General features: G+C 42.4%; 2 long non-coding RNA genes across 3 annotated transcripts; one reads left to right on the top strand and one right to left on the bottom strand.

Annotated features, from left to right (window-relative positions):
• Window positions 1-1,473: 1,473 nt before the first annotated feature.
• On the bottom strand, window positions 1,474-4,090 carry LOC138770659 (uncharacterized). The gene is made up of 3 exons (XR_011359481.1): window positions 3,574-4,090; window positions 3,434-3,492; window positions 1,474-3,222 (listed from the first exon to the last, which is right to left on the bottom strand). It is a non-coding gene; the product is annotated as an uncharacterized lncRNA (long non-coding RNA).
• An 11,628-nt stretch (window positions 4,091-15,718) lies between these two features.
• LOC138771199 (uncharacterized) lies at window positions 15,719-56,801 on the top strand. Of its 2 annotated transcripts, none has more exons than XR_011359563.1 (5): window positions 15,719-15,769; window positions 17,703-17,752; window positions 53,243-53,500; window positions 56,529-56,595; window positions 56,704-56,801. It is a non-coding gene; the product is annotated as an uncharacterized lncRNA (long non-coding RNA). The 2 variants fall into 2 exon arrangements; XR_011359562.1 differs by having other exon boundaries at window positions 15,726-15,790.
• The last annotated feature ends 15,288 nt before the right edge of the window (window positions 56,802-72,089 follow it).

Genomic DNA, 72,089 nt, shown 5'->3' with positions numbered 1-72,089 from the left:
TTGGAGGTGGTTCCGAGCATCTACTAATCTTTTAGTAAAGTAATATTTTCTCATATTGCTTCTGATCTTTACCAAACTAACCTCAGATCGTGCCCCGTTGTTTTTGCGGTCAGTTTATTATTAAGGACCAGAGTCTCAGGAACGCCACAGGAGCTTCCAGGAGTGGTATGTGCCCTCCGAAGTGCAGTTTCACTCTTCAGCTCACCATGAAAGAGAAACATCAAAAGATAGCTAGATCTTTCAATAGCAAACACTACAAATGTCACACAGCCACATCTACACTACCACATGTACTGCCTTATATATGACATCATCTCTTACATTACTCCAATAGAACAGCCCACATATGTACAAGGCAGGCATAGGTAAGAAAGGGTAAGTATGATAACAGCCTTTACCGGTAGCTGAGATTTTCCCTATAGAGGACACTCACTTTCCCCAGATGTTGTGTATTAACACATTTTAATTCCTTCAATTCATTATTTGAAAAAAAAAAAAAGAATACCACAGCTACCCCTAGAATATGATCACACGCATCAGCCCCACAATGGCTGATGGCAACAGTCTTCATCTTAAGCTTGCTTCTTGTACTCATCTAACCCAAGTCTTCTTTGTTCCTGAATTTTCTTTCCGGCTTCTGCATTTTCTTGCGGAATGGAATCCACAGCTACTTCTAGCACATGATCACAGACATAACCCCAACTATCATACGGCATAAATTATTCTCATGCGCAATATTTGGAAGATAGCCTGTGGTGACAAATGAAGAATATGACAACAGTCCTCATCTTTCGCTGGCTTCTTGCTCAAAGAGTGTAGTCATCTGTCCTAAGTCTTCTTCGTTCTTCAGTTTTGTTTCCGGCTTCTGCATCTTCTGGCAAAAAGGAATCCACAGCTACTTCTAGCACATGACATAACCATCACAGACATAACCCCAACTATCATACAGCATACATCATTCACATGTGCAATATTTGGAAGATAGCCTGTTGGGAGAAATAATGGATATGACAAGAGTCTTCATCGTTTGCTGGTTTCTTGCTCAAGGAGGGTAGTCATCTGTCCCAAGTCTTCTTTCCTCTTCAATTTTCTTTCCGGCTTCTTCATCTTCTTGCAGAAAGGAATCCACAGCTACTTCTAGCACATGATCACACACGTAAACACAACTATCATACAGCATACATCATTCTCGTGCAATTTTTGGAAAATAGCCTGTAGGGAGAAATGACTTCTTGTCCAGGGAGAGTAGTCATCTGTCCCAGGTCTTCTTTGTTCCTGAATTTTCTTTCCGGCTTCTGCATTTTCTTGTGGAACCAAATCCACAGCTACTTCTAGCACATGATTACAGCCATAACCACAACTATCATACAGCATAAATCATTCACATGCGCAATATTTGGAAGATAGCCTGTGGTGACAAATGATGTATATGACAATAGTCTTCATTTTTCACTGGATTCTTGCTCAAAGAGGGTAGTCACCTGTCCTAAGTCTTCTATGTTCTTCAGTTTTCTTTTTGGCTTCTGCATCTTCTGGCAGAATGGAATCCACAGCTACTTCTAGCACATGATCACAGACATAACCACAACTATCATACAGCATACAGCATTAACATGTGCAATATTTGGAAGATAGCCTGTAGGAAGAAATGATGGATATGACGAAAGTCTTCATCTTTCGTTGACTTCTTGTCCAAGAGGATAGTTCTATGTTCTTAAATTTTCTTTTAGGCTTCTGCATCTTCTTGCAGAACGGAATCCTCAGCTACTTCTAGCACATGATCACAGACATAACCACAACTATCATACAGCATACACCATTCACATGCGCAATATTTGGAAGATAGCCTGTTGGGAGAAATGATATATATGACAATAGTCTTCATCTTTCGCTGACTTCTTGCTCCAAGAGGGTAACCTAAGTCTTCTTTGATCTTCAATTTTCTTTATGGCTTCTATGTCTTCTTGCCGAACTGAATTCACAGCTACTTCTAGCACATGATCACAGACATAAGCCACAACTATCATGCAGCATACACCATTCACATGCGCAATATTTTGAGGATAGCCTGTGGGGAGAAATGATAGATAGTACCAGGGTCTTCATCTTTCGCTGGCTTCCTGCTTAAGGAGGGTTGTCATCTGTCCCAGTTTTTCTTTGTTCATCAGTTTTCTTTTCAGCTTCTGCATCTTCTGGCAGAAAGGAATCCACAGCTACTTCTAGCACATGATCATAGCCATAACCACAACTATCATACAGCATACACCATTCACATGCGCAATATTTGGAAGATAGCCTGTGGTGACAAATGATAGATATGAGAACAGTCTTCATCTTTCTCTGGCTTCTTGCTCAAAAAGGGTAACCTATGTCTTCTATGTTCTTCAGTTTTCTTTTTGGCTTCTGCATCTTCTGGCAGAACGGAATCCACAGTTACTTCTAGCACATGATCACAGACATAAGCCACAACTATCATTCAGCATGCATCATTCTAATGTGCAATATTTTGAAGATAGCCTGTGGGGAGAAATGATAGATATTACCAGGGTCTCGTCCAATGAGGGTAGTCATCTGTCCCAGTTCTTCTTCAGTTTTCTTTCCGGCTTCTGCATCTTCTGTCAGAAAGGAATCCACAGCTACTTCTAGCACATGATCACAGCCATAACCACAAGTATCATACAGCATACATTATTCACATGCGCAATATTTGGAAGATAGCCTGTGGTGAGCAGTGATGGATATTATGAAAGTCTTCATCTTTCGCTGGCTTCTTGTCCAAGGAGTGTACTTAATTTTCCCAGATCCTCTTTTGCAATAATAAGTACTATAATAGTGTTTATCTCCAGCTCACATATTACTCTTAGAGAATAATAACTTCACTTTTATTAGATTTTTTTTCCTGCCAATATAGGTTGTTTTTTTTTTACAAATGGTAACCATAGATTGTTTTTCAGGTTTAGCTGTGATATTTTTTTTTTTTTTTCCAAATAATCAGGAATTTTATTTCGCCCAACAATTTTTGCAAGCATAATACTATACACAAGACCGCAGCACATAATCACAGATAATGTATCATCTATCCTCCCATATGTAACATTGATAAATACATAAAGCAACCAGTGTTCAGAGCAGAATTGACCCACCCCCAGTAATGTGTGTATATACAGTGGACGTCACCTGTAGTCTTTGCTCCAGGATCATTCTCTTTCCAGTGTTTGGCATCTTAAAAAAAAATAAAATAAAATTGGGGATTGGATCAACAGAGCGCAATTGTTGTTCCCATAGCAACCAATAAGAGCCCGGCTTTCGTCTTATAACATTGTTAATTCTAGCAAATATTATCATTGAACGTCTGGTTTATGTCAGTGACTAATGTGTATGTGTAACATGGGTATAACAATTAATGTTATAATGGATGTGTCTATAACCATACCTGGTATAATCCCAGTACAGCCATATCAAGTAACTGTGCAGAGCCATAGCCTTTGATTCCTGTAAAAGAAAACAACATTATAGGTTGTCATAATAGACATACCCCTTCCCATTATACACGGCCTGCCTAGATAGACCCACCTGTATTGAAGTTCAGTGGTCTTCATCCTGTGGCACTCCAGCATATTCATATAGCAGGTCCCGGGTGGAGTTGTCTTTGTAGCAGGGAATGGAGGACGCTCCTGTGATGAATATCTTGGAGTGTCGTTTCTCTGGTGGCAGCAAGCTGTGTATATCTGTATATCTGATCTGAGATGTTGTCATGTCAACCAGAGGCATGGTGACATCACTTTGTATATCCTTCTAAAGTGGCAGCCAATCAGATTACTGTTTATAGGTTTTATAATTGAAGCAGTGATCTGATTGGTTGCTATGGTCAGTTGGGACAGCCAATCAGATTAGTGCTTATAGGTTTGCTATTGGAGCAATGATCTGATTGGTTGCTATGGTCAGTTGTGACAGCCAATCAGATTAGTGCTTATAGGTTTGCTATTGGAGCAATGATCTGATTGGTTGCTATGGCACCTATTACAAGAGTTGTCATCACATGATGCCCTATGGGGGGAAGGGGTCACTGTAAAAATAAAAAAATGATGAAGTAATGGTATATTAGTGACAGTGTTTCTTGCTGTGTACATTGTGGCTACTAACAAGGAAGACATCTCACTGCTGGGGAGACCATTGATAACTGTCTACTAATAAATCTGTGTTTTATTCCAATAGCAACCAACTAGAGCTGAGTTTTCATCATAACCAGCGATGATTAACAAACATGGGTAACAAACACACATGTACTACTAGATAGATGATGCTCATAGCTGCCGATCTGTTTACATGTCTGTCACCTGTTATAACCGCATTGCAATAACCACAATGCACAGTGCCTGCAATTCAAGGTGAGGCCATGTTCACACATGGCAAAACAGCAGCTGTTGTGTGACACGGCTACAGCTGTGGTTCCATGGGCTGTAATGTAATTGCCTGCTGTCATTAAACAATGGCCGTTGTTTAATGATAACATAACATTGTGTGAACGTGGTCTAAAAGCGCATAAGCCCTAGGAGCCTCCTTGACAGGGGTCTTTTATCATTACATGGCAGCAATAATGTGGAAGGGTGATGGTTTCTGGCCGCATGGTTTCTGGTCATGCCACAATTTTAACCCCTTGCTGCAAAATGATGTTCCCGGAACGTCATGTAAAGCAGGTAGTTCCTGCAACATGACGTTCCAGTAACTTCAAGCTTTCCCTGCCACCCCTCGCTGTCCCTAACAGTGATTGGGTATCAGGAGGAGGCTGTGTCACACAGTCTCCTCCTGCTGCCCCTGCCCAGAGGGGAGCCGCGCTCCCCTTCGGGCAGTTAACTCCATACGCGCCGCGGTCCGTGGGACCGCAGCGTCTATGGGGGATCTGGAGGCAGATCTGCTATGTGTATACACTCCAGCCGGGATTCCCTCAGCCCTCAGCACAACGTAAGTTTCGTAGTAATCACGGCCGTTGTTGCAACAGCAGTGATTAGTATGGTACTTACATTGTGTGAACATAACCTAATACTGCAATACCACAGCCACCACAAAAAAATTGAAAAGGCTAGGGCTACATAGCAATTCAGATAGATGTGGTGCCTAATGTAAGTAAATAGGTCCTGGGTCATGGCACAACCCCAGCAGTTACAAGACAATCCACCCAGTTTGTTAACAATAATACCATTAACCTCATGGTTCCAAAATATCTCATTATATAGAAAGTCTTCATCAGGGAACACTATATTAGTGGCCTCATCCGTCTCATGTCATCAGTCTCATACTATCAGGGCAGTCACAGTAGAAAAGTATATTGGGATTAATAGGGTAGTTTAGCAAAAAAAAAAAAAGTAAAAAAATTCTTTTGAATCAACTGGTGCCAGAGATTTGTAATTTACTTCTATTAAAAAATCTCAAGTTTTCCAGTACTTATCAGCTGCTATACTGTATGTCCTGTAGGAAGGGGTGTATTCTTTCTGTCTGGAGAGCAGGAGAGGTTTTCTATGGGGATTTGTTACTGTTCTTCACAGTTCCTTGCATGGACAGAGGTGGCAGCAGAGAGCACTGTGTCAGAATAGAGAGAATACACCACTTCCTGCAGGACATATAGCAGCTAATAAGTACTGGAAGGACACAGCCAATGGGTGTTGGAGCATCCTGCTAGATCAGTACAGTACATGATAGACCTAGATATTATCATCTTTGAGTCACCTTGCTCCTGTAAAGAGAATAATGGTAAAATCTTTTTACGTCCACTGGTGTCCTCCATAAACTATGACTTCCTTCTGGATACAAATATTTTTTCCAGATATCTTCCAATATAGAATAGGGATGACAAATTCTAGACTATCCTCTGCAATGAGTGTGATAGCATTGCCTGTAAAAACAGAGTGACAGGGAAATCCGATCCCAGCCACTTAGGGCCTGTTTACACTACAGAATCTATGTCAAAATTCAGTGCGGAACCCCCGCCCACGGATTTGGCGCTGTATCCTGCCTGCTATGTGTTTCAATGGGAGTCCTTGTAGGTGTGTAAGCCAATGGAAGGCCTTGTAGGTGTGTAAGCCAATGGGAGGCCTTGTAGATGTGTAAGCCAATCGGAGGCCATGTAGGTGTGTAAGCCAATGGGGTAAATGAACCCACATGGCACATGCATGCTGCATTTTGAAGGGAAAAAAAAGCATTAAAGGGGTTTTCCAGGCAAAAAAAGACAGATTAGCTAACTACAGGGTTACTATGAGCCAATTTGTTAACTCTCTCCCTAATCTTTAATTTGTAACATAAAAGACCTAACTTATGGGCCTTTTACATGGAGCGATATTTCGCCCAATCGATCAATGTTTAGAAAGATAAATTGTTTGAAAAAATTGTTATTGCGATCGTTTTAAGATTGCTTAAGCTCATCTAACGCATAGGGTGAATCTTTGAAAGACTGTTTAAACGAAGCGATCTGTGAATTTTCAGCGAACGACCAACGATGGTTTGAGAACATGTTGAAAGATCACGATGAACGATTTTTCGCTCTGCGCTTGATCGTTCGCTGTGTTTACACGAGACGATTATCGATCAAATGCAATCGGTATCGCGAATCGTTCACCAATAATTGCTTCCTCTAAATGCACCATTAGGGTGGGTTCATACTGAGGAATTCTCGCAGAATTCCGCAGTATGTCCGCGCGCACGGCCACGCACCTTTCCACCGGCTCCATAGACACCATTCTATGGGCCGGCGTATTCTGTTATCTGCCGAAAGAAGTGACATGTCAGTTCTTTCGGCGGATAGCAGAATACGCCGGCCCATAGAATGGTGTCTATGGAGACGGCAAAAAGGCGTGCGGCCGTGCGCCCGGACAGCCAACAGAATTCCGCTGAGTTTATCAGCGAGAATTCCTCAGTATGAACCCACCCTTAGGTTGCAGGCAAAACCCATATACACCTAGAAAATAACCAAAGCGTAATCGCTAGCTAACTATATTCAGACTATTGAAATGAATGGGGCCCATGACAGTTTTCATATTCTGTCAAAGTATCCATGCCTTGGAGGCCAAAAACATGGTGTGATTGTTTATGTTGTGCAGAATTACTTTCACTAGGGAAGTTTTTGCTTATAGAGTTCTGGTCCTGGTCCTGGTCCTGGTCTCTGGTCTTTCTCTCTCTCTCTCTTAACTTAAATTTACTTATTGTATTTTTTTTTTTTTTTTTAATAAGAGGATTTCACCACTAGATGGCAATATTGTAACTATGTAAAGAGTGCTATGTTACTAAGGCAAGGTTTATGCCACGTTTTTGCTATACATCATGTTTTTGTTACTCCTAAGGTTATGTTCACACAAAACATCCCCCGCCAAGTGTGCGTTTAAGAAGCATGCTCTGTAGTTCAATTTCCCATATAAAACAAGAAGATTCTGATGCATAGGACCTATCCATTCTTTAAATAAATAAATAAAAAATCTTCAGCATACACGTTTCTCTTGTCATGTAAAATGTCCCTAGAAGCTACACTGTGTAGTATCATCTATGGTAGTGGTTCTCAAACAGGGTGCCATAACATTCCGGTGGGGATGTTCACTTAGCACCCCTAGAGGCTGCGGCCGCGCTCACTATAATGTCAGCCCACTGTGCGGGCTGACATTATAGTGCACAAAATGGAGTATCAGGAGCTGTCAGCATTCCAATGCTCCATTCATTCTCATTAGCTTTGGGCACTTCATGCCTGCAGCCAATGAGCAGCCGGGATGTGGTCTCTCCAGCAGGAGCAATGATATGACATCATTGCGCCTGCTGAAGGATCCATCCCTACTGCTGACAATCTGGAGTCAGAAGAGAGGAAGACCTGCTCCCTGGCCGGATTAGGTGAGTATGATGTTTTTTTTCTTTTTTGTGTTAGGGTAATGCAGGGGGCCATTATTACTATGGAGGCACAGCAGGGCAAGGGGCATTATCACTATGGGGGCACAGCAGGGCAAGGGGCATTATCACTATGGGAGCAGGGCAGGGGGCATTATTATGGGAGAAAAGCAGAGTAGGGGACATTACTACTATATTGGGGAGCACAGAAGAAGTCATTATTAATATTTGGGGGGCACAGCAGGGGGCATCTTACTATAAGGGTGGCACAGCAGAGGGCATTATTACAAAAATTGGCAGAAACTTACCTCATTGTTTCCCATAGAGAACACAGCAACATTCAACCAGACAATGTTAATGCCTACAGGATCGGCAGCAGATTTGATGGTGTGTTCAGTTATTTAGTTACATTGATATATGCGCCATTAAATCTGCTGCGGATCCTGTATGTGTGAATTCCATAATCTGAAAAGCGTGGTACACATCCAAGAGGGATTTTCAGAGTAGTAGCAAATACCTGTCAGGAACCGGACAGCAAGACAACACAACACAGTGAGCCCTAAGCTCAGCCCCGCCCACTGTCCTCTACCTATTTGCCACAATCCGCCCTAAGATGGCGGCGAGCAACTGGGCGTCAGTCCCTGCACTGGCTAGGTGGGACACAAAGACAAGACAGACAGACAAAACACAATAAAGAATGGTCGACAGTCCGGGTCACAACAATCGGGCAGCAAAAGTACAAAATCACAATCCAAAGGCGAGGTCAATAAACAGGCAATATGGTCAGGGGCAGGCAGCAAGCAGGAATGGTCAGAAATACAAAGCAGAGTCAGAATCAACAGAGCAAGAATAGCAAATACAGAACCAGGCAGAGACAAGCTCAATATCCGGCAGTGAGAGGCAGGCTGGCAGACACTATATAGGAGACCAGAGGTCCAGTGCAGGAGCTGATTGGACCAGACCCCTAATCTCCTCAGAACACCTGGGGCAAGAGCAACCTGACTGGCAGGGAGAACAGTCTATCAGACTAGCTAACCAGCATCATAGTTAACTCCGGAGTGGCCAGGAGTATCTCAGGCAAAGCGGGTGTGGCTGAACACACAGAAGGAAATAGAGCAGTGTTCAGACAAGGTTCAGGTTACTGCTCAAGACATACAAAACACTGAATATCAGCGCCATCTCAGCCGCGCAGCATGAGCTGAGGGGCGCACGGAGTTCATCCCAGGCACATTCATGACAATACCCATAGAAAACCTGCATTGCTCTGGGAAGTTCCCGACACAAACAGAGGTGGCAGTAGGGAGCAGTGTGTCTGCACAGCAGAATTTTCTGCAGGGTATAAAGCAGCTAATAGGGCTAGAGCAAGATTAGCATGACAGCTCCTAGACGTTCAGTAAAGGCCGACAGCTGCAGTAGACCTAACGCTCAGAGCAGGCCCCCAGCAATTACATTTAGTGTCCATGATTTCTGCTGTTACACCTATCACTCCCATCTGTGTTAATAAAAAAAACACTGCTGGGAAAAGGCCTGTGCAGAACAGGAAATTTCAGCGTAGCTTTAAGGTCGAACAATCCTGTGTTCTCTATGTGGAGGCAAGGGTTAAAGTGTATTCAAAAGAAACCAGTGATCCAGCACATTTGCGAGGAAGATTGCCTTTATTTTCAAGTTGCAGTTCATAGCAGGTGAAACACCATAGTGCAGGGACCCCACAGATCAGACGCGTTTCGAGCGCATGCGCACTCTTGTTCACTGATGACCCCACCCCTCATCTTCCACCATTATATACCAATCCACAGGTGAAACATACAGGTGAAACAAACATACACATCAGAATTTTGTGTATGAATTGATCAAGCCATACTGCCCCATGTACCATCGTGCAGGTATCTGATACACATGGGTCCCACCGTGCCAGTCAGTGGCCACCAACCCCGCAGGCGCGCACAGTCAGGGAACGGGGGCCATGGGACGGCCCTGCGACCCCCATGCCACAGGACCAGACCCAAAAACACCACACCAGAACCCGGCCAGCACTGCCGGCGGAGAAGGTCGCCTCCAAACAGCACAAGTCTGGATGAGGTATTGCGCTCACCATAGCTGCTGCAGACAGAATGAGAAAAGACAAGAGGGATTAAAACCATGTGCACTCAGGTGTCTCCTGCTAATTGCAGTCATGTGGGTTGCCAGGAGGAGTGCAAAACATGGAGAAAAGAGAGAAACAAAATGCGGTTCAGGGAAGAAAAAGAGTGCTGCACCTCACACCTATGGCTGATACTAGTGCCCCTAGGCTAAATAAAAAACACATCAGAATTTTGTGTATGAATTGATCAAGCCATACGGCCCCATGTACCATCGTGCAGGTATCTGATACACATGGGTCCCTACACTAAGTCCACATCGTGCCAGTCAGTGGCCACCACCCCTTCAAAGTAAAATATATTTTATGATTCATGTGTAACTTTTTTGTTACTAGGCATTAGATGTTATATATGAGAAGAAAAACATATAATGTGTTATGCTATGAGAGATATATGACGTGATTCTTAATTATATTCACAATTGGAAAACCGCATCCAATGTGTATGTGAATGGAAGCCAATAGATATATTGCATACTAAGACTTTTTAGTCCACATTAGTAATAAAATAACAATTCCCTACGTACATTCATGCCCCTAGGGGCACATGTCCCTAAGGTGTACTGCCAAAAGGCTTCACGATCTCTCAAGCGTTTTTGTATGTCCCCACCTTTCGGCTGTGAAATGACCCTTTCAATGCCATATATTCAAAAATTCTTACTACTCTTTTGGTGTTCTTGAATAAAGTGCAAAGAAGCTCCAGATTTGTTCCTGAGTGGACTGCTTGTGATGTCATTGAGATGCTCCAGTGCACGGGTTTTCAATTTTCTCCCCGTGCAACCAACATATTTCACCCTGCACTCAGTGCACTCTATGACATACACTACGTTTACAGAATTACAATCTATATGTTGTTTAATATTAAATTGATGTGTATGATCATTATTATGAAATGTGTTACAAATTTTGACATAATTACAGGTCTGGCACGGATGGCTGCCGCACCTAAAAAAGCCATGACGCTGTAACCATGTGGGTGATCTTTTTTCTGACAAGACCAAGCTGGGAGATAGCATGTCCCCAAGGGTTTTAGCCATTTTGGGGACAATTGGACATCCCTGAGCCAAAATCTCAGCCAGTTTGTCATCCTATTCCTATATCCCCTCTCCCTCAATCTGGCCTCCAAAGCTAGGGCTTCCTGACTGTATGTATTTGCATTAGTACAGTCTCTTTTAATGTGAGTCAGTTCCCCAACGGGAATAGCCCGTATGGTATGAGTGGGATGGTTACTGTCCGCCCTCAATAGTGTGTTCTCAGAAATGGATTTGCGAAAGGTGGAAAATTCTATTTTCTTATTGGGTATACCCTGTAATGACAAATCCAAAAACTCAATTTGATGTTTTTGTAAATTATGTGTAAACCTCAGATTGTATTCATTAGAATTCAAATAATCGAGAAACAATGGTACGGAAGATTCATCTGTGTTCCAAATGATAATGACATCATCAATGAATCTCCTGTACCATTGCAACTGGGAAGAAAAAGGATTAGAAACAGAAAAAATATACTGTTCCTCCCAAAAAGACATGGTTAGATTTGCTAGCGAGGGGAAGTATCTGGCCCCCATTGAAACACCACTTCGCTGAAGAAAGAATTTCCGATCAAACATAAAGGGTTAAAGTGTACCTGTCATAACTTTTAAAATCTAAATTAACAGTAGATGTGATATAAAGCGAGCTTGCAATATACAAGTCAGAAAAGTCAGAAAACAGGAAGTGCTGTGTTCTCCATGATAACAAAAAAAAAATAATGAATGTAAATTGCAAACTTGCTTTATATCACATCTACTTTTGGTTGAAAGTCATAATGACAGGTACACTTTAAGCCATCCGATCACTATCTCCACCTACATCTTCTGTCAGTGGTTGGTCGTCAGAAACCCATACGCCTTATACTGGCCGCAGGTACCACTGACTGAAGTATAGGGTGCATTGGGACCTTTAAACCAAGTGAACAAAAGTGAAGATCTCAGGATCATTTTATAACATAAGAGCTCTCAGGTCAGATTCAATAAAATATAAGACAAAAATGAGGTAATTAATATTTTTAATCTACAATAATCCGACATCATTCTTGATGGTAGGATTGCAGTTTGGCATCTTCTTCCATCCCACTTAGCCGAAGGATCACTTCTAACTGGACAGTGATAGCTGCGTGGTAATCCAGGCTCCAGATACTGTTCGACCATCCTCCGATGGAAGTTTACTGTAAGAAATATAAAAGATTGTAAGCAAAAAACACACCTAGTCCATCTGATCCACCCTTCTATTATTTCCTTCCTTATTATCCTAGGATGTGTATCCCAAGCGGGTTAATATTCAGTTACAGTACATTTACTAACCACATCTGCTTGGAGGTTGTTCCGAGCATCTACTAATCTTTTAGTAAAGTAATATTTTCTCATATTGCTTCTGATCTTTACCAAACTAACCTCAGATCGTGCCCCGTTGTTCTTGCGGTCAGTTTATTATTAAGGACCAGAGTCTCAGGAACGCCACAGGAGCTTCCAGGAGTGGTATGTGCCCTCCGAAGTGCAGTTTCACTCTTCAGCTCACCATGAAAGAGAAACATCAAAAGATAGCTAGATCTTTCAATAGCAAACACTACAAATGTCACACAGCCACATCTACACTACCACATTTACTGAGATTTTCCCTATAGAGGACATTCACTTTCCCCAGATGTTGTGTATTAACACATTTTAATTCCTTCAATTCATTATTTGAAAAAAAAAAAAAAAAAAATCAGAGCTACCCCTGGAATATGATCACACTGTGTGGCTGATGGCAACATTCTTCATCTTAAGCTTGCTTCTTGTACTCATCTAACCCAAGTCTTCTTTGTTCCTGAATTTTCTTTTCGGCTTCTGCATTTTCTTGCGGAATTGAATCCACAGCTACTTCTAGCACATGATCACAGACATAACTACAACTATCATACAGCATACATCATTAACATGCGCAATATTTGGAAGATAGCCTGTGGGGAGAAATAATGGCTATGACAAGAGTCTTCATCTTTCGCTGGTTTCTTGCTCAAGGAGGGTAGTCATCTGTCCCAAGTCTTCCTTCCTCTTCAGTTTTCTTTTTGGCTTCTGCATCTTCTGGCAGAACGGAATCCACAGCTACTTCTAGCACATGATCACAGACATAACCACAACTATCATACAGCATACATCATTCTCATGTGCAATATTTGGAAGATAGCCTGTGGGGAGAAATGATAGATAGTACCAGGGTCTTCATCTTTCGCTGGCTTTTTGCTTAAGGAGGGTAGTCATCTGTCCCAGTTTTACTTTGCACATCAGTTTTCTTTCCGGCTTCTGCATCTTTTGGCAGAATGGAATCCACAGCTACTTCTAGCACATGATCACAGACATAACCAGAACTATCATACAGCATACACCATTCACATGCGCAATATTTGGAAGATAGACTGTGGTGAGAGATGATGGATAGGATGAAAATCTTCATCTTTTGCTGGCTTCTTCTCCAAGGAGGGTAGTCATCTGTCCCGGTCTTCTTTGTTCTTCGGTTTTCTTTCCGGCTTTTGCATCTTATGGCAGAAAGGAATCCACAGCTACTTCTAGCACATGATCACAGACATAACCACAACTATCATACAGCATACACCATTCACATGTGCAATATTTGGAAGATAGCCTGTGGTGAGAGATGATGAATCTGACGAAAGTCTTCATCTTTTGCTGACTTCTTGTCCAAGGAGGGTAGTCATCTGTCCCAGGTCCTCTTTGTTTGTTTTTTTCCAGCTTTTGCATCTTCTTGCAGAACGGAATCCACAGCTACTTCTAGCACATGATCACAGACATAACTACAACTATCATACAGCATACAGCATTCACATGCGCAATATTTTGAAGATAGCCTGTGGGGAGAAATAATCAATATGACAAGAGTCTTCATCTTTCGCTGGTTTCTTGCTCAAGGAGGGTAGTCATCTGTCCCAAGTCTTCTTTCCTCTTCAATTTTCTTTCCGGCTTCTTCATCTTCTTGCAGAAAGAATCCACAGTTACTTCTAGCACATGATCACACACGTAAACACAACTATCATACAGCAAACACCATTCACATGTGCAATATTTTGAAGATCGACTGTGGTGAGAGATGATGGATAGGATGAAAATCTTCATCTTTTGCTGGCTTCTTCTCCAAGGAGGGTAGTCATCTGTCCCGGTCTTTTTTGTTCTTCGGTTTTCTTTCCGGTTTTTGCATCTTCTGGCAGAACAGAATCCACAGCTACTTCTAGCACATGATCACAGACATAACCACAACTATCATACAGCATACACCATTCACATGCGCAATATTTGGAAGATAGCCTGTGGTGAGCAGTGATGGATATGATGAAAGTCTTCATCTTTCGCTGGCTTCTTGTCCAAGGAGTGTACTCAATTTTCCCAGGTCCTCTTTCGCAATAATGAGTACTATAATAGTGTTTATCTCTAACTCACATATTACTCTTAGAGAATAATAACTTCACTTTTATTAGATTTTTTTCCTGCGAATATAGGTTGTTGTTTTTGTTTTTGTTTTTTTTTACAAATGGTAACCATAGATTGTTTTCCAGGTTTAGCTGTGATATATATATTTTTTTCCAAATTATCAGGAATTTTATTTTGCCCAACAATTTTTGCAAGCATAATACTATACATAAGACCGCAGCACATAATCACAGATAATGTATCATCTATCCTCCCATACGTAACATTGATAAATACATAAGGCAACCAGTGTTCAGAGCAGAATTGACCCACCCCAGTAATGTGTGTGTATATACAGTAGACGTCACCTGTAGTCTTTGCTCCAGGATCATTCTCTTTCCAGTGTTTGGCATCTTAAATAAAATAAAATAAAATTGGGAATTGGATCAACAGAGCACAATTGTTGTTCCCATAGCAACCAATAAGAGCCCGGCTTTCATTTTATAGTATTGTTATTTCTAGCAAATATTATCATTGAACGTCTGGTTTATGTCAGTGACTAATGCGTGTGTGTGTGTGTAACATGGGTATAACAATTAATGTTATAATGGATGTATCCATAACCATACCTGGTATAATGCCAGTACAGCCATATCAAGTAACTGTGCAGAGCCATAGCCTTTGATTCCTGTAAACGAAAACAACATTATAGGTTTTCATAATAGACATACCCCTCCCCACTATACACGGCCTGCCTAGATAGACCCACCTGTATTGAAGTTCAGTGGTCTTCATCCTGTGGCACTCCAGCATATTCATATAGCAGGTCCCGGGTGGAGTTGTCTTTGTAGCAGGGGATGGAGGACGCTCCTGTGATGAATATCTTGGAGTGTCGTTTCTCTGGTGGCAGCAAGCTGTGTATATCTGTATATCTGATCTGAGATGTTGTCATGTCAACCAGAGGCATGGTGACATCACTTTGTATATCCTTCTATAGTGGCAGCCAATCAGATTACTGTTTATAGGTTTTACAATTGAAGCAGTGTTCTAATTGGTTGCTATGGTCAGTTGGGACAGCCAATCAGATTAGTGCTTATAGGTTTGCTATTGGAGCAATGATCTGATTGGTTGCTATGGTCAGTTGTGACAGCCAATCAGATTAGTGCTTATAGGTTTGCTATTGGAGCAATGATCTGATTGGTTGCTATGGTCAGTTGTGACAGCCAATCAGATTAGTGCTTATAGGTTTGCTATTGGAGCAATGATCTGATTGGTTGCTATGGCACCTATTACAAGAGTTGTCATCACATGTTGGGAGAGGAGGGGTCAATGTAAATCTAAACAATAATGAAGTAATGCTATATAAGTGACAGTGTTTCTTGCTGTATACATTGTGGCTACTGACAGGGGAGACATCTCTCACTGCTGGGGAGACCATTGATAACTGTCTACTAGTATATCTGTGTTTTATCCCCATAGCAACCAACTAGGGCCGAGCTTTCATCATAACCAGCTCTGATTGGTTGCTATGGGTAACAAACACACATGTACTACTAGATAGATGATGCTCATAGCTGCCGATCTGTTTACATGTCTGTCACTTGTTATAACTGCATTGCAATAACCACAATGCACAGTGCCTGCAATTCAAGGTGAGGCCATGTTCACACATGGCAAACAGCAGCTGTTGTGTGACACGGTCGGGAGTATACACTACGGCCGTGGTTCCATAGGCTGTAATGTAATCGGCAGCTGTCATGTTTATTGATAACATCCGTTTTGTGAATGTGGCCTGAAAGTGCCACATATGCCTTATAAGCTTCCTTGACAGCAGACAGGGGTCTTTTATCATTACACGGCAGCAATAATGTGGAGGGGCGATAAACGGGGAGCAACAGTAAAAAGCACTGAGCCATGCCCACTTATAGTGGCCACATGGTTTCTGGTCATGCCACAATTTTAATAGTGAAGTGTATAAGGAACACAACTGGGCAGGAAGAGGAAGTGGTGAGGGCAGCATAAGGTGTCTGTGAGAAGCGGGAGATAGAGAATAATTTAGGGGACTATAAGGGGGAAGCCATGAGTGGCAGTAAATATCTGAGAGAGGGCCATAAGCATCAGCCAGTGTGAGAGGAAACAGTCAGAGCAGTGTATGAAGAGTGGTCGGTTTTTATTACTGTGAGGAAACAGTAGTGTAAAAATCAAAGCCATAATAGGTTGCAACGTTTAGATGTAGTCAGGGCTGAACACTGTTTCATTTATTTTAACACCATATGTAAAATGAGCGAGTGGACTTGCTTACACAGCACTGTAGAGTATTACAGTATACATTTAGGGTAGCTTCATACGTACCGACTTGCAGCGTTAATAACGCTGCAAGTCGGCTAGATCCTGGCAGATCACTTTCACTACATACACACAGCGGTCTGAACGACCGCTGCGTGTATGTAATTCTGCTGGTCACTTAACCCCTTCAGCTGCCGCCCGGCTCCCGCTCTGTATACATTACCTGTCCTCGCTGCACGGGGTCCCGGGACCCCGTGCAGCGAGGACAGGTAATCTATACAGAACAGGAGCAGAACGTGAGCCGGGCGGCAACAGAAGGGGTTAAGCGGCCGGCAGAATTACATACACGCAGCGGTCGTTCAGACCGCTGTGTGTATGTAGTGAAAGTGATCTGCCAGGACCTAGCCGACTCGCAGCGTTATTAGCGCTGCGAGTCGGTACGTGTGAAGCTACCCTTAAACGTGTTCATTGTGCGTTTTATTACAGCTAAACTCCCTTAAAGTGTACCTGTCTTCATAAAAAACTTTTGACATGCCATAGAGACATGTCAAAAGTTGTGATCGGTATGAGTGCTCAGACCTGTATCGGGAGATAAAGCAAGGAGAAGATGCTCTGCAGCGCGTCCACTCTCTGCTCCGACTTTAAAAAAACAAAAAACCTAGAGCTGGGAGAGGACAAGCTGCAGCTGCATTTCTCTCCCCTCTCTATCTCCCATTGGTACGGGTGTAAACACTCAGACCCGGACCGATCAAAACTTTTGACATGTCTCTATGACATGTCAAAAGTTTTTTTTTTTATAACGACAGGTGCACTTTAATTTAAATAGAGCTGGAAGTAAGTACAGGACCCATGGCTAGGTGTGGAGCTGCTTTTAAAAGAAAGCTGCCATGTTTTCCTAATCATGGAAACCCTTTTTAAGTAGAGAGAAGAGAGAAACACAGTAATATTTTAATCAAATACATGTTTTGTTTTTTTTAGGGTTTTCCCCCCCAAAGACATGGGACTTGCAGTAGTACTATAACTTCTGTGTGAGTACACATGTAGAATGACATACAGAGTGATATGCAGCTCGAATGGGTATGCTGGAAGGGTGTTTTATTGTACTAAAAGATGGAACTCATGGTCCTGCAAATCATCACTTCTGCCACTGGATGGCAGTAGACTACAAAAAATCCTTCTTCCTTTTTATCTTTGGAAATTGTTTAGAACCTGATTTTGTTAGAGTCTGGACATTTTTGGAGTGAATAATTGAATTAATTTTACACCCTTTATAGTATAGGAAGTATAGTTCAGCCAGCAGCTATTGTAAAGGATGTAAGGCTTTTGTTAACCGCTCTGCCTCTCCCTACTGTAGGCCGGATTATACACACTGCCTACATGAATGTTGCTGCATAGGAAACTCTGTAGCCTCCCCTGTGCTCTATTCTGTGTCTTAAAGGGGTGGATGGATTATTATTATTATTATTATTTTTTTTTTTTTAATAATAATAATTAACCTTTTAGTATCCACAATAAATTAGACACAATTTTGGGGGAGTAAGTAAATTGTGAATTTGATGTGAACTGCAAGTAGTGATTTATTATTATTATTATTATTATTATTATTATTATTATTATTAATAATAATAATAATAATAATAATAATGAATATTGGATAACCCCTTTAAAACATATAAAAAGGCAAGGGGGGGGCTATAGACTGCGTATATGCAGCGGCATTCATGTAACAGGCAGTGTGAATATTGCAGGAAGAGACCTTACATTATATACAGCAAGCAGTCTGTATGGGATTCTGTGAGTACACAGGGCACATTTTGTCTCTGCATTTTTAACACATAGTGACATCAGATCTCATGAGTACAGGTGAGACCGATACAGATACTAATGCTGCACCTGAGTTCCCCTTTAAGAGTAAGCCGCCACTCACACTGTCCTCACTTGCATACTTGACATTATGCGTTCACACCTGACTTCAGGATATAGTGTGCGCAGTGAAATGGAAAAGCAGTAAGCGCCTGAGGGGTTGTAGATATGATGAGGAATATGTTCATTATCAGCACAGGAGGAGCAGATGGGTGTGTGACCTCTAAGCGTCAATCATTCTCCATATTGCTGATTTACAGATCTGGCTCTGGCTAGGAGCATTAGCATTTTTAGCAGTTTCAGTGATACAGGGAACTGTTTCTTAAAGTGATAGTCACAGTCATTAGGTGTATTTTGACATCTCAAATTCACAACAAAAGGTGCTGTAAATAATGAATATTTTAAATTGTGAGTAGCTATCTCCCAATCCTATAGGTGGCGGTAGAAGGTTTTATTCCTTCTTAAGAAGAGCTAGTTTGCATACCTTTTCCAGGAACCATTGCCTTTAAAAGATTCCCCGCTAGCTGTCCAGTTGGTTTTTAGGGTTAATGTTAAATGGACGCTTCCATCCGTGTGATAGCCAAAGTGATTCCTAACATATTTGTAAATCACTTTTTTTAACCAAATTGACCCCTCACCCTATAAAACAGCCCAAAATAGTGACCACTGGGGGAGGGGTTATGTATTTTGTTCTTCTTCTAGCAGGTAATAGCATGAACATGCATTCATCAAAGTGGTGCACGATCTATTATAACTGGGAATCTGAATCTATTGCATGTTTATTGTATACAGTTATTGCTTTAAATAGTTCATGAATATGTTCGCTGGATGAGTCATGGAATGAATCATGGAACCAGGGCAGAGTGGGATTACCATGTGCTTGTGCAGGAGGGTAGAAAGGCACTGTTCCTGAAAGGAAAATCAAGGCTTCCTTCTCATCTCAGATAATGATAGCTATCCCTTGTATACATACTAATATACCCACTGTCCTATGTCAACAGTGTTGCAAAGTAAACTTATCATCCCTTTAGCTTCTTTGCAACAACAACCTGCCTGGCAACAGAAGAGACAGTGATCATGTGACCTCTGTCTCAGAAGGGAGGGGCAGAACAGAGGAGTGGAGACAGAGTGGACCAGGAAGTGTGGATTTTCTGCAGCTTCAGGGTGTGCAAGATGTGCTGTAGACAAATGGCCCAATTCATATGATAGAAACCTATTACACACAAGCTTAGATTATAGGTGTGAATTGAACAGGGTTAAATCTTTCTTATCCAGAGTTACAGATAGAGGCCAACAATATAGACTCTGTATGCCCTCCCCCCCAGATCTGCTGTCAGGGCAGGACACATTATACCCTTTGGATTTTTCTGTCTCATTCCCAAAGGTGATTGCTCCTGCCTTTCCAACAGCTGCAGAAACTTGGAGTACCTTGAAACATGGTTTCCTTGGAAGCTGAACCAAGAGTTATGACTTTACCAGCCCGCTCTAGGATTTTTGCCATAGAGTTGTGTAACGCAATCAACATATCTGGACCAGAACACAGGCCTGGCCGAGAAGAAGGCAAATCCTCGCCAGCCGAACTTCTTTTGAGCGAGAGTTAGTCATCTGAGTTGTGAAATATTTCTCAGATGTTCCTCGATATATGTGTTTTTTTTGGTACAGCTTGCACTTGTTACAATGTATCCATGTAGATCCCTTAATCTCAGCTTTGGTAAGATGTAGCCTAGGGTTGCCCTACAGACCCCATTGAGTATAAATGGTTTTCCGGTACTGATATCCTGAATTATACTAGAAAGAATATTGCAGTGTGATTCGTAACAGACCCCCCAATGCTGGATGGGAACCAGGCCTTACTTTTTATTATATAAAATTCTGGAAACTTCTATTATGTTACTGAAGCTTTAATACAGAAAATACACATTTTAGGGGGTGACTAAGTATAAGGGAGAGTTATGCTGGTATCCTTTCAGCAATGACTGTGACATATGTACTATACATGCAGCAGGGTCAACAAATAAATCACCTAAGAGTCCATATTTTACAGGGTGTGTCCAGGTACCTGGAAATGACTCTCTCTGGCGTCACACAGATGTAGAGTAATGAAAAATGTTTCTGCCTGCAGCTGCTTCTAGGTGGAGCTCACTATCTGCCGATATACACGGTTACCATTGAGACCCCTAATGCGAGCTGCAGGCAGAATAAAGTTTATCATTTAATACAGGGAATTATGAGTTCTGTGCCCCTATAAATGTGACTCTAGAAATATACCAAATATACTTAACATGGAAATGGGGACTTAATTACATAAAACTGTAGGTATCCTTAAAGGAATTATCTAGCAAAAATATTTTTTTTTCAAATCAACTAGTTTCAGAAAGTTATATAGATCTGTAATTTTCTTCTTTTTTAAAAAAAATCTCAAGTCTTCCCATTTTTATCCGCTGCTGTATGTCCTGAAGTGGTGTATTCTTTCCAGTCTTAGGCTATGTTCACACTATGTAAAAGTATGGCCGTTGTTGCCATCGGCAACAACGGCCGTACTTTATGCAGTGTCTGCATTGCTATGGGATCTCGGCTGGAGTGTATACACATCGTATACGCTCCGGCCGGGATCCCGTGCGGCGCCGCAAACAACTGACATGTTAGTTTTCTGCGGCCGCAATTCAATGAATTGCGGCTGTAGGAAACCCTGTCAGTTCGCACAATGAAGCGAGCGGCTCCGGCCGCTTGCTTACTGTGTGCTGTGGGAGGTTCTGATGCGGGCGCGTGCTGATGCGCCCGCATCAGAACACTACTGCCGGAAAGATCACCCGGCGGGTACTTAAGTACCGGCTGGGATGATCAGGGCAGAGACCGGCCGTTCCGTGACCCGGGAGTTAATTGAAAACACAGAAAGGATCTGTTCACACAATGTTGAAATTGAGTGGATGGCCGCCATATAACAGTAAATAACGGCCATTATTTCAATATAACAGCCGTGGTTCTAAAATAACAGCAAATATTTGCCATTATATGGCGGCCATCCACTCAATTTCAACATTATGTGATCATAGCCTTTCTGTGTTTTCAATCCACTCCTGGTTTTGGTTGCAATGAGGACCTGACATGAGGACCAAATACTGCCTGAAATATAGTGTGTGTGAACATAGCCTAACACAGTGCTCTCTGCTGACATCTCTGTCTGAGACAGGAACTGTCCAGAGCAGTAGAGGTTTTCTATGGGGATTTGCTACTGCTCTGGACAGGTCCTGTCTCGGACAGAGGTGGCAGCAGAGAGCACTGTGTCAGACTGCAGGACACTTACTGCAGGGCATGCAGCAGCTGATAAGTATGGAAAAAAATTGAGATTTTTAAATAGAACTAAATTAAGTCTAAATAACTTTCTGAAACCAGATTTGCAAGAAAACGATTTTTGCTGGATTACCCCTTTAACTCCTTAATTGGTCTGAATTACTGCAGATCTCATCTGGGATGTAACAAGTATTGTGGGGTCCATTAGAAAAACATAGAATCTCACACACCACCAAGCCAACTTTAATCAGGATGGTCAGAATATGATAAACTTGATACCCCCCTTCAGACATAAGCAAAAATGCACACAGCGATGTTACATTACTGGAATAATGTGCACCACTGTACACAGTACAGGACTTATGCACACAGTGGTGTCACAGTACAGGACCAATGCACACAGTGATGTCAGAGTACAGGGATAATACACACAGTGATGTCACAGTACAGAGATAGTACACACAGTGATGTCATAGTACAGGGATAATACACAGTGATGTCACAGTACAGGGTTAATGCACACAGTGATGTCACAGTACAGGAATAATGCACACAGTGATGTTACAGTACAGGGATAATGCACACAGTGATGTCACAGTACAGGGATAATACACAGTGATGTCACAGTACAGGGATAATACGCACAGTGATGTCATAGTACAAGGATAATGTGTACAGTGATGTCACAGTACAAGGATAATACACAACGTGAAGTCACAGTTCAGGGAAAATGTGTACAGTGACATCACAGTACAGGGATAATGCAAACAGTGATGTCACAGTACAGGGCTAATGCACACAGTGATGTCACAGTACAGGGATAATGCACACAGTGATGTTACAGTACAGGGATAATGCACACAGTGATGTCACAGTACAGGGATAATACACAGTGATGTCACAGTACAGGGATAATACGCACAGTGATGTCATAGTACAAGGATAATGTGTACAGTGATGTCACAGTACAAGGATAATACACAACGTGAAGTCACAGTTCAGGGAAAATGTGTACAGTGACATCACAGTACAGGGATAATGCAAACAGTGATGTCACAGTACAGGGCTAATGCACACAGTGATGTCACAGTACAGGGATAATGCACACAGTGATGTTACAGTACAGGGATAATGCACACAGTGATGTCACAGTACAGGGATAATACACAGTGATGTCACAGTACAGGGATAATACGCACAGTGATGTCATAGTACAAGGATAATGTGTACAGTGATGTCACAGTACAAGGATAATACACAACGTGAAGTCACAGTTCAGGGAAAATGTGTACAGTGACATCACAGTACAGGGATAATGCAAACAGTGATGTCACAGTACAGGGCTAATGCACACAGTGATGTCACAGTACAGGGATAATGTACACAGTGATGTCACAGTACAGGGATAATGCACACAGTGATGTTACAGTACAGGGATATTGCACAGTGATGTCACAGTACAGGTATAATGTGTACAGTGATGTCACAGTAGAGGGATAGTACACACAGTGATGTGAGAGTACAGAGATAATATACCCAGTGATGTCACAGTACAAGGATAATGCACACAGTGATGTTACAGTACAGAGATAATATACACAGTGATGTCACAGTACAGGGATAATGCACACAGTGATGTCACAGTAGAGAGATAATACACACAGTGATGTCACAGCACAGGGATAATACACACAGTGATGTCACAGCACAGGGATAATACACACAGTGATGTCACAGTAGAGAGATAATATACACAGTGATGTCACATAATCAGCTTTACAAAGGTTTACCAGTAGGTGGCAGCATATTTTACACCACACTGTTATACAAAATTAGCGGCACATGGTAACAGCACTGTAGATATGCCACTACCAACTGTTCCAATGTAACAGGACCCTGTAGTTGCACAATGCAATAGCCAAAGCATAAAGGCCCTATTACACGGAACGATTGCAGTCACCTCGTGTAATAGGGGCTTAACACACAAAAAGTTCATTATCTACACAACATAAAAGATATAAGGAATCAGGTGCGTAGCTAGGATTCACGGGGCCCCATAGCAAAAATTTTTATGCCCCCCCCCCCTACGCATAGCACAAAGCACTGCACACATATATATATATATATATATATATATATATATATATATATGGTCAGGGGTTATCAGTGCAGTGAAGCAGAGATCTCTGTCTTCTGCTCTTTAACCCTTTTTTTGTGTTGCAGCATGTAAGTAAACATTGGGTCACTTACACACTGCAGTACATAAGGGGTTAAGCAGAAGGACGCACGCTCTTACCTTCTTTTCCGGGGCCCCCCTCCTGCATGGGCCCCATAGCAACTGCCTACCCTGCCTCTATGATAGCTACGCCACTGTAAGGAGTCCATGATGTCACAGTGAAGGGCTGATGCAAAAAGTAATGGCACCTCTCCTTATCCCTAGCTATCACTAAAAACCCTATTACACTAACAGATTATCTGATTTTTTTTAGCCAAAGCCAGGAATGGACTATAAACAGAGAACAGGTAATAAAGGAAAGACTGAGATTTCTCCTCTTTTCAAATCCATTCCTGGGTTTGGCTTAAAAAAAATGTGAGATTATCTGTTGGTGTAATAGGGCCCTTACTGTAAAGGGAGATGGGCCCCTTATTTATTAAAGAGGTACTCCAGGCTGGGGTTATTTTTACGGTATGGCCAGGGAGGGGGTGGATATAAAAGCCGCTGGCTACCCCTCCGGTTCCAGCGCCAGGTCCCGGATTGCGATGCTCCGTTCTCCCGTACGGCTGCCGCTTCCTGGTCTGAGCTGCGGCTTCAGATGTGATGTCTTAAGGTAGCTCAACCATTTAGCGGCCGAGGCGGGCCCCCGCTACGACCGCTGAATAGCTAAGCTGCTTTGAGACGTCACATCTCTAGCCGTAGCTCAGGCCAGAAAGCAGCAGCGGAGAACGGGGCGTTGCGATCCGGGACCCGACGCTGGAACCGGGGAGGTAAGTGACCAGTGGATTCTATATCCACCCCCTCCCTGCTCGTACACTGAAATTAACCCAAGCCAGGAGTAGTACCCCTTTAAGCTTTTTATTTATTTTTTTATTTTATGAAGTCCTCACTATTCTCAGGATCTCTACTTACTGTCATTTAAAGGAGGAGGCCATCCAGACCCATTTTTTTAGCAAGTGCTGGGGAGGATAAAAGAAATAACATGCTCTTACCTCCCCAGCTCCAGCGCCAATGGCCAGATCCTGCCGCTCCACTCCCCAGGTCCCCAGCTGCTTCCTGGCGGGGACCCGGATCGTGACTAGTGAGGTCCGCTCTCCCATAGAGAATACATTGTGCACGACTTACGGCCTTCAATCAAAATGGAGACAGAAGAGGGGTCAGAAGAGTAGTGAATGCATGTGGCATTTGAACGGTGCCGCAAGACCAGAATGAAGCCACGCCGCGGCACATCAATCATCGCTGGTTATTATACGCACCAGCACACAGCGAGGGGACAAATAAAAAGAATTCCAGAGTGCTTCTTTAATGTACACTTGCCATGCTGAGGCTGAAAACCTTTATAACCCTATAGACCCCAGTTCAGCTGTCAGCCAGGTTATAGATACTGTTATATCCAGCCGGGGCAACATTTGAAAATGAACAAATATTACAATTCTGAGTAACCTCCTGTTCACCACCACATTATCAGCCGTAGAGCTGTTAAAATGATTCAGCGTGACTTTATTTAACTTCATTTTTCTCTTGGTTCCTGTCATTTATATGTTGTTTTTTTGTGAAAACAGCGTGTTTCAGGTACATCCCATACTACAGAACCTTGTCAAAGCAAGCCTTCAGTTTCACCCACATGAACACTGCGGGTACATAGAACTGGCGAGTAAGAAACACATCTTTGTTTTTCAACCACGATGAAAAAAAAAAAATTTGGGGCCGAAGCGAAACAAAATTGCTTTTTCCATAAAGCGTCTCTGGGGGAAATATATAGAAAAAATATTCACAGTTTCGTTTCACGTTCCTGAAAAGCCAATGCAGCCGCTCCGACGCACAGCTCAATAAGAGCCTTGTTTTTGGTCCGAGGGTTGAGGAAACGTTATCCCATGTTGAGATTTTTTTTCCATTCGTAGGAAGGGCTCTCAGCAACTCTCGCTCCCTCTATATCCCTAGGTTTATTTGCTGTTGAATGTTTCTGCATATTTAGCTAAACTCTTCAGACACAATTTGGAAGTATTAAGACCCGAAATCAAGCTTGACTAATATTTGGATTATTAATGCATATAGCAAGATCTACAAATTTTATAGCTCACCTAATGACTCCTTCAGATAAGAAAGACGTTGTGAGAGCTTCCAAGAATCGGTGGGATCCTTGTCTCTGAATCATTTCGGCTCTTAAAAAAAAAAGGAAGAAAAAAACTGTCTCACCTCTAGTTCTTCGGCTGCATGTAATAGAAGGTGAAAGGTGGCTGCTATTAGGTGGATTCTGTAATAATAACATTTATAATAACACTTAATGAAAGGTAATGCAGCTCAGGTTTCGGCTTATTGTTGGCAGCGTTTAACATTTTTGGAGCAGACTGATTATGTGCTATATTCTCTAATATTTATATGACTTTGCAGTAGTTTTTCAATCCTGAAGCCATAATGGGTATAAGAATATATAAAACCGCCGTGGCACCTCTAAGATATTTTATATGGCGCTCTTACAGGGGGGGAGGTACAGCTGCAGGCACAATGCGTATGGCACTCTGCCTGGGTAAATATTATCGGGGACACAGCATTTACTGAAAAATTGTAGCCTCATTATTCTCTACAATGCAATATTCACGCCTTAGTCAAAGGCTAGACCATCAATATTTAAGTTTTTTTAAAAAAAAACTATTTAAAAAGATTGAAATTTAAAGGGGTGCTCCAACTAAAAAAAAAAATAAAACCTTCTAATGAACCAGTGTCAGAAAGTAAAGATTTGTATTTTGCTTCTATTTAAAAATCTCAAGTCTTCCAGTACTGCAGTACCGTCCGGATGATCTTCATTCTTTAAGAACTAGGATGCGAGTGCATCTGTGTGCACCGGCATCCCAATTCACCGCTGCACACAATAGAGAGTGCGTCCGGAGCCGTTCGCTCCATTGTGTGCACTGACATGTCTTCTGCGGCCGCTATGCAATGAATAGCGGCTGCAAAAAACTGACATGTCAGTTTTTTGTGCGACTGCTAGCAATTCCTGACGGAGTGTATACTATAGGGGAGATTTATCAAACATGGTGTAAAGTGAAACTGGCTCAGTTGTCCCTAGCAACCAATCAGATTCCACCTTTCATTTTCCAAAGAGTCTGTGAGGAATGAAAAGTGGAATCTGATTGGTTGCTATTGGCAACTGAGCCAGTTTCATTTTACACCATGTTGGATAAATCTCCCCCTATGTGTATACACTCCGTCCTGGATTCCCTCTAGCTGCAGCACAATGTAAGTTAAGTATTAATTACGGCTGTTGTTAAGTTAAGTATTAATCGGCAACAACGGCCGTGATTAATGCTTAACTTTTGTTGTGTGAGTAGGACCACCCACTGGACTCTTAAACCCAAAGGAGCAGAGAGTTAAACCGAAACTTTCCTAACAAAACGATATATGAAGTTGTTCAGCCGCTTGTGCTTTATAATATACTGGAATCCCTGAAAGAAAGCTCAAGATTCCACCCTTTAAAATTGGGGGCACAATGGGGGAGATTTATCAAACTGGTGTAAAGTAAAATTGTATTAGTTGCCCCTAGCAACCAATCAGATTCCACTTTTCATTTTCCAAAGAATCTGTGAGGAATGAAAGGTGGAATCTGATTGGTTGCCGCGAGCAACTAAGACAATTCCACTTTACACCAGTTTGATAAATCTCCCCCGATGTGTTTTTTTAAATAGTTTGAGATTAGGCGAATATCTTCCCAGCCTATGGAGTTGTATGAACTCTCCCGGTTGGCTTTATCCATTGCACAATGTAAGCACTGTATGAGGCAAAGAGCCTTTATTGTGTCAGTCCAGTTCCTGACCACTACTCTGTGTGTGCAATGTAATCAAATGGGACAGTGAAACAAAAGCATCCAATAGCATTAATGTTAGTCATGATCAGGAGTTTTAGTGAATCATGGAGATTAGTGAACTATCCCCTTATCCTGTGTATCTCTATTGCGGGGATTTAGGACAATAAGCTCAGCCATTAGGGTGTGTTATACAGAATATGAGAATCATGTATGTATGGTCTGTGATAATGATATTTAGCTTCAAATGAAACCTTATATTAGTACTAAGGTCCCCATACACTTTAGACATTCAACCATCAGTTTAGCGTGTATGGGGCCCCCGAACTACCACCGACATATGATGTTGATGGTAATAGGGGTCGGCAGTGATGAAAAATCACAACTGACCCCTTTGTTTGGAGAAAGATAAGCCACCACGAGAGGGCTTTTGCTGCGTCTTACCCCTCCCCATGGAGAACGCAGGAATACTCGGCTGGGCGAACGTTTGGCCGACAACTATTGAAGGTGTATGGGGACCTTAAAGGCATATTCTACTCCACATAACTTTTCATATGTTGCTGCTGATTAAGAGACTAACAATTCCTTCCAGGCTTGTTATTATTTATTAAGTCACCTTCCCCCAGTTCTGAGCTGCTGCTTTCTGACACAAAAAAATGTGTGTGAGCTTTTCTCTCCTTCCCCCCCTCTCTTCTGAGACGGCTGATGTAAACAAGTCTTTGGCAGGCTTTATTTGCAACTTTGTAGCTTCTTGTAATGCTGAGGTTATTCTGAGGTCAACTCACTGTGATTATTCTTCTCAGCATTACAAAGTGTGTGTGTGTGTGGGGGGGGGCAAAGAAAAGCTTGCACACAGTTTTCTGTGTCTTCAGCATTTTAGAACTGGGGAAAGGAGACTAAATAGATAATAACAAATATGAAATGAATTATTAGTCTCACCATAGGCAGCAACATATTAAAAGTTATGTTTGAGTGGAATACCCCTTTAACACTTGATTGTGTAAAGCACCAACAGAGCACAATACAGTGCTATGGGGACAGAGGACGACAACATGTTACAGTCACAAAAACAATGGATGAACATTCTATTTTTGTCAGTATTTCCTAACTGTTTTGTCTTTTCCCACTTGGCTATTATTTCATTTGTTTAAAAAAGGCAAAATTAACATTCAAAATAGTCTTTATTTTAAAAGTTCATGTCAGTTTGTCATGAAAAATCTACACAATGGCTTTCTATCGCTCCACCTACCTTCTCCGGGGTGGGGGGGGGGAGCTAAACACATCCGATCGAAGTGTGGACAGTAGGGGGAACATACATAGAGGGCATCTCCACAGGTTGTAGATAGGGAGGAAAACACACACAATGCACTTTTCAAGGGGGAGTCATATAGGCTGTGTCTTAGTGTACAAAGAAAACAGCACACAACAAACCCTAGACTCCAGAAGACATAGAGGGAGAATACTCATATGCCAGTCCTAGATAAAGCCCTGCCCCCAATTACCGAGCCACACCTCTTAGTAAAGCCGACTGGACCTGTGCCTATCGCTGGGATTGCGCATATATATATATATATATATATATATATATATATACACCTGCTCCAGAGCAAGTGACCATTTTTGCATGGTTTATGCCACTTTCCAGACATAAACCATGATTAATTAAGTGCAGGAGGAGGCCACGTCTTTTCCCCTGCCCTGCGCACCCCCATGCCCACCCATCAAGGCAACAGGGGTTACATCTGGCATACACCATGTAAAAAATAAGAATCTGCTCTATTAGTGTGATAAATGTGCCCCGTAGACCTCACATCCATCATATATTTCTAACGGCAATATGCCCCTATGTAAAGAATCTCAATCTAGGAGCGACCTGCAAACTTGATATCAGAGGTCTACAAAAATGAATGAAGTAATGTAGATTGCAGACTGGAACTTAGTGCAACATTTTAAACTCAAGGTAACCACTAACATATGTACCATAATTTTCTTTGTGTCTGCGAAACATGTTCAAATTGTATTACTCGAAATCCCATGACCTTTGATGCCTTGAAGCCCAGATCATTCTCTGTTTACTCCATGCCATTAATATAGAAACCTCTGCATGGGATAACAAGATATAAAGTAGCAATGGGAGTCATTGGGGCAGACGTGAACAACTTATATTCACGACTCTAAATAAATACACTTGTGAGAACCTTATAACTTGCCCGTTCTTCTGGAAGCCCCCAATGAGAAGTTCTGTTTATTTTGCATAGCCAGATGACATATGTTCCACTAAACATACTTAGAATGGAGGTATGACAAGATTGCCAGCCAGGGAAATGCTGCGTATCACAAGTCACATGGGGGGGGGGCTATTTGGCTAATGTAAAACATAAGCTTTGTACGTTAGAGTTGAAGGAATGTTCATTACACTATTCTCATGTGAGTTCTTTTATCAAGCAGAATGGAGGGAGGAATGGGGCTAGAGGACTGAGAGGGGAAAGGAAACCACTGACAGAAAACAGTACTGTTTGCCATGTAATTCCTAATGTATGGATAGGTCTAGACTTAATAGGGCTGATTTACTAACCTGTTCCCGTCAGAAAATTGACAGGGTTTTGTCCATTTTCCTTGTCGGTTTAGTGTTCCGACATGTTTACTAAGGCCATGTTCACACAACGTATGGTTAGCGTAAATCACGGCAGTTGTTGCAATATACAACACTGGCCGTGATTTATGCTAAATATACGTTGTATTTGACTAAATGGAATCCCGTCCGGAGCAACACATACGCTCCAGCCGGGACTCCTTCCGGCTGCACAAAAAACTGACATGTCAGTTTTCTGCGGCCGCTATTCGTTAAACAGTTGACACAATGAAGCGTGCGGCTACGGCTGCATGCTCCATTGTGTGCAACATAAATTGGGATGCAGGTGAATTCACCAGAAATGAAGATCATCCATCCGTTACTGCAGTACCAGCCGGGATGATCTTCAGTAACACCAGTCGTTTTGTGACCGGCAGGGTCACAGAACGGCCGGTGTTATACCATGTGTGAACATGGCCTAAAGGTGTGTGACACAATGTAACCGGCCGGGTCACAGAACGGCCGGTGTTATACCATGTGTGAACATGGCCTAAAGGTGTGTGACACAATGTTTCCAAAAACATTTCCAAACTCTTTACTTTTGTCAAAAACTCGCCAAATGGGTGTGTCCTTCAAACCCTGCCACAACCGACTGGGAGGTAAGGGCAGTATCCCTTTAAAGTACCCCTATAAAAACTGTGTTACTGTTATGTTGAAATAATGTATTTGTTGCATTACCAATACACTAATAATACAATAACACATACCATCTGTACTGTACTGTCTGTATATAGACATTTTATTATGTGAGATCAGATGTGCTTCAAATAAAACAACCTAAACTTGTATCTTCCCTGTACACAACATCAATGGTAATGTAATAAAATAACTTTAATTAAAAAAGCTTATAACCTAAACATCTGAATGTAAGAGTCTACATAATAGAATAACACGAGCCAGGAAACAGTCTAGGAATGTACAGTAAATGGCCTGATAGGATCTGTCTTGTTAACTTGGCTACAGCATATAATTACTGAGAAATCCATAATGGAGAATGACATTGCCCAAGACAGTCAGTTCCTTGTTATATACATGTTTGTTTTAGCTTGTAACAGTTTATTGTATATATACGGCATTTATTAGACCCCCGCAGTCACCGCAGTCGTCTTTCACTATGAGACATAAATAGAGCAATAGGATAGGACAGTCATTTCCCTTGTCGAATGTATATAGAGATGTATACTTTAAGACCCTCTAATATAGGGTCTCAAGCTGCCAAATATCAGGGTAAAAGGGGGCACAGGCGACTTCTCATCTATAACATTTTGTCCACAACAGCTGCTGTGCGTCCACTTTAAGGGCCTGGAGGAAGAGTCTATGAAAGACATTAATATTTTCTGTCAGGTTAATCGGGAACGGTCTATCTGCTGTTGTCAGCCTTTGCTGCTATCATTCTTTTCTTTCGCCGCCCTGTGATGAAATTGGTTTGGAAATAACATTAGGCGAGGAGAATATCAGAATCTCTTATGATACCCTAATGGTTATACCGTGATACTGAGACATAGAGCATTTCACTAAGCAATGTCATGGCCTATTACTCTGTTCCTGTTTGTTGTATTATGAATGCAGTAAGGTCACTAATTCTGGTCAGCGGCTTTTTATATATTTCTACTCGAAATATACAGTACATTAAATATACTAAGCTGAGCAAAAAGAACAGTCATGGAACAAAAGGGCTTTAGCAGCATAGAATGAAATGCATAGGGATGAGGGAATTTACAGTACTAGTGAAGCACTTCGCTAGGCTCCGCGGTCAGCTTGTCTGCCGGCTGCCTTTGAAATCTGTACAGCTCCGATCCAGGTGCCTGGAAAAGCTGGATCCAGTCCTGGGAACCTGGGAGAAGTTTCCCAGGACTGGATGCAGCTTTTTCACACACTAGGAATGGAGCAGCACTGACTTCAAAGGCAGCCGGCTGACAAGCTGACCACCGAGCCTAGCGAAGCGCCTCACTAGTACTGTAAATCTGCTTATTCCTAGAAATAGACCCCTAAGATGATACAGATGTAGGAAATTAGGACAGAAGAGCCTGGTGTTTATTTCTGCCTCTATCCACATTCCATGATCCTTGTGCTATAGAAACATAGGAAATCGTCGGCAGAAAAAGCCCCCCTTGTCCATCTAGTCTGCCCTTTTAGTATTTCCCCCCTTATTATCTTATGCTGCGTTTACATGAAGCGATAATTCACCCGATCGATCGTTTACTGATTTTGAAGCACGATTTGGTTTTTATAATGATCAGTGTCTAGACGAATAAATCGTTAGAAAAATCGTAAGAAAATTCGTAAGAAAAATCGTTATTGCGATAGTTTTTAGGATTGCTTAAGCCCATCTTTCACATAGGGTGAATCTTTGAAAGATTGTTTACACGAACGATCTGCGAATATGTTGAAATATCAAAATGAACGATTTCTCACTCGTCGCTTGATCGTTCACTGTCCTTACACGGAACGATTATTGCTCAAATGTTATTGTTAAAATTCGAACGATAATCGTTTCATTAGGATAGATATATGTTTATCCCAGGCAGGTTAACATTCTGTTATTGTACATCTACCAACCACATCTACTGGAAATTTGTTCAAAGTATCTACTATTCTTTCAGTACAGTAATATTTTCTTACGTTGCTTCTGATCTTTCCGCCAACTAACCTCTCACTGTGTCCTCTTGTTCTTGAAACATTTCCCTCCAGAACCTTATTTAGTCCTTTAACATACTTAAAGGTTTCGATCATGTCCCCCCTTTCCCTTCTTTCCTCCAGACTATATAGATTCAAATCCTTAAATCTTTCCTGATATGTTTTATACCTGACACCCTCCACCATTTTTGTGGCCCGTCTTTGTCCCTGTTCTATTTTATCAATCTCCTTTTTTAGGTGAGGTCTCCAGAATTGGACACAGTATTCCAGATGTAATGTCACCAGAGCTCTATATAGCGGGATCAGATTTGCCAGATCCCACTCCATTGTTTTAGAACAATTCAGTTCCTCTGGGGACAGGATAGCTGCTAAGATTGTTGTCACCTAAAAGCAAAGGGTATAGGATCAACCAAGACTCTATCCAGGAGGCATCACAATTGTCAGTCAAGCTTGACGCAGTTCCAAACATAGCCCATAGACTAGGGTGGCACTGTTTCTGGGGGGAAAAAAGCAGACCTATACCCCCATGAGCACTTTAGTCAGTGGCATTCCTTTACCCCTGTAGACACTCAGAACCCCTAATAATAAAGCTTAGCATGAAGCGGGACTTTCTTACCATGCTACGCTTTCTCAAAGAAGCACAATTGAGTTTGACAAGAATCAAAGAATCATGTTTGTTTTTAATAACTTCCCATCCATATGTTTTCTTTATAGAAATAAAAGGTTCTTCAAACATTGTAAATCTGGAGAAAGAATATATCCTTTGTGTATTACCCATGACCTGAATGCAACCCTGTCATCTTTAAAAGCTTACTGTGGCAGCGTATCAGATATTAGAAATGCATGGCGGCCTTATCAGCAGCGAGCAGGGCCAAGGGAAACACAGCGCTCCACCAAGACAAATTTATTGTTGACTTCATAACTATCAAAGAGGGGGAGAGGATATTTTAGTCTCCGGCTATCTATAATTGAGTGATCTCATGGTCACTGCTTCATAAGCTTTGCTATGTGGTGGCCTTCTGTGTAATGCTAGACACAAGGCAAAGATTCTAGGGACGTGTATGAATCTATTTGGTACATATGTAACAAAGTTCCCATAAAAAATGATTAAAAGGAAACTATTAGCAGGTTTGTGCATATGAACCTGCTGATATCTCCCTGTAGCCACCTACCTTCTCTTCCCGGTCCCGTAATTTTCAGGAAACTTTATCCAAACGAAATATGTAAATGAGGTCCTTAGGTGCACTGAAGGCGTTACTCAGCCCCCAGTGCACATTTCAGCCTACCAGCCGCCTAATACGGTCACACCTACCTGTGCACATTCAAGTATGCATAAGCAGACCAGTCTTTTTCTAGGTAGGCGTGACTTAGGAGGCAGTGAGTGGGTATACAGTACACTAAGGGGCTGATCGTCCCCAGTGTACCCAAGGACCTAATTTACATTTTTTTGGGGGGGGGAATTTCACAAAAATGATGGGACGTACAATGATAACAAGACCGGTACCAGAAAAGAGGAGTTAGGTGGCTACAGAGAGATATCAGCAGGTTCTAACATACAAACCTGCTAATAGTTTCCCTTTAATTTAAGTATAAAAAAAATTATAGGATAATATAGTCATAGTACTATTCAGTCTGTTGTAGTGCAGCTATTACCACAGACCCACTTTAACGTCATTGATGGCCTCTCTTAAAGTCTGTGCAATCTGTTGGGATGAGTTTTATTCAACTTCACATTTCCTATGGTGGGACTGCATTGGGTTTAATCTTTTTTTTTTTTTTTTATAAAATTGCATGGTGAACAGTGTAAGGGGGGGGGGGGGGAGGGCAACAGATTTTTGGACACATACCAGAAAGAAATGAAATAAAAAAAAGTTGCATCTACACCATAAATGGTACCAATAAAAACTGTAGACCAAAAACAAGCCCTGGCACAGCTCTGTAGATGGAAAAATAGAAAGGTAGAGGGCTTGCATGCAAAACTACTTTAAAAAAAGGTCTATATTAGTTAGTTAGTTCTACCATATGGTAAAAATAGACTAAAAATTGCCTTACAACATTGCACAGTTGCATTTTTCTTTGTTTTCTGGTTTTGCAATATATGGTAAAATGAAAAGTGCAAATAAAAAGTACATCTTGCCCTGCAATATCCCAACCCGTGCACAACTCAAGAATAACAATACAAGAATAAAAAAGAAATTTAGGGCGTTGGGATGGGGTTAAACCCCATTAAAGACAATGGGGGACCTTCTTGAAAGTTCCAGCTGTGGTGTATGCCAGGGAGAAGGCACAGATTCGTCAGGGGGGAGGGAATGCAAGGGGGGAGGAGGTGCGGCCTGTTAGAATGCGTAAATCATGATCAAAATCTACACATGCTGGAAACAGCGGGCCAGATTTACTAAGAGGTGTGTGCCTCTAAGTGAATCACGTCGAGGAAAGGGGAAAGGGCCTAATTTAAGACCGGCATACAAGAATGTCGGTCCTGATAAATCCCCCCCCGGTGGGTTCACCAGGAACACATTGTGGTATACAACAGCAAACCTTTACTAGTGTATACCTGCAACATGTAACCAAAACATGGTGTGATGGTGGCTTTCCTTAGATCTTCCTTTGATTGACTATAAAGAAAAGCTAGAACCTGAACCATTTATGTATGCCTGAATCCCCACTGTAACCTCACCAGCCATTAGTATTCTGCTTCTTACATTATATTCCTTCTCTTTTACAACTTACCATCTTAAACATTTGTATATAGAAGATGCGCAGGCTAAAAAAGAGGACAAACGTAAAGCAAACATTTACTATAAAGGATCTGACAGCCTGTAGTTCTATGGGGCATTAATGTAAGAAGCATGAAGCATCTGTGTTCTTTCTTCATGCCAAGCTGTCCTTCCGGAGAAAGCTGCATTTTGTCTGATAAGTACCCAGGAGGAAAGTGAAGATGTTTAATTACCCGATTGTATAATTGCTTCTTTCTTTGGAGAAATCCCCCGAGTCTTTGTTTAAGCGAGTGGAAAAAGAAGTCCAATTATCTTCAGATGATTTTCCCTACAACACCCGCCATAGATAAGCCGTTTATTCCAGCGGGTCCCAGTGTGGGTATAATAGCAGGATCTCTGCACCTTTAACCTTCCTTCTGTGTTATATACAATACATACAGTTTGTGATGGGGCAATAAGATTCCCCGATAGCCCTGGTGAGCCGCTATATAATTGAAAAAGAAATGGAATGTCTTAGACCCAAATAACTGTGTATCAACAAGTATTGTACATATAATGAGAGCCGACCAGAGCTGGATGGTTTCCTGTGCAGTATCTTAGAGGTTAAGATATTGGGATATCAAGAGAAGAGCTCAGACGCAGATGTGAGCACAACCCAATGCTCAAATACCACCAACATCTCCATTCAAAATGTAATCTAATAACAACACTAGATGATATAATAGTAACAATGATATTTTAAGAGTCACCTTTATCTGACAATCCATTTGGTCCCAGTAATAGCAATAAACATATGCTCTAATTCACAAATGATTGCAAATTTGATTCTGGTAATTGAAATCTGAAACAATGCTTGACTTTTTTTTGACAAAATGTCACCGGAAGGAACTAGTAAAGAAGAGGACTGCAGTAGAGACTGGGTGCTCGGGAAACTGGAAGTGGTGGGGGATTGAGAAAGATATTTATACTGTTTTGTTGTTTTTCATCCAACCCGGGCCACATTGCGTCAATCGGGTAACTGGTAGTGTGGGTTTTCACTGCCGGGTCAGCTAGTATGATGGTGTAGTAGCTGAGTGGGTCTAGGGTCACTTGGGCATGGTAGCCTGGATACTTACAATCTACCATGTATAATACTGGAGTTGTTTTATACAGTAGAATAAGCTTTGGGCCCCCTTGGGCACTAGGACCCTGAGGAAACTGCCACCTCTACACCCCCTGTAGTTACTTCCTGGCTAGTATGCCCCAAATCATTTAAGACTATTTATTCCTATGAGCTGTTGCATTTATCCATGATGCCAGTAAAGTTAACATTTAGCTTCTGCCTTACACAAATCTCTGTTGATGGGCTGAAGTGAACTGGTAATACCCATTATGTAACCGTGCTACTGGGTGTTGCTCTACTTTGTAGGGTTGTGTAGGATGAATTCTTACATATACATGTCATTTCCTATGGCTGGGCACTGCACCACAGTATGAAGACCATAACCACTAACATCTACGTGACGACTTCTCTGGAGATCTGCCACCTGACGGAGCTGAGCATACTGTTTATCTTACCAGAAGGTCTTCACAGTCTGGGTGGCTGCAGAATTTATTCTTCCTAAATAGAAAAACAACACCTGCAGCCATGGACAAACAGAACGTCTTGACTTTGGCAGGCATGACATGGAAAAACCCACCCAAGAGATGAAAAATGGTTTCCAAGCTTAGCACTCGCCATAGACATGGCTGTTACTGGGCCTTCCATCCTACATTTGTATCCTATTTCTGTTACTGTAAAAGCACTTAATCCCATCCTTGAAGATGTTGCTCTATAAACACAGAGGGAAGATGTCTTGATAATCTCCAGCCTTCTCTCCGCAGCACTGCGGAGCACAGATTTGTATAAAGTACACTTCCTCTTCAGCTAGTTACATAAAAGATTCCATTGTATTTCAGGCCCCATCCGTCTCGTTCCAGCTTTGACTTCAGACACATTGAGAGACGTTTGTATATTTTTTGTCCTACTTGCAGTTAGTCTTCCGAATACCGCCATCCTCCAAACATTGTCCGGCGTGCATTCATTTGTTTTTATTTTGCACTGAAAGTCTTGATGTCTAGAATATTTGATCAAATTGAGATTAGTTGTTCAATGTAAGTCTATAGCATCTAGATTTATTACAGAGGATTTCCCCTCTGGGCCCCAGAAAAAAAATCTGAATGATCGCACTCCTTAGTCTCTGACTTAAGGGGAATGTGTCATCAGAAAATGACTTATTTTTTTTAAATGTTTTTGTGTTAAACATATTTTTAAATAATTTTTGGTGATTTTTTTTCTAATTTTCAATTTTTCTATCTATATTATATAACAATCCTAATATCTTACAGTTTTTATTCTCACCACTGTGGCTGAAACTAAGTTGAGACTTCCTGTTCTGTCTGTGGTGATAAGAGGAGGTTGCTGTAAAGTGATCTGTACAGCATTACAGCGACATGGGACACCATTAAATAGAGGAGACACTAGCAGCTCCTTGTGGAATGACCTCCTCAAAGGTCACAGAGCGCACTCAGTAATGTATCATAATTATCTCAAGGGGACAGACTCTGTCTATTGTCGTCTATGTCCATGAGGCTTGCTGTAAAGCATGTCACTAAATGCTGTTCAAAACAACCCAGGCAAGATGGCAGTCAGGAAATAGAAATGGATTACAATAAAAGAACAAGTTTTAGTATCTGGATCTAATCAGTAAAATAAAAATTAGGTGATACTTTCCCTTTAATAAAGAATATACTTCTGGCTATATGCAATAACAGGTATAAATTATAGTGGGTATCTGTGTATCAACCTCAAAGGCTGCTGCACAGGCACCCACAAATATTCCAATTGATAAAGGCAGAGCAGGTGTAACATCACAGGGAGAGGCATGGCAAACCTGGAGCATAATGGTTCATGGCTCTGACACTCTTTCACCACATCAATATTTTGTGGGAATCCCCATAGAAAACCTCTCCTGCTCTGGACAGTTCCTGTCTCTTCCAGAGATGTCAGCAGAGAGCACTATGTCAGACTGAAAAGAAAACAACATTTCCTGCAGGACATACAGCAGCTGATAAGTACAGAAAGACTTGAGACTTTTAAATAGATGTAAATTACAAATCTATATAACTTTCTTAAACCAGTTAATTTGAAAGAAAACAATTTTCGCTGGACAACCCCTTTAACATGGTCGAGCTACGGTAAATCCTGTCTTTTCTGATTATACATTTCCTTTGACAGATTCACATACATGAATGATGTATAGTAAATAATTTAGAAAGGGAAATGCATGGGAACTGGAAAGAACCGATATTATATGGGAAAAAGACTAATGAAGGGTGAGAAAACATTCAGAATAATGTAAATCCAGGCCCCGGCCTCAGATTACTCGAGCTCTCCTCCATGTTACAAAACGGAAGAGTCAAAAGTGATGAGTTGTAATGTGCCGTCCAGGTCACTTCTAATCAGGTGAAGAATTCTTGATGGAACACAGTTCTGTCTTGTTTGACCTTGAAAGATGGACTTCTTCCGTCAGAAAGTGCTCGACCTTTGCAAGCATTCTTCTGTCTGTCAAGGAGCGGCGGTTCTTGTCTGGTATTTGACAATCTCCTTGCATGGCATCTGTTCACTAAATAGACACAAAATGCAAATTGCCGGTCCATGTATGCATTTATTTTGCATATAAATTACCATGATCAAGCCCCCTTATTATACACATCACAACAATGTGACAGGCGGACGACAAAGAGCACATGCTTAATAAAAGACTATCCACAAGTGCGCCGAGCGGTGGGCAAATACTATGTACAAACCGCTTTATATACCTTCATCCTAATTGTTTCTATAACTAAACTATATCCTTCCTGTTATGTTATAATGAATATGTATATGAATATGCATAAACAGGGAGGATGCTTCAGACAGCACCACCTCAGGGATCTAAGGGGCGTCCACCTCCTACGCTCTCGGATGGCTCTTGGGAGATATTATTCTATGCAGCCTGGGTCTCAATGCAAAATCAGTAACAGGGCCACCACCTGCCATGTGCCATGTCCTTTTATGCAGTAAAAATTGGTTTATTTGGGCACCTGGACCTTGGTGCCGCTGCTACTACTGCATCATATAGCCAGAGAGGTACAAGGGGCTCTCTCTAGGAATCGCTCATCTGTCTCCATTGATGTCGGTGAAGAGGGTCATGTGCTTGTGTGGCCACTTCTCAAACATCTTGCAGTAGCACATCAATTGGATCCAGGTCCCAAAGTTTAGATGGGATGTGGACAAACATAAAAATACCCCTCTAATTTAGAGTTATAAGCCTAGTCCAATACACATAGTGATACTCTAAGGGCCTGAATAGATTGAAAATGTCAGATCATTGCAGATCAATATCAGCTAATTGTTGCATTATGCTATGCTTCTTTACATATCTTGAGATATATATATATATATATATATATATATATATATATATATATATAAATATATCACTGATCCTTATATACTGATGTGTTTAAGCTATTATAATGGTAGCCATCATACTGTCATATGACCATTGTACATGTGGTCACTACTTGATGGGTATCCCAATAAGAGTGCCTTAAAGGAGAAATCCCTAAAACCACATACAGGCAGGGGGGTGTAGGAATATAATAAAGAAAGTATACTTACCTTTTCCTGTAGCGCCGCTCTCACTTTTATCCGGCACCTGAGTACGTCATGCACCCTGCTCCTTCTGCTGCAGTTTCAAGGCCCGACTGATGGATTGCCCACTGAGCAAGTCAGTGACTTCAGTGGAGTCCCGTCCCAGTCACTGGTTGGCTTAGCGGGCAATCCATCAGCTGATTATGTTACGTTTCAGGAGCAGGAACTAGACGGCTGTCAGAAATCGGTAAGGCAGGGATGTATCATGACTGTATCCATCTCTCTCCATGAAGTGCCCAGACATCTCTATTCGAATCCAAGTGTGCTCATCTTTATAATGTTCCTGCAGTAGAGTATTACAATTTAGGGGGCCTTCACAAGTACCGTATCACTGCGTTTTTAATGCTGCGTATTTACTACTGCGTTTTTATCACTGCGTTTTTGCTGCGTTTTTTACATGCGCATTTTGATTTTCACATGATTTTCATGTGAAAATCAAAACTGGCATGTAAGAATCGCACCAAAAACGCAGCGATAAAAACGCAGCGATACGTGTGAAGCTACCCTTAAAGTGACACTCCTCTATCCTTCTCTGGACAGGTCACGGAGCATGCCTAAAAAAACTCACCCATAAAAATGAATGAGTCATTCTCCAGGCTACAAGTTGTGGATATCATCAATAATATTTGGCTGGAAGACTGCTTTAATGTTATAATATTAACTTGTATATTAATAGGAATTACGATTTCCATCTCTATGCTTCCATATAGTTGCCTGCAGTTACATTTCGCAGTACTTTTGGAACAGTTATGGGTTTCAGGATATTCACGGTGACTGAACTCACTTTCTTCTTGCCATAATTAAATGTTTGAAAAGTCATCAGTCCACGTGTAGGAGTTTGTAAGAACAAAATGTTTAGAAAATTCATTTGGGAAGGGAATGCCATTACAAGTAGCTTAATGCCAGGGGAAATGTATATGCAGAATTAGACATGTATGCTTAAAGAGATATCTCCAGTGTGTGGCCAAGATCTGCCTTTCAGTTTTTCATCACATTCCTCCCCTTGTCTTTGATATCTGTAGTAAGTGCTGTACGGGGAGCCTAACCCGTGGACTGGTTAATTTTTTTTTACACTAACAGATCGTGCGTTGGGTCCTCCCATGTAAGCCTCAGGAATCCACAGCTGGATTGCATTCTGGAACACCCAAGATTCATGACACTGCAAAGATTAAAATGGTGTCTCCAAAAAGCTTGAGGAGCACAAGTTAAAGATTGATTATGGACAAAGTAGCAGGAGGCAACTCTGTCTGGCCTGGCTGATAAGGCCTTCATTAATCTTAGACATCCTCACTTTACTAACGCTGCCACTGAGCTATCCCAATGATTTGTATACCAATTTAAGAAACACATATTTGCAGGAGAATGTTTGTTGTCTGCCTCACATCCTGGATAGTCAGACTTTTCCTTTGTTTCATTTTTTTTTTTTATTACATTGCTCTCCATTTTTAAATTATATAACAGATGGAACTTGAGGCCTATTAAACTCTTTCTAAGGGGAAGAGGTGAGAGGTCAATCTTTACTATAGCAGCTATGAAAATGTTTTGATATGACTATATTAATATTATAAGTTTAGGCCAACACCGGCCCTAAAAATGACATGTCACAGTACAACCAAAGAAAGAAAAGTTTTTTCTTATAAAAATACTTTTGATGTGTCACAAAGGCGAATCATAAGTTTAAACCCCCACCAAGCTCCAGAAGGAGACGGGAGAAGTGTTCCATTAAGTGCTTCTGTCCTCAGTCCTCTACTATTTCTATTTTTCTGCACAAGATAAGTTTAATTATAAGTCTATGGAGGAGGGAACTGGAAAGAGAAGTTTTTCGAGAACAAAAATAAACTCAACATACTCAACCCTTCTCCCCCCCCCCCCCCAATCTCTGTTGTTGGGGGAGAGAGAATGGTTTCCCCTTTAAAGTGCCCCTGTTGTTTCGCAAAAGTTTTGACATGTCATAGAGAGATGTCAAAGTTTTGATTGGTCCAGGTTCAATACCGATCTTGCTCTGTGTCACGTGATCAGTTGGAATCCGTAGAGCTCCATTATAAGCCCCACTGATCACGTGACACCGAGCGAGGAGAGGTCTTCTTCTGACTCTATCTCCCAATCAGTACAGTCTTAACACTCAGGACCGATCAAAACTTTTGACATGTCAAAAGTTTTGGGAGACTTTAATTTGTTATGCATAGTCATGTTTTAAGAATACTGAATAAGGAAAAACTAACTTTATTCAGCCCTGCCACTACTATATCAAAGGAGTCAATGTTTTCTTGTTCTGTATTCTTCCACAAATGGTCCCTTATGGTGAATCCTAGCCAGCCAGAACAGGTAGCCCTTTTCTACCATAACCTCAAAGCGTGATTGACTCAGGCTAATAAATAATTTTTATGGTACTGTAGAGAGACTGGTGGCAGCACTGGACACAGTCAGTGTTTCATTGTTCTGTATTCTTCTTCAATACTTCTTCCACCTGCTATCAATGGTGGAGCAGTCTATCTCTATCTCTATCAAAGTGTAGGTGAACCATGCCAAGTCTAATTTCATTTGGGCACCCATTTGTGGGTGGAACCATAATACTAACTTTATTACATGAGGTCTGTGTCTTGTAGTCATGTTTTTAAGAAGGCTCTTTAAGGGGTCAACCATTGATTTACCAAAAAGCTACTTCCAACAAGTTAAAAATGAGAACTTTTGGGAACAACTCAAAATCGTTCACGACAAAACATGGAACGATAGCCATTAGTTATAAACGATCGTAATAATAAATGATGTGTACATACAGATTTGCGAATGATTAACGATGATTTTATAGTCAGCTTAAAAGATGCGATCAATGACAGATCAAACAAACAAATATTCGTTAGTCGTTTGATCGTTGCCTGTATACACATGGAAAGATTATCGCTTAAAGGGGTTGGCCACTTTATAGTAAAAAATGTTCAGTGTACATTATTAGTAAGTGCTCTGTGGTGAGTCTGTCCATAAGATGACTGACATGGAGGAGCATGTGACCATGCCTCGTCCCCTGTGTGCTCCATAGGCATATACAGTCTCAGTGGTGGACACTGGGGGCGGGCATGGTCACATGCTCCTCCATGTCGGCCATCTTATGGATTGAATCACCACAGAGCAGGGCAGCACAGCCTGGAGGAGGGGAGTCTGATTTTAGCTCTATGAGGTATACAGGGAGCTGCTGTCAGTATATACAGTGATCACACTTACTAATACTATACACTGAGCAATTTTACTATGAAGTGTCCAACCTCTTTAAATTCGAACTATCTCTCTATGTATTGTTCCATTCCTGGTTTGGTCTACAAAGAACTGCGCAAAATACTATGTGTGAACCCAGCCTTAAAATATGCAGTGCGATCCTTGGCCTCCTTCAGTGGCATCTGAAATCAGTTAGATTAGGTTTACATGTCTTTGCTGGGAATTAGGAGTTCTATATCAGAACATTGCCATGAGATATTTGCTTTCACTAGCCCAGCTAGCTTGGTTGCTATCAGCATTCTAGTATTATTTACGCTTCATGCTGTGTATACTTTTACAAGCTAGAATTACTATTAGATTATATGATCTTTTTCCTGTGCTCCGGACTTACACTGGCATGTACAATATCCTTCCCGCTGTGGTTATGGGACATATCACTCCAGCTTTCTCTGACCTAATGACCAGGTTCATAATTCTGCATAGTCCAAGCTCATTATGGAAACTATTAGGAATAACCTCCGACGACTGGATTAAAACATTTCAAATGAGAGGTTTGATTTGTGGTCCAGAAAAAAGGCTGAGAAGAATGATTCTACGACTCCAGAAAGTCTGTAGCAGACCATTACCCAGGAGCCACTGTGCTGGCTGCATCCACGCTGTCCTGTTATGTGGTTAAACCTTACTAGAGAGTCTAGGCATGTGCACACTGAGGAAAAGGCAAGGAGTTTGAAGAGGAATCCGCTCTTTATTTCCGCTTGTAATTCCTCCCGTAAAATAGGAACAGAGCAATGTGCCATTGTGTTCAACGAAATTTCCGCTCTGTTGTTCACACTGCAGAATTTTCCAGGCTTTAGCTTTGGCTGTCCAGGCATGATGGGAATTGTAGTTTTGCTACAGCTGGAGGGCCGAAGGTTCCCCATCCCTGTGCTAAAGGAATCCTATAGAAGTCAATGAGGGCTTAAAGGGAACCTGTCACCCCCCTAGCACCAGATATTCCCTTTGCAACCAGCTCTTTAGCTTAACATTAATAGAAAAATACCTATAAGCCCCAGCGGCAAAAGTCGTGCCCCAAGGAATCAGTATTTTCCTCTCTGTGTAGGACAATTCATGCACAGCTGTCCTCCCTACTTCTTCCATTTTCTGCTGGCAAATAGAACTTAGTTAAAAGGCATGGCGTAATGTTCCTGGTCCCCTACTGAAAACCAAAGAGCAGCGGGGGCTCCTGCTGCAACCAGGTGCCTTACAGCCAGGGAAAATGTACATGGAAAGGAAAATGTAAATAGTCAAATTCCTGAAATACCTAAAGAATTTATTATATATTTCTTAAAGAAGAGAAATACATACTGTACCGTATTTTCTGGCATATAAGACGACTGGGCGTATAAGACGACCCATGACTTCTAAGAAGATTTTCAGGGGTTCGTCTTATATGCCAGACTGTAGCAGGGTTTACTAGCTGGAGCCCTGTTGCGGTCAGGCAGGGGTTAACTGAAATTGAAAAAACAAACGATCCACTCCCGTGTCATCCCGTTCCCGGCAGCCCTGTGTCTTCCGTCATGTTCCCGGCGCAGGCAGTGTGATGCACACTGTCTGTGCCGGAAGTGCCCAAAGCTCTTCCGCCAGTCGGGTGTCTCATCGGAGATGCTCGGAGCTTTGGGAGAATGGCAGAAGCTTCGTGGACTTCCGGCACCTCTGCCATTCTCCCGAAGCTCTCCCGTCTCCGAGCTCTGACTGGTCACAGCATATAGTGGGGATGCGGCCGTATTTGAGCTCCCCCACGTATGTGGAAACCATACCCCTCGAATAAGACGACCCCCCAGCAGTCTGGGCAAGTATTATTTTTCCTAAACAACTTCTTTTGCTGGACTGGGTTGAACACCCACACAGACTACAAGAAGACTGAGTCTGGAGGTTTGTCAAATTTCTATCATTCTAATTTTGGTTATTTTAAGCATGGATGCTGAATACAATACTAAAGGGGGTGGAGCAGATGATCTATACACTATTATTGTATTTATTACCTAGATTTTACGGAGTACATAAACTTCCATTGTCAGTTTAGAATCTTTTGCATTATCACAGTTTACTTTAGAAAAGAATAAGGAATATTAATAAGTGAATGAGATCTATGAGACGTGTAACCAAGAAGCAAAGTATTTTGTTTGGCATGTAGCTGGCCCCCAAGGAAAGGAACGCACGACCATTGAAACTGTGTTAATGAGGGTTAGATGTTACACATAAAAATTTGGCTGCCATTTAAAATTTATTGCCTAAAGATGGTGAAATGTAATACAGGGCTGTCAGACAAGGCTTTCTCTTGTGTATCTCACTCGCGTTTCATTGCCTCGTCCTGAAACAAACATGGTTCTGTGGTCCAGCCAGTCTGCTAAAACTTACGACCTGCAGAGGGAAAAAAACATTGTAAAACAACCAGCTTTTAGATTTTAAATTAGCTTACAAATGTAACTAGACTTAAAGGGGTACTCCAGCGAAAATCTTTTTCTTTTAAATCAACTGGTTTCAGAAAGTTATATAGATTTGTAATTTACTTCTATTTAAAAATCTCTCAAGTCTTTCCATACTTATCAGCTGCTGTATGTCCTGCAGGAAATGTTGTTTTCTTTTCAGTCTGACACAGTGCTCTCTGCTGCCATCTGTGGCCGAGACAGGAACTGTCCAGAGCAGCAGCAAATCCCTATAAAAAAACCTCTTCTGCTCTGGAAAGTTCCTGTCTCGGCCACAGATGGCAGCAGAGAGCACTGTGTCAGACTGAAAAGAAAACTACATTTCCTGCAGGACATACAGCAGCTGATAAGTATGGGAAGACTTGAGATCCTCAAATAGAAGTAAATTACAAATCTATATAACTTTCTGAAACCAGTTGATTTAAAAGAAAACGATTTTCACTGGAGTACCTCTAATGTTCATAATACTTCAAGAAAAACATTACTGTGATTTTCCTAAAAAAACAACATAATTCCACTAAGCTAATGATAAGGAAATGATGGCTAAAAATTTAAACTTTTTTTTGCTAGCATAAGGTCTGTCAACTTCTCAAAGAAACCACATTGCCACATACTGGTCATCGGTGGTACTACAACTAGTATAAACTTTAATATGGGTGACCACTACTTCCTAGCCCAAAAACATTTATTGTATATTTTGGAGGATTTTACTAAGCATTACTTATCTTATTCTAGATTTATTCCCTTTAATTGAAGCAGACGATGACTTAATCCAAGCAACAAGAACCAATGTTCCATTTTATATTGAACAATATTTTGATGTATATTTTGTCTTGCAAAAAGTACACAAATTTTTTGACAGGGAAATTCACAAAGATATGGTTTCCTGGAACTCCGTCTATTTTTTTTTTTTTTAACTCTACCTCCTTTTTTATTCGAAACAGAGTTGTTTATTCCATGTGTTAATGACTATTTGACAGACTGCCCAGACTGAGAGTGAACCACAGACAGGGGACAGCTCAGTTCAAAGGCATGTTTTGTATTGAAGCAATCAAACGACCTTAGTCAGCAGGACTGTGCACTGGCCTGAACCGCTGCTCTGAAGGAGAAGGATGTTTTCATTCCTTCTTTCACCTACTCAGCAGATGTTCCTTGGTTATCATTTTTATCATAAATGCCCGTACTTCTTACAGTAAGAGAAAACATCTGCAAACACAGTCAAATAAATTTACTGTCCTCTCCCTTCTCCGTAAATTTAGAATAATATGATGGATTATACAAGTGATTCATTGTTGCTCGATACTACAAGCCCTGGAGAAGTTGGCCCAATTCTTGTTTTTCAGACTAATATAGGATTCTATTCACGGATATTTGTTGAGATTTATAAGTGTATTTATCGTGTATTTATCTATAAAGAACCAATATTTCTTAAAGGAATTGTCTGGTTTACAAAACTCATTTTACATTTGTTTTTATTGGCCCCCCAGCCCCCCAACTGCTAAAAAAATCTTCATAAAAATAATGAGGCTCTTGGTTACCATTTGTAAATAGTGTAAACCATTTCACCAACGATAAGGTGACCTCATGCCGGCATGGACCCTACACTGTACTAGCCTCTCCATGGCAAATAATGAGCCTGTGCTCTGGGTATGCAGGATCCATCTAATAATGGCAAAAATAATGAACCACCTTGGTGGGATGGTTAGATTAGATGGATCCTGCATGTTACTTATAGGCTGCAGGACAGAGGTTCCTGCAGTCTATGAGAATAAATGGCAGGGGTACTAGCAGCAATTTAAAGGGGACCCTGCTGGCAGCCACGCTAGAATTCCGGATGCTTTCCTGATGTGCATCAGGCAAGCATCCAGAATTCCAGCACTCCCATAGACTTCTATGGGGGCGTCCATGCCGGAATTCCAGACAAAAATAGCACAGGATCTATAAAATCCTAAAGGGTGTCTGTAAAAATTTACTCCTATTGGTCTGGAAATCTATCTGTATTTCCTGAAGAAAAAAGAAAAAAGGACAGATTTTCCGCTCATGTGAAGGGGGAATAAGTCTGGTGGGGAGAGCCATGTGTGCAGGTTAGCTAAGTATCAGAGTAAAGAAGGAGAGTATGCTGCTAGACTGCAATCCTATTTTTAGACAGGTTCAAACAAACCACATCAAATGTTTTGATCTATCAGGGTCTGGATGTTGCGATCTCCATGATAAGTCGTAGGAGTGAGTAGAAGCACATGCTTGTGCACTTCACTCCCCAGTTTGCCTTGGTCTCCATCCACCTTCTCTGAATGGCTCAATTATAAGTCTATGGGGCTGTCCAGAAAAGCTGGACAGAGATTGTTGCGAGCCAGGGAGTGAGGTGCTTATAGGGAAACTATCAGCAGGTTAGACAAATCTAACTTGCTGATAGCTACCTTTTGGGCAAGTCTCTTACCTTCATCCTCAGCGCTATTCACATGCAGTTAGTAGTTATAGCCGTAAGCTAATTGGTTGGTTTGGAGCACTGGGGGCCCCAGAGCCCCATCCAACCTGCTGATAGTTTCCCTTTAAAGGAGAAGTCAGACGAAAAATTTTATTAAAGTATTGTATTGCCCCCCAAAAAGTTATACAAATCACCAATATACACTTATTATAGGAAATGCTTATAAAAGGGGAGATTTATCAAACATGGTGTAAAGTGAAACTGGCTCAGTTGCCCCTAGCAACCAATCAGATTCCACTTCTTTTCATTCCTCACAGACTCTTTGGAAAATTAAAGGGGGAATCTGATTGGTTGCTAGGGGCAACTGAGCAAGTTTCAGTTTACATCATGTTTGATAAATCTCCCCCAAAGTACTTTTTTTCCCTGCACTTACTACTGCATCAAGGCTTCACTTCCTGGATAAAATGGTGATGTCCCGACCCGACTCCCAGAGCTGTGCGGGCTGTGGCTGCTGGAGAGGATGATGGCAGGGGGACACTGAGGGAAAAAAGCACTTTATATGCATTTCCCGTAATAAGTGTACATTGGTAATTTGTATAACTTTTGGGGGGCAATACAATACTTTAATTAAAATTTTCACCGGACTTCTCCTTTAAGTTTCCCCTTTTGTTCTACTCATCGTGAAGGTCTTAGGCCCCATTCACACGTACGTGTCAGTTTTTACTGTCAGGAAATCCTGATCAGGAGACCTCAAAAGTCATCAGGAAAGTATCAGGATTTCCTGACAGTAATCCGTTTTTACCATCAGGAAATCATCAGGAAAAACCTTCAGGATTTCCTGATGAGTAAAAAAAAAGTGTTTCCAACAGGGGCATGATGAGAGTTGTAGTTCTGCCTAGATGGCCACAGGCTGCAGAAGTACAACTCCCATCATGACCTGTTAGCAGGACATGGTGGGAGTTTTAGTATTGGGGGGGAGAGGGCTGTGTATCTCACCTGTCGGCGGCGGAAGAACAGCGGCGGCAGCTGGTGGGAGTCCCGGGCGGGCGGGTGCAACCTGCTGCGGACTCGGGGAGGACGGGGGGGAACAGAGGTCGGGGTGGCGGCGGGGTGATGCGATGCGGCGGCGGGGTCATCGGGCGGCAGCGGCGCGTTGATGCGATACGGCGGCAGGGTGATGCGATACGGCGGCGCGGTCATCGGGCGGGCCGGGTTGATGCGATGCGTCGCGGCGGGTTCATCGGCAGGGTGATGCGATGCAGGGTCAGCGGGCGGCGGGGTGATGCGATGCGGCGCGGCGGGGTCATCGGCGGGGTGATGCGATGCGGCGGCGGGGTCAGCGGGCGGCGGCGTGATGCGATACGGCGCGGGGTCATCAGGCGGCGGCGGCGGGGTGATGCGATGCGGCGCTGCGGGGTCACCGGGCGGCGGCAGCTGATGTCCGGGTGCAGGGATCCCTTGGGCGGGGCGTTCGGGCAGCGGGGGTGCCGGCGGGCTGTCAATCATCCGGAATCACGGGTACTTTCCTGATGTACATCAGGAAAGTGCCCGTGATTCCGGCGCCCCCATAGCCTTCTATGGGGGCGTCCGGGACGGAATTCCGGACAAAAATAGGACATGTCCGGAAGGAAAAATCCGGAAGGGTGTCCGTGACCAATTAAAGTCTATGGGTCCGGAAATCCGTCCGGATTTCCTGATAGGAAATCCGGATGGTTTTTCCAGACGTGTGAAGGGGGCCTTAGCACTAAGATAAGAGATCAAAACTTTTGACATGTATTAGTGACATAGCAAAAGTTTCTTTAAGAGATAAAAGAGAAAAAAAAAAATACACTATGTCAGGCATGAAGAGAGGCTAATTTTGTAGAAAGGCACTAACTAGTCTTCAGTCTATTTTTGGATGATGGGAAAAAGTCATACACGCAGGAGAACATACAAACTCTATGAGCACGTTACCATGGTTATAGCAAAACAAAAGAATCAAAACAAAATAAAACAAAAAGAATAAAAGAAATAAAACAAGATGAAAAATGTGAACAAGAGCTGTGAAATTCAAGAGTTTATGCAGTCATGGTCAAAACCAAATTAACCCCTTTAACCAAATTAACCAATGTAAAAACAGTACAGAGCATCCCTTTAATGTTTTACTGTTAGCAGTCGTGAGCCAATTAAAGGGATGGTGAGGCCAAGCTGGCGGGAGGAGTATTTTCCTGCTCTCTGACATCATTCAGGTCCCTGTTGCACAATAATTCCTGGTTTCCTATCAACACAAGAAAGAGTCCACTCAACTAATGAATAGCAACGAGCAGGACTTGCAACGAGCACTCATTTTAGAAGCACAAAGAAGACAATATCCGGGGAATGAAAACAGCTGAGTGGGAGCTGCAAAAAGAGAAAAACATGCTGCAGAAGTATGTAGCACTATTAAATTGCCTGTCCCAATTCTGAAACTACTAAAAAATCTAACTGTTTGGGGGATTTTAGTTCTGCATTGTGTGGTTGCATTCCTAGTTGAGCAGTTCCTAAGTACTACAAGTTCCAGAATGTATTTTTTCCCCTCAGATGTTCATGACAGTCCTCCCACCCTGCATTTCCCCTCCCCCAGCACTCCTGCAAGTTCCCTACCTAAAGCTGTTGCAAAATATCTCTTTTCACTGGAGATCAGGGAGATTGCAGCACCTGCTGCATGATTCAGCACAACAAGGCAGCATGCTGCAATCATACCTCACTCTCCCTAAATATCCTAATAAAAATAGATATATATATACTGTATTTTCCGGCGTATAAGACGACCCCTGACTTTTAAGCAGATTGTCAGGGGTTCGCCTTATACGCCGGAAAATGTTAACCCCTGCCTGACAGCAAGGCCCTGCTGCGGTCAGGCAGGGGTTAACTGCAGCTAAATAAAAAAAAAAAACAGCAAACACTTAACTCACCTAGGGCTCGTTCACGGCCTCCGTGCTCCTCCGGTGGCATTTCCGGCGCAGGCAGTGTGACGTACACGGAGATCGCCGAACCTCTCCCTAGCAGCCGAGCGTCTCATCGGAGAAGCTTAGAGGCGCTCGGCTGCCGAAAGCTTCGGGAGAATAAGAGAGGCGCCGGAAGTTGCCGAAGCCTCTCTCATTCTCTTGAAGCTCTCCCGGCAGCTGAGTGTCTCTGAGCCTCTTCGATGAGATGCTCGGCTGCTAGGGAGAGGTTCGTCGATCTCCGTCTCCGGCGCAGGAAGTGTATGTCACAGTGCCTGTGCCAGGAACGGCACCGGAGGCGTGTGGAGGCCGGGAACTGGCCCTAGGTGATTTAAATGTTTGTTTTTTTATAGTGGTCGCCCCATACGGTGGGGATGAGGCCATTTTTGAGCCCCCCCCCAGTATGGGGAGACCATATCCGGCGTTTAAGACGACACCTGACTTTAACCCCGATTTTTCAGGGTTAAAAAGTCGTCTTATATAGTCGTCTTACATCTGAATATGACAGGGAGACAGTGATGTATTCTAAAGGGGCTTGTCAGAGGTGAAGACATCACTTGGGATGGGGCTAGAATTCAGAGACAAGAACAAGCCAAGCCTTTTTTGACATCAGAAGATTGTGCATTGTCTACAGAGGAGTAGATGAGCCAGGCACAAATCAGAAAATCTGCCTTCTGGAGACTGGACCTGGATTTCTGGTAAGTTCAGCTTTGTTTTACAGCATGATAACGTACTGTGCGTTCAGAGATGCTCTTCTGCCTACCTTGGTTGTAACGATTGGCTATTTGAGTCACTGTTGCCTTTCTATCAGCTCGAACCAGTCTGCCCATTCTCCTCTGACCTCTGGCATCAACAAGGCATTTCCGCCCACAGAACTGCCGCTCACTGGATGTTTTTTCTTTTTCGGACCATTCTCTGTAAACCCTGATGGTTGTGCGTGAAAATCCCAGTAGATCAGCAGTTTCTGAAATACTCAGACCAGCCCTTCTGGCACCAACAACCATGCCACGTTCAAAGGCACTCAAATCACCTTTCTTCCCCATACTGATGCTCGGTTTGAACTGCAGGAGATTGTCTTGACCATGTCTACATGCCTAAATGCACTGAGTTGCCGGCATGTGATTCGCTGATTAGAAATTAAGTGGTAACGTGCAGTTGGACAGGTGTACCTAATAAAGTGGCCGGTGAGTGTATGACCACCTCAAGGGTCCACCAGTGTGCGGAGGTGGGCCTGGTAGATAACGTGTTGGCTGTTGCATTTTCCTCATAATAATACATTACAAGTGAGTGGAGTCTCCACCAGTATTGACAGTGAATGTCATCTACAGTATGTAGACAGCCCAGGCAAATAATACAAGAGCTGGCCTTATCATGTTTAAGAGGCGGAAATGTTATTTTGTGTGTAAAGCTTTGTTAACCTATTCCATAAACTCTCTAATCTTCCTGGTCAATAGTAAAATCACTGTTGACAGAGTCTTTCCTGCATCTCTGTCTCTGTGACCTCAGTTCACATTCCTCTAACCCGTAGTTGTCTCTGTTTGTCTTAGACATTGGAGAATTGATATTCCGATGTGTATTTTGCAGATCAGTATGTCCACCTTCATCTCACATGTGCAGCCTTGATGTGAAAAGTCTGCTCTCCAAGACTCCTTGATGTTTTATAACTTCAGAAGTAGAAGAAAGATTGTGTAACCTGCTCAGAAAGTAGATGCCAACTTATCTGGCAATATGTATGTGTGGAGCCTTGAAAAAGGATAGAAAACATGCAAAATCTTTCATCTTTGTGGCTCATAAGACATCGGCAGAGCTGTGCAAGAGAGACAGAGGAAACCTGGCAGGAATGTAAGTGAATGATGATACAGATGTTAGAGTTTGGAAGAAGCTATTATGTAAAATGACTCTCCTCCAGAATGGGAAAGGCAGTCTCTAGTGTCACATATAGGTGGATAGCTTCTAAGCTAAAGTCTAACTCTTGAAACTTGAAAAAAGTCTTTTAGGTTACAAACCCACTTGCCGGATCTGCAGCGAGTCTCCTTGCTGCGTTTTTGCAGCGAGACTCGCTGCAGATCCTGGCCCTATACTTTCAATAGCAGAGAAACTCGCAGCAGGGATGTACATCCCTGTTGCGATTTTGTCTGCAGCCCACCCATTAACCCCCCGGCCGCCGGACATTATACATTACCGGGTCCCCGTTCCTGCTTGCTTCGGGGCTCTCGGTGTCTTCACGGCCCGCCCGGCCAATCAGTGCGCTGCGGCGGGGCAGCGCACTGATTGGCCGGGCGGAACGTGCCGGGAGCCGCTGAAGCAAGCAGGAGCGAGGACCTGGTAATGTATATCCTGCCCGCCCCCCTGCAGCCCCGATCGCCCCGCAGCCCCCGGCCGCACGATCGCCCCCAGCCCCGCAGCCCCTGGCCGCACGATCGCCTGCAGCCCCCGGCCGCACAATCGCCCGCAGCTCCGCAGCCCCCGGCCGCATGATCGCCCGCAGCCCCGCAGCCCCCGGCTGCATGATCGCCCGCTGGGGGCGATCGTGCGGCCGGGGGCTGTGATGCTGGGGGCGATCGTGAAGTCGGGGGCTGCAGGGCTGGGGGCGATCGTGCGGCCGGGGGCTGCAGGGCTGGGGGCGATCGTGCGGCCAGGGGCTGCGGGCGATGGTGCGGTCGGGGGCTGCGGGGCTGGGGGCGATCGTGCGGCCGGGGGCGATATACATTACCAGGTCCCCGCTCCTGCTTGCTTCAGCGGCTCCCGCCACGTTCCGCCCGGCCAATCAGTGCGCTGCCCCGCCGCAGCGCACTGATTGGCCGGGCGGGCCGTGAAGACACCGGGAGCCCCGAAGCAAGCAGGAACGGGGACCCGGTAATGTATAATGTCCGGCGGCCGGGGGGTTAATGGGGCGGGCTGCAGACAAAATCGCAGCAGGGATGTACATCCCTGCTGCAAGTTTCTCTGCTATTGAAAGTATAGGGACAGGATCTGCAGCGAGTCTCGCTGCAAAAACGCAGCAAGGAGACTCGCTGCAGATCCGGCAAGTGGGTTTGTAACCTTAGATGGCACTTCCGTGTCTAGGGTGGTGCCCGTAGTAAGAAAAAATGCCAATAGTATTATAGAAGTTCGTTCTCGGCACTCACCATCATGCTTCATCAATTTTTATTGTAGAAAAAATCCATAAGAAGTATACAACGGCAACAGGACGTTTCGGCGTCAGACAGTTGAGGAAGGCTTCACGCCGAAACGTCCTGTTGCCGTTGTATACTTCTACAATAAAAATTTATGAAGCATGATGGTGAGTGCCGAGAATGAACTTCTATAACTCTTGAAAATTGACTTGGGGGATCTGTCCAGTCCGTGGTTTGTTATACAGTAATTTATAGGAGGTAGTAAAGGGAAAGTAACCTGCTGATATGTCCTTTTTGTCCACAAAGCTCTGAGGATCAAAGCAAATGTACCATCAGTACAAGTTTGCACATGGAAAGAACAGTGCCGTCACGGGGAAATCGGTTGCTGCAGTGCTTTTTTGAACTGCGGCCCAGTTCTCGTGTACGGTGCTATTCTATTTCTGGGCACCCGCCCGGGCTGAGACACTGGAGTTTGATGAAGAATTATTGTGGGTTGTAGCCTAGTAGAAAGAGATGAGTTTTCAGATTACTTTTGAAGGTTTTGATGGTGGATGAGAACTGGATGTGTCAGGCTAGTGAGTTCCAGAGTATAGGAGAGGCTCGGGCAAAATCTTGGAGGCGGTTGTGTGAGGTACGAACAAGGAGGAGAACAAAAGAAGGTCTTTCGAGGAACGGAGGTTTTGTAAGGCACTGTAGCGGCATATCAGGTCAGAGGTATATGGAGGGGACAGGTTGTGGATGGCCTTGTGTCATGGTCATGGTCAACTATTTGAAATGTATTCATTGGGCAATGAGAGCGAATGAAGCGGTTGGCAGAAGAAAGAGGCAGAGCGAGAGGAGAGGTGGATTAGTTGGGCCTCAGAGTTAAGGATAGACTGGAGGGGAACAAGGGTGTTAGATGGAAGGCCAGAGAGGAGTATGTTGTGGGAGATAATAAGAACATGTACCAGAAGCTTTGTTAAGTCAGGACTGAGAAAAGAGCAGATTCGGAAAATGTTTTTGAGGTGGAGGCAACTGGAGGTGGTCAGGGTTTTAACTCCTCCAACCTCTAATGACATTGCTATTTCTGTCCCAATCTATACAGAGAAGCTGAGCTAGAAAAAGCAGGAAACATTGTCTAATTGTGACTGCTCTAGTTGCAGTGTAAGGCTATGTTCACACTACGTTAGTTTCCGGCCGTAGCGCGCTCCGTGAATAAGCGGCCGGAGATTTACGTAGTTTGCGTACAATGGAAAGTATAGGATCTACGGCTGCACAGTTCACACTACGTAAGAACCAGACCATTGTTTGGGGACGGAAATGCTGTAACTTACGCCCGTAGCATAACATGCGGTCCCGCACGGAGTGGTGATTTCTTCTTTTTTACACTTTGATTTGCCGATCCAAAAGGTTCTGTGGGGTGTCCGGGGCTAGCCGAAGATTTCCTAGTAAAATACCGCTGTCAGATCGCTACGTACGGCGCTCGGGAAGCATACGTAGATTACGGGCGTAACTTCGCGGACCGTACGTAGCCGGCCGCAACTTGCGTAAATCCTGGCCGGAGTTTTACACATATATGTCCGGCCGTGAAAAATATGCGGCCGGACATATATGTAGTGTGAACATAGCCTAAAGATGAAATGTTTTTTAGATTTTTTTATGTGGATAATCACATAAAAATAAATAGCATAAAAAGAAAAAAAGAAATAAAATGTATATAAGAATAAATAGTTACGAGTTGGTAAATATAGCCACATATAATATATTATTTCCAGGATAGGTCATTGTAGCGGAAATATTTTCCAATCACATCTCCCTCGGTGACATTTGCCTTAGTTACTGGTAAGAACATTGAATTTTTTTTCTTCTCCTGCATTGAATAGAATGTAATCATATTATGTGGCTTAGAAGTTCTGCTTGCAGATTACCGTAATATCTTGTGTCCCACAGACTTTATGAAAACACCACTATATCCAGGGAGGGCAACCTTTGTACAATCCACAGGAGAGTGATGAAAATGCCGTCAGCGTCAGACTAAACAAGGACAAGTTCTATAAACGTCCTAATCTTATTATATGCTCAGTGCATCATCTTTTCTCCAGGAGTCGTTTTGGCAGAAACATGTCGGGAGCTGCGTTTTTGTAAAACAAAAGGCGTGTAAGACTGCAGTAATCCGTGTATAGCCATGGTACAGAAGCAACTCCTGAAGGAATGACAGGGACTGCTTGGAGACTTTCTTTCATTTGTTATCGCACCGGTGTCCCAGTTATTATAGTAAAGCTTAAACCTGGCCGTATATGACCCTATATTCATACACACTTGTCTGTGACTTCACTTTATTAAACGAAAGCACCATAGTGTTTAGTTTATGCATACATATGTTAATATTACTGTTTATATTTGTTTCTATGTATACTATTACAATCTTTTAGGGCCTTGTGCCCTCACTATATGAGGTTACTTTGGTTATGCAATAAGAAAACTTGTGGTGTCCCACCACGGGTGTTGCTATCCTTCACACCCTTCGTAAAAGTCTGTACTTTTGTGTGGTACCAAAGATGACCACTGGATGTCGCTGTATTGTATAACTAAGGTCTAGAAGCTGCACAGCTGAAGTGTCTTAAAGGATTATTGTTTGTCCCAGATTCTGTTAACCAGTAGGATTACTCTATCACCTCTCTTCTTTCCCCTTCTCTATTGCACTCTTTCCACCCAACCACAGCGCATGACACACACACGTTGGATAGGAAGGGGAGGAGTTCACAAGTTAGTGTTAGTTCTTAATCAGTACCCCGCATGGGTAGGACGCAGGACAAACTTCTTACAAACTTCTCTCTTGAAGCACCACACACGCTGAGCAATGTGGTTATGTTGCATCTTGCAACATACCGCAACATTTTCTTCGTCCAATTTGGTGGATTTTTGGTGTCAAGTTGCAGCTTTGACCTCAATGCAAGATTGCATTCTGCTTGTGACATCTCTGTCATTTTGTATTTTTTTGCAGTCAAATTGCAACAGTAACAAAGTCACACAACAGCAGGTCACAGACAAATTGCACAAGTAATACGGACACGGGACTTAGGGCCATATTACACGTCCTGACCCCGCACTGTAAGCTGGCTCCAATCTGCTATATCAGCCTATACGTGGCTCGATAATCGTGTCAGGCAGGGCTTCACGTACATCATTATTTGCTGAGTGGCCTGTCACTTCAAAAGAACACATGAACAAGGGGGGGGGGGGGGCAGGGAGCACTGGGGGAGCCAGGACAGGTAAGTATAATTTTTATTCTTTTTCTTTACCCTCGCATCAGTCACCTTCCATGCATCACTATTATACAAGGTGATGATTTTTAAACATGTTAAAAGAAGATGATCAGCTGATGATCGTTTCTCTGACTGATCGTTGTCTTTATTACTCTTAGTGATATGTGCCCGAATAGGTCTGATTTATCAGATAACTGCTCCATGTAATAGGACCCTTAGATGCAATTTGCTGTAATGCAACCCCTGCTACCATCTAGCAGTAGAGTCAAGCCCCTATTACATGGGGCGACTTGAGAAGAAAACGAGCACTGTAAGCGCTCGTTTTCTCCTCGTTCCCTGCTCGCTGCTGCCGCTATTATGTGTGGCGGCAGCAAGCGGGTAAGTGCAGGGGGGGGGGGGGGCCTGGGGAGCTGTAGGGGGCTGCCCAGGTGATCGCTAGATTGTCCTGGCAGCCCATAGAGGATAGCGGCGGTCTGCTGCCACCGCTTCTATACCACTGCGTGACTGCAGCAGATCGCTGCTATATGAGTGGTATGTCTTTCAACATGTTGAAAGACAAACGACTGCAACGATCAGCCAACATTGTTCTTGTCGGCTGATCATTGCCTTCTATTACACGGAATGATTATCGGCCGTAATTATAATCGTTCCATGTAATAGGGCCTTTAGACTTGCAACTGTGACTTTGCCAGTGTTGACCTCAGTGCATGCAATATGCATGCATGCTCAGTTGCATGTGTTTGTGACCTGCTTTGTGAACTGTAGTGAAGTTAGGCAACAGCAGATTGCAGACAATTTACACTAATATTTAGGTAATGCTGAGGCTTGCTGAGGGCTGGAGATATAGCCAAAGAGAGAGTGCAGCAGAAGCGTGATCCACAAACCGGCCTCTACTAATTCACGGCTGAGCACAGTTATGACGCGGCAGAGGGGGGCCAGCACGAGGGACGGAAGGAGCGGTTCGACCGGCCGTCCAAAGATGACATCATTGTCACAAGATGGCGGACGGGGGTCAACACGAATCTAGTATAGTGCATCACACTTCCGGGGGTGGCGTGGGTGGGGGGAAACACGGGGAAGGGGGCCATTCACATACATAACATACATTACAAAGTTGTATAACTTTGTAATGTGTGTTATTTTGTAAATAAGTGTTTAGCGCCGCACTACCACTTTAACTTTTTGTGATAAAAAAAATATAAGAAGATTGCCTGGAATGGGAAACGGATACCTGTATCAGACAAAAGTTTGGTGCTTGCAACCTAACACAGAAAATACACGCTCAGTAATCAGTTATTAGGTGATGTTTTAAGACGATACTATAAGGCTCATCCTCTTGCCGACATATCCTGTGTGCTGGTGCCTGAAATCCTGTACTTCTGGATTAATCTTTATAACTAGATCAAATTTCAATGCTGCCCGGACTATAGGAACTTCCTGATCTCTCCTATCTGGGTCATCAAGTCAACTTTCAAAAGTTTTTTTTCCCTTACAGTTAAAAGTCAAGAAAAGAAAACAGGAAACTAGTTGGACAGATTTGTCTGTGTTTTCTCTGATCATGATGTCAAATGAAGCAGAAAGATACAAACTTTCCATGGTATGGTAAAAATAAAATAGGAAGGTGTAATGGATCCAGTTTTTTTTGGGCCCTCGGGCAACAGAGCCTCAGCCGGCCCCTCATCCGCACACTATGCACAATCACGTGAGACACCACTAACATTCACAAACACACATTATTGACAAGAACACTGACTGTGACTAACACTGACTGACTGACACAGACTGACACACTCAGACACTGGCACACAGTACTTACAGCTCAGCCTTCTCCCTCTTCCTCTCTGCCAGGCTGCTCTCCACACTGTAAGGTTGAGGACCTTTGGGTCATGTGATCAGGTCCTTACATGGGCGGATAACTTTACCATAGGCCCCGGGCTCCGCTACTGGGTCCATATTCCTTTTCTCTCTCTGTGCAGGTCCTGCTCCATCTTCTGTGTCTTCAGATGCCAGTTCTCACCCTGCACTACAGTGAGCGGGCAGAACACTGGGCCCCCCTCCCTCTCTGGGCCCCTAGAGGTGCTGTAGGACCAAGCAGTTGCCCGGGTAAGCCTTGTGCTGACACCAGCCCTGAATGGATGTCTTTACTATAGGGGGAATTTATCATTGTTTTATGTATGAAAAAAATAGAAAAGTAGCAAATTTTTGTGTAGTCGGTTGATTGTTTGCACCACTCACATCTGAATAGTTGTATTTGTATGTACGTTTTCAGTGCCACATCTAATTTAACAAATGCAACTTTATTAAAATGGCAAAAAGGCACAAAAAGGCGTAAATTAAATCTAATTTGGGCCACACTTACATACACAAGGGATCATGTGAATGAAAATGGCGCAAATGCAGAGATGTGCCATTTTAATGGGTGAAATGGTGTAGCCATCTGTCTGCTTCAAACTTATGACTGTGTGTGCGCCATTTTGATGAATTTGGTTTGGGGGGGGAGGAGTGCTCTAAAGGCAAAAGGCATAATATAGACCACTTTTCTTTTAGAACAATTTTGAAAAATTCTTCCCTATGTGTCGGGCTAGCATTAATGGGCATGGACAAGTAAACATATTAAGGGGGTTTATGCTCAAACATAACTTTACATATGTTGCTGCCTATGGTGAGACTAACAATTCATTCCATACTATTATATATTAATATTATATATTATCTATTCAGTCTCCTTTCCCCAGGTCTGAGCTGCTGCTTTCTGCTGAAGACACAAAAAAGTGTGTGTGAACTTATCTCTCCATCTCCCCCTCCCTTCTGAGACAGCTAATGTAAACAAGTCCCTGGCTGGCTTTATCTGCAACTTTGTAGCTTCTTTGTAATGCTGGAAGGGTAAATCTGAGGTAAATTTGCTTATGAACTCACAGCATTACAAAATTGGTGCAATGTTTTACATATGGTCTTGTTTACATTAGCTGTCTCGAAAGCAAGTTTCAGGAATGGGGCAGAGAGAAAAGCTCCTATAGAGTTTTTTGTGTCTTCAGCAGAAAGCATCAGCTGAGAACTGGGGGAAGGAGACAGAATAGATAATAACAAGTATAGAATGAATTGTTAGTCTCACCATGGGCAGCAACATATACAAAGTTATGTTTGAGTGGAATACCCCTTTAAACTGGTATTAATAGCAAGTGTTGCATTCATTATTCCCCAGGAATGAAACTGTACTGTACAACCTCCATTCTAATATCACAATAATAATAAGATATACTGCCACTTCCATAGCCATGGGGACAGCGATTCTCCAGTGGATGTTAAGGAACAGATGTAGTGTTATTTATGACACCGCTCACTCCAGGGATCATATATTTAACTAAGAGGTATTTGAAGTAGCTGTGAGACGTGATAAATCATTCACTATTGGACTCACTGTGGAAATGAAGTGCTTTGGAGAATTATTAAAAAAAATTCTTCCTGAAGTTTACTGGTAGATGCTGAAAACACTAAGGAATATGTATTAATATATCTGCCCAAATAGAACACAATTATAGAAAAAAACTAAAGTGTGTAAGGGTGCTTCACACGTACAGGATCTGTAGCAGATTTCATGGCGCAGATTTGAAGTTGCAGATGCAAAGCAAAGCAAAACTGGGTCATCAAATCTGCTGCAGATTTGCTGTAGATTTAAATCTGCGCAATCAAATCTGCTGCAGATCCTGTACGTGTGAACGCACCCTAGGCTGTCTGGGGAAAATTAACTTGTCTCCTATCCACAGGATAGGGAACAAGTAAGAGATTGGGGGAGGGGGGTGTCTGACTTCCATGCCCCCCACTAATTTCTATATCAGGCCCCTGCTTTTTGCTATGAATACAGCCGTGGATACAGCATATGACCCGCGGTTCTATTCATTCTTATGAAGCAAAAAGAAAGCGCTGAGTAAGCTGGAAAGTGCTTTGTATTCATAACAAGCTGGGGGGCCTGATACAGAAGTCGGTGGGGGTATGGAGTTCGGACCCCAATGATCTCTTACTTGTCCCCTATCCTGTGGATAGGGGACAAGTAAACTTTGCCCGGACAACCCCTTTAAATTTGGCAGATGAAGAAGCCTTTTCAACCCTCTCTCCCGCCCCTCTGGCATAGAGGGGTCAGATGCAAAAATTTGTTTGATGAACACACGTTTACGAATAGATTTATTTGCATCTGGCCCCTCTGCATGTTTATTTTGCTCCACAATGTGTAAGCAGGGCTAGAGGGTATTAGGTCACTTCCTAAGAGTTATCCTGGTGTAGGTAGCAGCTGGCTACAGTATTGGTGTTGGGCACTGAGAATCAACCAAAGGTGGGATGGGTGCAGGTATGGGTGCGCACTGACCCGGACATAGAACTGCCACCATAGAGAGAGAAGCAGGTAAAGGACTGGGGGATGAAAGGCACACATGGCAGTGGGAAGGCAGGGCAGAGACTGGAACCCAGTGGCATTAGGTGCCAGGACAGGCTATATGGTGGCAGGTACCAACTGCTGACATTTTACATATGCTCCACATATGCAGGCGGGGGTAGGCAGAGTAGCTTATTACTGTCTATTAGCTAGCATGCACTGGACTGGGCTAATAATTTAACGGTTCACTGGTGGGTTGTTACCATAAATTCCAGTCACAGCACCCCATCCCCAAATAGAGGAGGCATAAATATTGTTGCACAACAAGACACAATTGGTCCCATTAGGACAAGGTAGCACAGGGGAGAGGATTACAAAGGCTACATTTTCATTCATGATGAATAATTCTGATTGTCAATGGACAGCTGTAATTAAAGGGGTATTCCACTCAAACATAAATTTAGCTATGTTGCTGCCCATGCTGAGACTAACAATTCATTCTATAATTGTTATTATCTATTTAGTCTCCTTCCCCCCAGTTCTGAGCTGCTGCTTTTTGCTGAAGACACAAAAATCTGTGTATGAGCCTTTATTTACATCTCGCCCTCCTCCCCCTCCCTTCCGAGACAATTGATGCTACAATGTTGCATAGAAAGCCTGCAAGTGACTTCTTTATATCAGCCGTCACAGAAGTGGGAGGGGGGGGGGGTCAGAGAGAAAAGCTTTTTTGTTTTTTTTCAGCAGAAAACAGTAGCTCAGAACTGGGGGAAGGAGACTGAATAGATAATAACAAGTATGGAAGGAATTGCAAGTCTCACCATGGGCAGCAACATATGAAAAGTTATATTTGAGTGGAATACCCCTTTCAAGATCAGGGTCATGCCAGATTTTTTTTAAGTATATTACACCTAACATTAGATATAGTGCATTAGTCCAAAAAAAAGTATGCTACACATTACTGGTAACACAGTATATACTGTATTTCCCATTGAAACATGTGATCATCTTTTTTTGCACAGAATGTACTAATGGGAATTTCACACCTCTGCATTCTCACCATTTGCAAAGCATGATTACCAGTCCGCTCCCTTCCCACTGGTGTTATATTATTCCGGCAAGAAGAAAAATGTGATTATTATTACTATTACAAGGCTGGGCTTATAAACATAGCACATGTTTAAGTTGGAACTGTGCTTTCTTTTTTTGCTGAAAAACACATGGTACTTCATTTTATTTCTGCACGGGGAACCTAAAATTTTATTTTCAGTAGCTATAAAATTAGATATGAGCGTAACACTGGCAGAATATAGTTTATTTATTTGTTTTAGGTTTTATGTACATTGCAACGCTGTTATAATACGGCCATTTACAGTATATTGGATCCAACAACTGATGGAAAATAGTGAAAAAAATCACAGGAGTCCCATATTTCCTTTTCCTCCAACACCTTCTACTTTTCCCCTGGTTGAATGTAATGGACATGTGTCTTTTCCGAACCAGCTATTTCACATACAAAAGTATGCCATTACACATATAGTACAGTTTATAAAACTAGGAATACAATGGTACTCAGCTGGAATATATATATATATATATATTTGACTCCATGGGAGCTAATATGGCTGAAAGAAAATAGAAGAAATAGCTGACCTTGTAAGAGAAATACCATACACAGGTACTGATTTCAGAAAGTTATACAGATTTGCAATTTACTTCCATTTAAAAATCTCAATTCTTCCCATACTTATCAGCTGCTGTATGTCCTGCAGGAAGTGGTGTATTTTTTTCAGTCTGACAGTGCTCTATGCTGCCACCTCTGTCCATGACAGGAACTGTCCAAAGCAAAGGAAAGGTTTGCTATGGAGATTTGCTGCTGCTCGGGGTAGTCACAGAAAGGGGTGGTAGCAGAGAGCATTGTATCAGACTGAAAAGAATACATCACTTCCTGCAGGACATACAGCAGATGATAAGTACTGGAAGACTTGAGATTTTCAAATAGAAGTAATTAACAAATATGTTTAACTTTCTGACACCAGTTGATTCAAAAGAAAAAGATTTTCGCCGTAGTACCCTTTTAAACTAACTTTCTCAGCAACTTGTGCTAAAGTGGTCTTTGCTTCATTGCCCATTGGCATCAGTGAAACAGTTGTTCTTCTTTGGACCACTTTGACAGGTAGAGGTTATTCAGGTTAGCAAAAACATGGGCCTTTCTTCTTTAAATAGCACATATCTTATATCCTATCTGTGAGTTTTCCAGCTCTGTTCTATTGAAGTGAATGGAGCTGAATTGTAATATCCCACACAAAATGAGGACACAACCACTGCATACCATGAATAACCCACACAGCAAGACCTACTGATTTCCAAGCGGTTCTCCCATCCATGGTACACTATGGAGGAGCATGTGACCATGCAATCTTACTCAGGCTTCTCTACTCCCAGGGGTGTAGCTTAAGGCTTGTGGGTCCTGGTGCAAATTTTCAGCTTGCCCCACCAGTGAGATGCGGTCAGGGGCTGAACAAACACTTATATGTGGTGCTTTCTTCTCCATCCAGCCCAGGTGCCACTGTCCCCTACTGATGTGCCACCATGTCCAAGTGATATACTCCACTGTCCCCTACTGATGTGCCACCATGGCCAAATCAACTATACCACTGCCACCTCTAATGTATTGCACTACTGTCATCAGATTGTTTCCCAATCTGTGGCACCCCAATTTATTGCAAAACTACAACCCCCATCATGAACTATCAGCACGACAAGATGACAAGATGGGGGTTGTAGTCTGCAACCTTAAGAGCCACATATTGCCCCCCCACCCTCAGTATACTCATTCTTCACCGTGTTCCCAGACCCCCGTCTACCTGCTGGCAGCTGGTGGGCAGCAAAGAGAAGGCAGCAGCTGTGCCTGGCTATCCTCTGGCTATACTGGCTATACTCTACGCTGTGCCTGGCTATCCTCCTCACCAATAATTGGTCCTCAGGAGAATAGGGGTGGGCAGTCAAATGCCAAACAGAGCGAGAGGTGAGCATGCACCGAAGCCCCCCTCTCAGCTTTGCTACATGACATGCAGTCCAAAAGCAGCTACATAATCCATCGATCTGTGTGACCCATGGATACAAGCAGCTGCAATAAACGATTCCGGGATTTCCCCCTGGCTAGCAGGTCTGGTTTCTGCAGCTACAGCACTGTCTACTCCGCCTGTGCTTGTTTTTTGGACACAGTGCATACCCATGGAGGAGGTAGAGGGACATCATGGTTACATGCTCCTCCATAGGATGCCCTGTTATGGAGGGGAGATCCATCTGGATAACAAGATAGGGGATCAACAAGATCAACAACATCAAACGGGGTGGAGCTCTCCCCTTAGCCAGAATGAATCAGAACTTTATTATAGGGCAGGACATAAGTGAAATAACCGCTGATCGGTGGATGATCTACTCTAATGGTATGAGCCTCAAGGACTCATGTACATGGGCATTTTACTGACTGATTTTGTACAGATGTGTAATAATATGTGCATACAAACCTATAGGCCTAGATTATACTTCTGCATACGTCTGATTCTACATGAAAGGGCAAGAAAATTTAGGCTTGTTCCATTGTATGCAGACACGTAATTTAAAGCTCCCAGGTCTCAGTGCAAACCCTGTAACAAGACCCCCTACCGACAACGAACGGCTCATATCGCTGTTGTATTGTGGAACCAAGGTCTTTGGGCCCCTTTAAGCATTAAGGCCTCCGTTCTACTATGGTCTACCACCTATGTTACATCTCTGTATTACAGTAGTATTCTCCCCTAGATGCATTGCTTCTTGAAGAAAATACAGTGCAGTTCTGGGGCATCATAGAAGTACCGGTGGGTCCCTAATAATAAACTACTGTATTTTCCTGCTTATAAGACTACTTTTTTAACTTAGGAAAATTTCATATGCACTATAGGGAATATTGAGGATCCCTTTTATAAAGCTTATTGTTAAAAGGTAAAAAAGTTAAAAATAGTTATTATTACATTAGTAATAATGAAGATTAGTTTTTGTTTATACCAACAATTTTTTTTATTTTATTTGGACTCAAAGATTCTTATACATTTATATATTTTTTTGCTTTTTTTTAGTCTCAGCTGTGTGCTGGACCTATACCACTCAATTAATTATAAGTGTAGGGTCCATGATGTGTTGTTCTATTTTAGACATTGGCTTAGATCCTGAACATACTAATATTTGGAAACCTGGACATGTCTGCTATTGTGGTAATGGTTTTTGGTAATAAGTGCATGGGTCAAATGACAGGGTAGGAGGGCACTGTTAGAAAACCAGGAAATTATTGCAGTCTAATACATGTGGTTTACAATGGGAGCAAACCGCCATGCTCTGCTAACCAACTATATCATTTCAAGCATGTAATAATATAGAATTACTTTCCTCATCTTTGCTAGACTTCTGGATTTGGGGTTGTTCTTCTGAACTAAATGAAAGGAAATATCATAAAAGTCAACTTAAGAAAAAAAAGTTACTGCTTAATCTCCCTTACAATAGGCAGGAAATAGAAGGATTTGTGTCCTAAGCAGTTTTCTTCCCCCAGGCAGGGATATTTCTTGGCTACAGAAAATGAAATTAGGTTGTTAGTGGTTGTTATGATGTTGTGACCCTAACAATTCTTTAATAATGTTCGAAACTTGGGCTTTGATCCCGAGAGAAGATAAATCATGGTAATGTTGTATCAGGGCTGGTCATTAAGTAGCCCTGGACCACGTCCAAGAATTTGTAGCATGGTCTTAGCTAGATTCCATAGTCTAACATACAACGCTGGTGGTCAGGTTTGGTCTACTGAGCTAAGTCACTTGGAATATAGACCAAGGTCCTTGGTGGTAAGAATCTTAGACAGAATGTGATCCTTGGTGGCCATATTTACCACCCACAAAGTGTTCCTTTATAGCCATAGTTAACTCATCTTGTCTAGTAGCTTGTATCTGATAGCTATACTCCTGGCATAAGGGAAACCTATCTAAGATAGGATTTTGTGTCTTGGACTGGTCAAAGCATCGAATCTGTACTATATGTAGCTTTTATTTATTTCTAGTGCTATCTAATCTATCACCACATTGTTATAGAGCAGGAAAAACTGAGCAGATTGATATATATCTTTATAGGAAAAGATTCAGTCTAACTTGTAATTTGTTGATTGAAATCCCTGCTCTTTGATGTTAAGGAGTCCAGTGGGCGGTGTCACTCAATGAACTGGACTCTTTAGCATGGAAACATCACAGATTTCAATCAATAACTTACAAGTTATGCTAAATCTTTTCCTGGAAAGATATATGTGAATCCGCTCAGCTCCTTCTGCTGCGTAACGTGATGCCGATATCTTAGGTAGTATTTTTATGGTGATGGGATCCCTTTGAATGTTCAATCCATCATGATGTATTACATCCTTCAATATGTTATAGTAAAAAGATGGGCATTAGTGGGTATCCGTGAGCTTGAACCCCTTAATCCATTCTTAAAATGTCCAATACACAAAGATTATAGTGTTATGTTCATTCAAATTCAGAATTGTGACTTATATAAATAGAGATTAAATAAAGAAGAGGTTTAAGACTACACTGCCTGTAAGGCATCAAGCATTCAATTTAACCAAATGGCATATTACATGGTCGGATCACCAATGTAAACCAGTGCTGATCTGCTAGATCGGTGTTCGTTTACTGAGCCTATTAAGTGGCTTGACTATTGTGCAGCAAGGGCTGTATATATCTTGTTAGCAATGTCTATGCAGCCCTTGCCTTTAGTGTAAAATAATAACTTTATACATAGCTGTCCACGCTCCCCAATGTTTCTGCCCACTGCCTGCAGCCACCGCGAGAACTGCAGAGCCAGTCTCTGAAGTGACAGGTCGCTCAGCCAATCACTGGCTGTGGCACTGTCTTGTCTTGGCCAGTGATTGGCTGAGCAGCCTGTCACTGCAGAGACTGGCTCTGAACTTTCAGCAGTGGCTGCAGGGTGCGGGCAGAAGCAGCGGGGAGCATGGACAGCTATGTATAAACTTTATTGTTTTCTTTACACATTCATCAGCCATCAGTTGGCATATGAGGATTTTTAGGCAGGACCTAAAGATGCCATCAGCCAATGATCTTTGTCATCAGCTGATTTTTGTCTTTATTACACGGAGCGATAATCTGCTTAATCCACCAGATTTGGCAGATTATCGCTCGGTTTAATAAGGTCTTTAGGCTCCTATACTGTAAGTTCCCCTGTAGTTAGGCCTCCCTCCACACTGTATGCCCCCCTCTACTTTCTGTAGTTCTTCTCCCATAGTGTATACATCCCCCCCCCCTGCAGGTAGTGCCCATACTGTATACCTCTCTCCCACTTCTGTAATTGTTGCCCCATACTGTATACATACCCATTTGCTGGTAGTCCCCATACTGTATACCTCTCTCCCACCTATGCAATTGTTGGCCCATACTGTATACATACCCATTTGCAGGTATTCCCTATATTTTATACCTCCCTCTCCCCTCGTCCGGTGAAGGAGCACTTCTCATTTGTCCTGCTATGCGTTTTTTTTTTTTTTTTTTGCAATAAAGGTGTGTTCATGGTGAGTGCCGCAAGGACTTTCTTCTTTATTTATTTATTTATTTTTTTATTCTAATGACTACATAAATTGCAGAGCACCACCAACACCATATAAGATCTGTTGTGGGACCAAATTAGTCTGTCTGCTGGGTCCTGTAGTGCCGGTTTTCTAGTATTGAGAAGCTTATTTTTGGAGTAGGGCTTATATTTCAAGCCTACTTAAAAAAAAAACTGCAAAATGAAGCTAGGTTTTATTTTCAGAGTAGGTCTTATTTTTGGAGAAACACTATATTTATTTTCTAGAAGATTTTAATCCAAACTATGATCATTTCTGATGGGAAGATCTGTGATCACTTTTCCGTTACCTGAAAACTAATGAGCATTTTTAGATGTTTGTCTTAGAAATGCAATTACATGGGGGTTCCATGGCCTTTTTATTTGATCTGAAAATACATATGCCATTTATTAATATGATGTCCATTCATTTGCGTAAGCTGTATTATAGGAAGACAGAATGTTCAGCTATCAAGCATTGCTTTATGTCATATCTGTGATTTACAGATTTGCTATGATGTAAAAAAGCTGGATAACCATCCTGTAAGTGTAATAATTCACTAGTTTCTGCCAGGGGTTGTAGTAGTACAAATCATATATTAATTCCACCAGTTCATTTTAGTTCCAGCTGTCTAAGTGGATGCATTTTCCCCGATTTTTCTATGTCTGTGGTCAATTCATCAAGGCAAAAGAAAAACTGCATTAAAAGCATCTGCTAAGCTCTTAGAATGAAAAGATAAAATAAAATAATATACAGTGTATGTGTGTGTGTATGTGTGTGTGTGTGTGTGTGTTTGTGTAATGGCCCAAGAAACCAGTCTGAAAAAATAAATAAATAAACGGAAGTAAGAAATCTTTATTAATAATATATGTATGGACACTTATCATTAAAGCGACTCTGTACCCACAATCTGCCCACCCCAAACTGCTTGTACCTTCGGATAGCTGCTTTTAATCCAAGATCTGTCCTGGGGTCTGTCGGCAGGTGATGCAGTTATTGTCCTAAAAAACAACTTTTAAACTTGCAGCCCTGTGTCAAACTGGCGTGGCCTTGAGTATCTGTTCATTAGGCTGGCACAACCTCTCTGTCCCTCCTCCCCACCCTCCTCATCATTAGGAATGACCCAGGCAGATTTTCTCCTATTCATCAGCTGTGTGAGCACAGCACATGGGCTGGATCCTTAAGGCACCTGTGCAGTGTTCATTGCAGAGGAATATGAAAAATCCTGCCCGTAGCAATCCTAATGATGAAGAGGGTGAAGAGGGTGGGGAGGAGGGACGGATGGGTGGTGCAAGATTAGGGCACAGATACTCTAGGCCACGGTAGTTTGACACAGGGCTGCAAGTTTAAAAGTTGTTTTTTTAGGACAATAAGTGCATCATCTGCCGAACGCACCCCAGGACAGATCTTGGATTAAAAGCAGCTATCCGAAGGTACAAGTGGTTTGGGGGGACAGATTGTGGGTACAGAGTCGCTTTAAAGGACATGCATACAATGTAGTTTGGAAAGTAAATGGGTCTTGTATTATGCACCAGGTATGAATAACAAATTGTTTGTGCAACAGGACAGATACACAGACATAAAAGTGCAATATATCCCCGAAAGAAACAAAAAACAAAATAAGCGCATGTTGTGCAATAAGTGGGATGCATTATCTGAACTATGTGATAGAAATATTGATACTCCAAAAAATAGTGAAATGGTGATGCAGAAGAATAGGTATTAACGGATTTCCATTTATCAGTATATGCGAGGTGCTGCTGATTAGTCTTTGGCTTTGTGTTGTTTTTTTGTTTTGTTTTATGGTAACAAATGTTACATCACATGAAAGCCTTATGTGTCTAATACTTATTTTCCAAATTTTGTGTATGTAGCTTATGGCCACAGTGATCTAGGCGCGCAGGAAAACAAAATGTCGGAGTCTAAGAAGATATTCACAGCAAATGAGAGCAGAGAAGTCATAAGGCTCTTGCTTCTGCAAGGAAAGTCCACAAAGTATATTTATGGTGATATGTCGCAGACATTAGGGGATCAATACCCTTTATATTCTACAGTTAAGAACTGGTTTGCCAAATTTAAAATGGGCCGCTTCCGCACCAATGATGAGGAACGTCCTGGACAACTGAGATTGGTGGTTGTTTCGGAGATTGTCGATGCTGTGCACAACCTCATACTGGAGGATCGACGAATTTCAGCTAAAGGAATATCAGACATCATGGGGATCTGCAAAGTGGATCCCCAAATGTTTGACAACAGATCAGAATTAATTAAATTATTTCTTAATAATGGAATGATTCTTCCAGGGACGGCCCATGAGGAGAGAGAAAAGAAGGGAAGTTAGAGTGCTATATAAGGGATATGAGGGTCCACGATCACAGGATAAATGGGCTTATGGGGAAACAGAGAAGTGGTAAGTCTTTCAAGTAGCTTTGATGCTTTCCTTTGGCCCAAATTGTCATTGAATCCCGTTGAATTCAACCAAGGTGAAGAAAGTGATGTGACAACATTGGGTAGTCGTGGCAAATACAAGAATATGGTGATTACCTATTTCACCTGGTGGAGTAGACAGGAGGTTACTGATGTAGTGCGGCACCAAGGCTGGAACGCTTTTCATGCAAAAAATAGATATATCGTTCGAATTTAAACGATAATCGTTCTGTGTGTATTCGGGCAACAATTAAACGACTAATGAAAATTGGTTCTCATGTTGATGGCATCTTTTGAGCTGATCATAAACTCGTCGTCAACTGTTTGCTAATTGTTCGCAAATCTTTCGGTCTATGTAATCATTGTTAGCTCGTAATTACAATCGTTCCTATACTCTAGTATACAAATGATCGTAATTACGATTCTAATTGCGATTAAACTAACGACTATTGCTCAATGTTTTACGGTGAGCGATTTCAGGTCCTTCCCAAAAGTGCTCTTTTTTGCAATTGTTTATCGTAAATCGAAGAAAATAAAAAATCATTTTGTCTAGTAGGGTCCTTATACATACAGTTCTTGAAAATATTGCTAAATGGCAAGATGCCACAAGAGAAGTGATGTATAAAAAGAGTGTCCCGGAGAT

The sequence above is a fragment of the Dendropsophus ebraccatus genome, chromosome 13 (genome assembly GCF_027789765.1).
Source record: "Dendropsophus ebraccatus isolate aDenEbr1 chromosome 13, aDenEbr1.pat, whole genome shotgun sequence".
Taxonomy (NCBI): Eukaryota; Metazoa; Chordata; class Amphibia; order Anura; family Hylidae; genus Dendropsophus; species Dendropsophus ebraccatus.
The sequence above is the reverse complement of the archived record's forward strand: the minus strand, read 5'-3'. Positions and strand labels throughout refer to the sequence as shown.